General features: G+C 39.3%; 1 protein-coding gene across 1 annotated transcript; it reads left to right on the top strand.

Moving 5' to 3' along the window:
- Window positions 1–17,705: 17,705 nt before the first annotated feature.
- Window positions 17,706–53,221, top strand: LOC126267120 (vesicle transport protein GOT1B). The gene is made up of 5 exons (XM_049972035.1): window positions 17,706–18,043; window positions 18,832–18,923; window positions 27,641–27,819; window positions 50,622–50,703; window positions 52,285–53,221. The coding sequence occupies exons 1-5, from the start codon at window positions 18,019–18,021 to the stop codon at window positions 52,327–52,329; spliced, it is 423 nt and encodes a 140-aa protein (XP_049827992.1). The 5' UTR covers window positions 17,706–18,018; the 3' UTR covers window positions 52,330–53,221.
- Window positions 53,222–72,089: the final 18,868 nt, after the last annotated feature.

Genomic DNA, 72,089 nt, shown 5'->3' with positions numbered 1-72,089 from the left:
CCCCATTTCTGTCACTGGTTGGTTGGTTGTTTGATTTGGGGCAGGGGAGTAAACAGTGAGGTCCCATCGAATTAGGGAAGGATACCGAAGGAAATAGGCTATAGCCTTTCAAAGGAATCGTTCTAGTAATTGTATAAAGCGATTTAAGGAAATCACGGGAAACCTAAATCAGAATGGTCTAAGGCGGGTTTGAACTTTCATCCTCCCAAATGGGAGTCCAGTGTGTGTTTCATTCTTTCTCGCTTATTGTCTGCTGTGTTTCTGTTCAACCACCATTGTTCCTCTCCACACCTGTCCCTGGAGATGGTTTGCTCGGAGTTTCGACCACTGGGCTGGGGAACTTTAACAAATGGGCACAGGGGATTGAAGGGAATTTGGCAAACTTTTTGTGTTTCAGTTCGTCTGTCGGGGGGATAGGGGTGCTCCAGACCCCCCAAGCTTATGTTTTTTTCTCCATTCATCCCTCTTTTATTCATTTCCACTGTCCCCTCTTTCTTTTGCTCTTTGCCACTTTCTCTCGCTGACCATCACTATCTCCTCTCTTTTTGGCTTCCACTGATATTGTCTTGATCCAGACCTCATTCTCTTTCACTGCCACTTTCTCTCTCCTACCATCACTATCTCCTCTCCCTTTCTCTCTCATTGGCACTGTCTACTCTCTCTTCCACTGTCACTGCGTCTCTGCTATCTTCTTTCAACACAAAAAAGCACCTCCATGTTCACACACCATAATTTTTTGTGACAAAGACACATTGAGGACTGAGGCAGCTGGTTCCTCACTTTGAAACATTTACATATTTTGCCACACATAAACAATAAATAAGTACAAATGAAATGAAATGTCGTGTGACGAGCGCCTCCCGTCGGGTAGACCGTCTGCCTGGTGCAAGTCTTTCGATTTGACGCCACTTCGGCGACTTGCGCGTCGATGGGGATGAAATGATGATGATTTGGGCAACACAACACCCAGTCCCTGAGCGGAGAAAATCTCCAACCCAGCCGGGAATCGAACCCGGGCCCTTTGGATTGACAGTCTGTCGCACTGACCACTCAGCTACTGGGGCGGACAATAAGTACAAATAATATAAGATTAACGTAAAAACTTCTCTCATTTTGTGCAAGTTCACTTAACCATACTTCACAAAAAATACATATTTTTAGGCTACAACTACAGTATACTAAAAAAAGTGGTGTTTGGTTTGCAAATGCAAAGATTTTCGTATGGCAAAATAATTTTTGTCCAATTCTAAAGAAAGTAGGTGCTGACAAGTGTGAAAAGTACCAAACTACCAGTTTAATAAGCCACTGCAGCAAAACACTAACACGAATTATTTGCAGGGGAATGGAAAAACTGGTAGAAACTGACCTTGGGGAAGATCGGTTTTGATTCCAGAGAAACGCAGGAGCACGTGAGACAGTACTGATCTTACGACGTCTTATAGAAGATAGGTTAAGGAAAGACAAACTTACATTTCTAGCATTTGTAGACTTGGAGGAAGCTTTTGACAATGTTGACTGGAATACTCTCTTTAAAATTATGATGGTGGCAGTGGTAAAACACAGGGAGCGAATGGCTATTTACTATTTGTACAAAAACCAGGTTGCAGTTATAAGAGTCGAGGGACACGAAAGGGAAGGGGTGTTTGAGAAGGGAGTGAGACAGGGTTGTAGCCTATCTCTGATGTTATTCAATCTGTATATTGAGCAAGCAGTAAAGGAAACAAAAGAAAAATTTGAAGTAGGTTCAAATGGCCCTGAGCACTATGGGACTTAACATCTATGGTCATCAGTCCCCTAGAACTTAGAAGTACTTAAACCTAACTAACCTAAGGACAGCACACAACACCCAGTCATCACGAGGCAGAGAAAATCCCTGAGCCTGCTGGGAATCGAACCCCAGGAACCCGGGCGCGTAAAGCGAGAACGCTACCGCACAACTACGAGCTGCGGACTTGAAGTAGGAATGAAAGTCCAGGGAGAAGAAATAAAAACTTGGAGGTCTGCTAATGACATTGTAATTCTGTCAGAGACAAAAACTTTGAGGTCTGCTGATGACATTGTAATTCTGTTAGAGACAGCAAAGGCCTAGGAAGAGCAGTTCAAAGGAATTGACGCTGTCTTGAAAGACGAACATCAACAAAAGCAAAACGAGGGTAATGGAATTTAGTCGAATTTAATAAGGTGATGGTGACGGAAGTAGATTAGGAAATAAGACACTTAAAGTAGTAGATAGGTTTTGCTATTTAGGGAGCAAAATAACTAATGATGGTAGAAGTAGAGAGGATCTAAAATGTAGACTACCAATGGCAACGAAAGCTTTTCCGAAGAAGAGAAATTTGTTAACATTGAGTGTAGATTTAAGTATCAGAAAGACTTTCCTGTAAGTATTTGTATGGAATGGAGCCATTTATGGAAGAGAAGAATGGACGATAAACAAGAAGAGAATAGAAACTTTTGGAATGTGTTACTACAGAAGAATGCTGAAGACTGGATGGGTAGATTAAGTAACAAAATTAGAGGCACTGAATAGAATTGGGCAAAAGATAAATTTGCGGCACAGTTTGACTGAAAGATCGGTTGGTAGGACACCAGTTTAATACTGAGTGAAGCGGGGGGGGGGGCGGGGGGGGCTAAAAATCGTAGAGGGAAACCATGAGATGAATACAGTAAGCAGATTCAGAAAGTTGTAGGTTACAGTACTTACTTAAAGATGAAGAGGATTGCACAAGATAGAGTAACATGGAGAGCTGCATCAAACCAGTCTTTGGATTGAAGACAAAAACAAGGTTGCAAGGTCAAGACAGCCTGCATAGGTGTGAAATGGCCCTTATACAGAGAAAGCGCGTCATAAAGCTTTATGGCGCCGAAAAACATAGTTTAGTGATTTCAGAACCCTTGCAGTGACCCCAGAACCCTTTCTATGTGTTCATTATGTCAGTTAAGAATACATTTACGACTCAGGTCGAATATTACAAGCATATTTTTTTGTGCATAAGTACTGTAATTTGAACCTCTGGATCTCGGCAATGATATCGAAAAAGAACATCATCTTATGAGCACATGTCAAAAATTTCCACGATTTGAACGGAAGTTATAGAAGTGGCGATCCACTCAATTGGTACTTCTGGTTACCAAACATCATGGTATTCAGGATTCCTCAACAACCACCCTTGAAAAATACTGTTTTTATAATCCCTCTCTGGCTCACCCTGGATCACTCCTATTACAAAAGAACCAATCGATTTGCTAAGTTTTCCTGGGCAGAAGGAAATGTGTAATGTTTCAATTTTGACCAAGTATTGCAGGGTAAGTATAATACAGACAATGTTGTTGTGGTTGGTCCAAAAGTACTTTGACACTACGATTTCTTGTTGGAAAGCAAAATCTTGCACAAATATTAAGTCGAATACTTCTGGTTTGTTTTTTTTATGAGTTCGCATCATGCCAAAGGTCAAATAGTAGTCAGCAGACATAAAAAATGAGGTAATCTGTGCCCTATAGCAAGGCAAGTCTCATGCAGATGTAGTTCGGATTTCTTGGTTTGTCCAGGCAAATTGTGAGTGTTTGGAATAAGGAGAAAAGATCAACAGAGACCACAGGTAATAAATGAAAAACAGGTAGGCACAGCAAAGCCACGACAGCTGTTGACATAAACAGAGATCTGCATGAATTCCACAGCGTGGAAATAGCGAACCGTACCGTAAACTGGATCTTCTCACAGTTCAATGTTTATGGTCGGCACCCAAACAAAAAGCCATTAGTATCGCGAACGAACAGAAAAGTCTGATTTGAGTATGACAAGATGCGTAACCACTGAAACCTCAACTGTGGTCGTGTGTGCTCTGGAGTGATGAAAGTAGGTTTAATTTTTTTTCTTCTGGTGGAATTTAATATGTTCGAGGACCGGTCAATGACAGGAACAATGTCCAGTACCAAGTAACTACTGTTAAGCACAGTGGTCCGAACGTTGCGTTTTAGAGATGGTCCTCCCGTCCATGTGTCGGCCCCCTGATGCCTACTAAAGGCATTATGGAACGTTTCAAATATCTCGAAACTTGAAAAGGCAAATTTTGCCCCATGTCAAAAATAGAATGAGACGAAATTGGGAATTTCAGCACGACAGTGATCCTCACCACTTCTGTTCATGTCACAGACCCTTGAGAAGGAAGTGAGTAAAGATGCTTAAGTGGCCTAGCCAAAACCCAGAACTCAATCCGATTGAACACCTGTGAGAGGAACTTGATCTAAGGCTAACGTGACGACAATTCTCCAGCTGCGACCAATTATTGCGATATGTGGTTAAAGAATGGCAGAAAATCCCCTTTTAACATTTAGCTGCCCTCGTTAATTCCATGTCAACATGCTGTGCTGCCATAAATGAGACAAAAGGTCATGCAACCAAGTACTAATGACTATGAACAGTGATTCAAGTTCTACAACCCTTTTAAGCTATAACATGACTTTTGTAAAACTACAATAGTTTTGTTAACTATATGTGATACTGTCAGTTATGGAAGAACGCAATATATATTGTTATGTGATGTTACAGCTATTTATCACGTGACATAACATTTACAAAGATTTTCCTTTGAATAAGTTTTTTTCTTATGAAAATGCCTTTGTGAAAATGGTTACTGTCGCTATTGCATATATATACTTATTGGCTGAAGTGGGAATGTGCATCTAGCCACATTGTATTTCTCCCTCCTTTGAAATTTATTTCTGTCTTTCCAATTAATGTAAAAGAGTAAGTTTTACATCTTCTTTTAATGTAGCATCACTTCATTTCCAATAGGCACCCACACTAATCCTGTGTCGCTGCACTATGCAATTGGATTTACTAAAAATGGAGTGAGAGTGTTAATTATTGTCATACAATGGTATATGAGTGTACAAAGGTTTTCTTAACTCACAAACGTTAGTTTACAATGGTGTTGGACTTCCTTCCAGCACGGATTCTAACCCATGTAGGGTTCAATTATTCCCCTCATTTTCATATGTGCACTTCTTCCTCTCTTAGTGACAAATAAAACTGATGAGGTAGCAGAGATAAATGCTTAAGTGATCTCCTAATCTGTAACAAAATACGTCAAGACAAAACATTCAAACTTTACTGTAAATTATGAAACTAAACCGATTAATGTCACACCCAGGGATGGTATGAAAGAAAAGTTATTGGTCTTGAAGTAAAGAATAATATGGTGCAACTGTTAGTCACATTAACGTAATTAACCATTTTATTGGTTTGTTTCTTTATGTATCTTTGAAACTGTGGAAGAAATTGAGGACACAAATATGTGCCAGCTGTACACCTCACTAACTGTACATTCATGAAATTTGCTTTCTGAATAGTTTCACTGCTGAAAAACGTGCCTATATTAATGAACCTCATAAAACTAAACTAAAAAACACTATCTGAACAGGCTTTGAAGGCTCAACGATATGAATCTCATACATTAGTATAATTAATCGTATTTTCTGTTATTATCACATTACACCTGCCATGACTGTGATGTAAATTAATCCGTTTATGTTTTTGGTTTACAGTATTGCATATACACTGCTGTGGAAAATAAGGACGAACATAACTTTAGAAAGTGGTGTCAATGCCAAGTAACGCAGCTCAGCGAACCTTAGACTATACATTAACGAACTGCTTCGGCATAATACAGAAGATAACTGAAAGAGATACACTATGAGACGAACAGAAATAACACTTTCATCCAAATGTAATAATTACACTAAAGTCACTGTGATTTGCAATGGTCACATGGATATTACAAAACATGGTACATGGTTCTTAATTGGGTGTGTGGTCACCATGGGGGCAATGCTTTCTTCTCAGTGTCTTCCATGATGGCCAAAAAGTTGGTAAGTAGTTCTTATGCTAGGGCGTTCCGTTCCTGCACCAGCACAGTTGACAACTGTTGGACGGTCGATGGTGAATGTGGATGCGCTGCAATACATCTCCCCACTGCATTCCACACACGCCTAATGGGATTTAAGTTGGGGGGAACGGCCAGGACAGTCAATTCGCCGAATATTCTCTTGTCCCAAAATCTCTTCCACGAGCAGAGATTGATGCAGTCGGCATTGTCATACATTAAAATGATATTGTGTTGGACATACCCTTAAATGGCTAGAGAAGGGAACATATTAATCGCCCAGGAACATTGTCGAACATGATCGTTTTGGTGGTCCATGTTCCAGGTGTTATGATGTGGGGTGGCATGCTGTTGCATGGGCATACTGACCTCCAAAAATTTGAACACAGTACACCAATCGGTCAATGTTTTGTGGATGAGAATGCGTGACCGCATCGAAGAGTGCAGGTGGAAGAGGGCTTGGAATGAGAAGATAATCAGTGAATGGACTGGCCTGCCAAACCCCCAACTTAAATCCTATTCAGCGTGTGTAGCACGTAATAGGGAAACGTATTGCAGCCTTTCCACATGCACCATCGACCATCCAGCAGTCGTCTACCACACTAGTGGATGAATGGATTGCCCTACCACAAGGACTCCATGCCAACCATGTGGTCGGTTTGGGAGTCCATTGCAGAGGATGCACTGGCGTCTGTTGTGTTCACACACCACATTAAGAACCGTGTTCTCCTTTTTGTAATACCCAGGAGACTATCCTTAATTGTGGCGGCATCAGTGTAATTATTGTTTTTGAGTAGAAGTATCATTTTGTGTTCGTCTCAGTGGGTGTTTCTTTCAGTTACTTTCTGTATTATACTTCTATGCGTGGTCCAAGTTTCATCGAGGTATCTTACTTGGAAGTGACATATGTGCTAAAAATTACTTTCATCCTTAATTTTTGCACACCAGTATATTGTTTTCACCTCGCGTATTTTGATATTGATTAAGCACTTCGCTTGAGGATTTATAACTATGCTACCATCTCAGTTTAATATGTCATCGAAAGAGGAAGATGTTGCCATGTGAAAATGTTGAATATAACTGAATCTGTCTTGGGTTAGTCAGTACTGGCAAGAAGTCTTACATCATTAACAGCAGTACCCTGTAACATTCGTGAGGTAATAGTGAGCAAACAAATAAAAGGGTTACTTTATAAAATATTTTCAGATTCGTCTGCGTTATTTCCTGGCGATGATTATCATTCCAAGTCCAGTTTAACTAGATACTGATTCACAGTGCAGAAACATAGGTCTAGTAAAGCTGCCTAACAAGTATAAATAAGCTGTAATAAACGGTAAAATTCATTTTAGTTATTGCCATCATGTTCACCAAGAGAAGACACAAACACTGTATTAACCATTAAATACTCTTACTTTTTGCCCAACTCAGGTGATGTTCGAAATTATTATCCTTTACAACATTAGTGAAAGAAAATACACTGACATAAAAAAGTCGCTACAGTAAAAAATAATAAATGTACAGTAATGAAATCTTTCGAATACATTTGTCTAAGTAACATATGGAAGTGATTAACACTGCAAGATCACAGGTGAATGTAAGCACAAGATAAGCCATTGTAAATGTGAAATGCTGGTGCATTAATGACAAGTCTAACAGCTACAGTGTTGATCAAAGATTGCATTGTGTTATACGGGTGCAGGATGTCAGTTTGTGGGATGGCATACCTTGCCTGTTGCACACTGTCGCTCAATACAGGGACGGTTAATGCTGGGTATGGATGATGCTGGAATTGTCACCTGATGACTGCGGACATAAATGGTGATCGAGAAGGCGAAGGCAAAATGTCCACATTTCATAGAGCACATTGAATTACAACAGCAGTATGTGGGAGAGTTTTAACCTGTTGGAAAACACTCCCTGGAATGGTGATCATGAATGGAAACACAACAGGTCGAATCACCAGACTGACGTACACTTGTCGTTCATTGTGTGTGGGATAATCACGAGAATGGTCCTGCTGTCATTCAAGAATTTACACGAGACCATAGCCATAGGTCCACCGCGTCTAGCATGCAGACAGGTTGTTTGCAGGCCTCCTACTAACAAACACACAGCCAACCTGGTACTGAAGCAAAACCAGCTTATATCAGAAAACACAACAGACCTCCATCCTGCCTTCCAATGTGCTCTCGCTTGATGCCACTGAAGCTACAAGTGGCGGTGGTTTGGGTCAGTGGAAAGTACACTACAGGACATTTGGCTCCGAGATGTCCTTGAGATAACCGATTTGTAGCAGTTCGTAGTGTAACTGTGGTGCCAACTGCTGCTCAAATTACAGCTGCAGAAGCTGTATGGTGCACCAGGGGCATACACCGAGCATGATGGTCTTCCCTCTCAGTCGTGCCATGTCACTGTCCAGAGCCCAGTCTTCTTACGTCAATGTATTCCATGACCACCATTGCAATCAGTCATGTACATTGGCTACAGTCTTGTCCAGTCATTGTATAATATCGTGGAAGGAACATCTAGCTTCTCATAGACTGATTACACGACCTCATTCAAACTCAGTGAGGTGTTAATGATGGCATATTTGTCGCATTAAAGGTACTCTCGACAAGCATCAGCTCAGCTTGTCCAGTCTCAAAGGTGACTAGTGCTCGCGATGTTAAGAGCGTGTATTTAAAGCACACCTGATTTGCATCCTTATAGTGGTGCTGCTAGCGCCACTCCTATGGGAATGGCACGAAATTCGAATAAATATCATCTTTCTGCTATAGAAACACACCTATCAACTTCCATTTATGTCGCTCAACTCCTTGGTATTACAAGTATTTCCATCGGTTTATATTAGGATACTTACGTTTATGTCCCAAACACTGGCCAAAGTAAATGTACATAAGCATTCCAGCAAGTCTACTACATGTTTTCTCTCATACTAAGTTTTGAGTAACACCCACATCCAACAGAATAGAACTTTCTGTCAATTTTATTATATTACATATCAAAGAGGGTATATTTTTAGCAGCAAAAAGCTTTATAAGGGTACCTGAAGTTCTATTCAAACCAGTGTCAAAAACTAACTACAAGAAGAAAAGGAAAGAAGCATGATTATAGCTAATGTCTCATTGATGAAGAGATCATTAGAGGCAGTCATAGTCTCAGATATAGTAATAATGAGAAAGGATAATAATTGTGATATTTCCAAAGGAACCACCCTGATATTCATTTTAATACATTTAGAGAAACCACTTTAGAACTAAATACAGCTGACAGACAGTGGATTTAATACGAGTCCAGCATCCAAACTACTAAGCCAACTGCAAAATTGGGTAGAAGTATCACATAAAACACATACGCTATGTAACATTTCCATACATTGATCTTTGCTTGATTTGTATATGTGCACTGAATCTGGCAAAGTGCCATGTGAATGTGCACACTCAATGACAAATCCTGACATAGTATGTCCACCATATGGACCTGTATACAAGTTAAACTCCAGTCAGCTGTTACTTAAACTTTCTTACATTTGTGTGTGGCATGAGGTTTCTTCTGATCAAAAATTCCACCTCAGTGATTAGACTTTTTAATTCCTTTCAGTAATAAGAAAAAAGATAAGGATATCTTCGAGAACTAGTGGTACCACAGTACACTTAACAAGTGCTCAGCTTAGCCCATGTGCTTGCTGAGAAGTGGTGTGGACTGAGAATCAGTGACTGCAAGACAATATAAAAAATAATTACAGTCGTTATATTTTTATTTGCTAAAATGATGTTATGCTGAAGACCATTCAATGGAACACACAACGATGCAGAGTTTTCATCAGATTCCAAATGGTACAATCAGCAATACGTAATGCCAGATGTCCAGGTGCACCAAACCTTCCTCCTTAAATGTACGGTATATGACATCAGCCCCTGCTGGCACAAAATATTATAATTTAAGCTCCGTGCACCTCAAGAGGGGCAATAATATGTGGAGCAGATCTAAAGAAATAATTTGGGCCACATGGTAGAGACACGATCTGGAAAAACAACTTTAATATATATTAGTACAGTGGCGCCCACAGGGGGTGGGGATTGGGACTCAGAGGGAGTAGTTGTCCCCAGTATGAATTCATTTCACTTATGAATACAAAAAGGACCTGTAACTGCAGAGATCAGATTCTTGTGCCCTAAAATATCTGCAAAATTATATGTAAATGATGTGTAAAATCGATAATAGGACGTGAAAATGATATAAAAATGTGTATAGTGTGTTAAAATATATTAATGGAAAACTTTATTGGAGGACGTGAAATGTATTCACACTTGCACATACGAACTGCAATCAGCTGTATAAGGGAACAACAACTATTAAACTTTGTGCCAGACCAGGACACAAACCTAGATTTCGCCTCCTTATGTGAGCAGCCACCTCAACCTCTTAGGTTATCTGTGCATGGGTCATGACCAGACCCAAACTTTCTTATCTCGTCGTTCCTGTGTCACAATCTGTACTCATACAGTCATTGTGTAATTCCTGTATGGGGGAGGATATTTTAATTGAAAGTCACTTCATTGTACCAGCGGATACATACGATACTGCAGTGCCTGTATTGTTAGGAAGAATAACACAGTGTTCCTTCAGACATGCAAGCATGCATAACATTGCATCGTTTTTCTTAACGACACAGTTACTCCAATATCGTTTTCATTTGGGATTGTAACTGAAATTACGAAAAGAATAATTAATTTAAAATCTCTGTTTCCCTTGATGAGAACATATTTTTAAAGACATATGATTATTATTGCATAACTATCTTAGAGCTACTGCAGTGTGTGTCAGTCAGCACACAGGAGTTCCTGAAAGTGAGGGGAAGGGTGTTCTCTGACAACATGTGTTTCTAGTCATAAAATCGTTCAACATTCGCCAAAATAACTGTAATGTGCACTCTGACTTTTTCCTCTGGTTTCAGAAACAGATCTAAAAATCGATATATGAATATCGATATTTCACAGATGCACATAATGCTGGGTTTCCACAGGCATGAATTTCTTATGTGTGCATGTTTCACCATCACTTCCACATGTCAACTTAAGAGTAGAACTTACAAGTGAAAACATTGTACTTGTGCACTTTCATGTCAACTTATGCATAAGTTAAAGTTGAAAGGCGTTCTACTTTCTTGCACAATGTCTGTTCTCCTATTATTGTGTATTACCTTGAGCAGCTGCTGATAGGTGGACCTGCTCTATATTCCTTGACAGAGCAGATCTAGAATCTTTTGTTTGTCTATGTAGGAAATTAATGCCATACGAAAATGATGGGTTTAGTCTTCAACTAAGTAAATAAACACTTCCTAAAATGGCAAAATGTTCTTGAACACTGTGAAAGGAATATCATTCTAGCACTAAGCAACTCCTTATGAACACTTATTTGCAACATAGTAAGACACCATCTTTTGAAGTGATGAAAATGGATTAAAAAGTATTGAACTGAGAGTATGAACTTGCTGAGGTTCATATTACTGCAGAACAAGCAATACCTTAAATGTATTTTTTATTCAGTATAATAATAACAATTTATTGTTTTTGTGCTTGGGTGTAAATATTACCATGAAACGGAAAATTATTTGTGACTTATAATTTAAAACCACTCTTGACTCACATTAAAATCTTATGTAAATATGGCAGTGTTCTTTTTGGTGTGTCCATTAAATAATGACTATTCTGCACGATAGTACAATGTTTCGTTATATATGATTCAGTAAAACAAAAACATAGTTATAGCATGCATAACCTGTCAGAATTTTGACTAATTCTGAAAACAAAAACAAAGCTGAACTGTCTAGACAAAAACCTTACTCTCTGATATCACTTCAGTCTATTGAAAATAACATAAAAATTTAGAAACAGTGCTCTTTGGAATGCAATACGTACATTACAGTGACTCCACATGCCAGATATTTCAATGTTGCTGGTAATTTAATGCAAGCTGGGGTGTTATCTTCCAAATTTGAATTAGACTTTTGTACAGAGCCGGAAATATGTCTAAAAAAGATTTAGAAATTCATTTCACTCATCAGATAACTCCCTTATTAGATTAGATTCAGTTTTCGTTCCATAGACCAAAAAATGAGATGGTTCTTGTGATTGTGGAACAAGTCAGAAAGAATAACACAAAAAACATAAAACATTTGAATGTAATACTCACTACCCTGACTGTTAGTCAGGAGACTATCAAAGCAGGTGAATACATTACTGTGAATGGGAACTCCTAATATTTACAGAATTAATATACTGTCAGAATGAAACATAGTTATGCAGTTTTAATGAATTTATCATATACAAAATATTTGATCTTGACTGTTGTAACCAAGTGCTGTCAAAAACGAATGTAACAGGTATTTTTACTTAAGTTGGTCTAACAGGCCCTGCTAAGTTATTCATTTATGGAGTAGAAGCAGATGCCCATCAAAAGTCTTTTAGATTCTTTTCAAATTGCTTTATCAGAACCAAGTTTTTAATGGTTGCTGACAATTTATTGAAACTGTGTGTTTCTGAATATTGCACCCCTTTTTGGACCAAGATAAGTGATTTTTGGTCTTTATGTAGATTGTTCTTATTCCTGATATTGATACTATGTAATGAGCTTTTGGTTGGAGATAGAGGTATATTACTTGCAACAAATTTCATTAAGGAATAAATATAGGCTGAGAAGCACTCACTAGAATACAAAGTTCCCTGAACAGTTTCCTACATTATGTTTTTGAATGTACACCACAAATGATTCTCATTCACTATGAACTCTTCTGCTAAAAGTTGTGCAACTCTGTACGAATAAGTTCATTTGTCATCATCTTGAAAGTCAGGTAATGCACATTTAATGGTAGTCGTAGTGGGAGGGTGGGGGGGGGGGGGAGAGCATGTGTATGAAATTTTTGCCTGTGGAAACACAGATTTGTGTTTGGTACAATATCGTTACAAAATATCGAAATATCGATATTTTTGTTTGAATGCCCATACCTAATACAAGTTAACAACAGTAAAGTTCAATTCAAACTGGCCATCACACCATGTTGTGTCATAGCACTATTACATGTGTTTCCACTGTTCATCATGTCACATCACGTCAGTTCACTCAGCCTAGTATCCAACGTTGAAGTGATGATAGATTGTCCTTGACGCAAAAAGTCAGAATATAGTGCCATATTTGAGGAACTAACAGTGACAAAATCTACGAATGAGCAAAGCAAACTTAATAACGTGTGTTCCTGATCAATTTTGAATAGTAAAGTGCCTAGAAGTGAAAGAATATTTCAAAACATCGAGATTTATTTGCTAGTGAAAATATCCACATACAAATACATCAAAAAATACTTACAATGTAATAAATAGAGCCTGTTTGTATTATCTACTTTGCCTTTTTCTGTTACATAATTTATAACGTCATAAACGACTGTGTTTTTCTCGTTTATCAGAGCCGTTATTTTTGTCAGAGAAAATGTTATGTAATGAAAATTGCTCTATCAAGTCATATTCTTATTTATGAGTATACAGTGTGGGCATCAGTTCCATTCTATTACTGTAGAACCTAAATGATTTGTTTTGATTTGATATGTCTGCCCCCAGTTGTGGAAGAACACTCAAAGGAAGAAAATGTTCAAGTCGTCATGAAACATTTGTAATTTACCACAAAAATAATGCAGAATAATAAAATACGTGTTGAGGAACCAAAAAATGTACAAAATTCACTACTACGACATGCTTGAGCACAGCGAAAATAGGTTAACTTAGCTGACGACATGGCTGTCAAAACTTTCTACACGAGAAGCCTTGACGTGACGTTGACAGTCTGTGTGAGTGTTACATTGTGGAATATTTTGATGTGATGTGAGGTGACATGACGTCACGTGATGTGACGGCCAGTGTGAATTGGCCTTGTTATCAAGACAATGACATAAAGTGGGTGAACCATCAATTTACTTTCAATGTATACAAATACATCCTCTAGCAAAATTGTTGGATTTTTCCTAGAGGCTCATGCATTGTTAGTTCTTGCCCACAATAAAGAATGAAATATTGTGTTATAAATGGCTGTTAGTCACAAACATTTACAGAATGAAATCGTTATCCTTGAAAAAATAAATACAGTGAGGTACTTATAACGCAAAATTAAATTTACATTTCTATGGGTGGGATGGACAGGATTTTGGATCTTATGAAACATTTTTAGCTCATAAGAAAAGAAAGATTACATGTCAGCAAACACCAGGTATTATTAATAAATTATGACAAAAAGAAATGAAGCTGCTAATCGACTGAATGACAGAACTACCACAAGTGTACATGGCCACTACAAGAAGGATATCTATAGTCTGAGTTCTGTCTCGGAAATGTCGCCTTTCTAAGACAAGAAAACATCATCCTCCCAGCTTCCCAGATCACACTTCACTTCACTGGGTGCACACATCTTCCTAAACCTTTGATTCGACAAATGAGAAATTAATTTTATTACAACATTTATTGCATAGCATGTTCAAGCAAAGCAATTCAATAGTAGAGAAAAGTGAAAAATTAGTAACCGAATAATTATATCACAAAAATTGGCCAAGTGTGAGTAGGACTCGTGCTGTGAGGGTTCTATAGACACTTAATTTATGTATGTAGGCAGCTTTGCTGCTAGCTATGAATAACTATGTCTCAAATACTTTAAGGTGCAACTGCACTTTTAAATTTCAAGTCTTCGAAGGAACTGTCAGCAGCAAGGCGTTGTAGTATAACAGATAAGTGATTATTTGGCAGAACTGAGTCCCTCATTGTTGAGGTACTTTTTTTTATTACAAGAATATGGATGCCTGTAGAAACCTAACCATTTTGGGGCTGGGGGAGGAGGGAAAGACGTTGGACTGTCATTTTTTATACAAATAAATTGGTCGGTTTTGAGATGGGTTACGCCAGATGAACTTAAGTTTACAGGTGACACAAAAACCCATTATACTCCTGAGAACTGATGGTTATCCACTCTATATTTTTCATAGGAACATTACTTTGATAATTCAGCCAACAAACAAACAACTACGCAGCAATTGCTAAAGCCATAGTATTGTCTCACTGTGACTCCCAAGTAGTGCTACATTTGGCTAAAGGTGAGTTTTAGTGTAATTATCGGAAATCACTTCTAGAAGTGTATGATTATTTTATAATGCATAAAGCTCTGTACTCCAGATTCCAAAAAGAAATGAGAGTAGATACATATTGAGGTCACAGGCACACATTTACAGATTGGGGCATTTTACACACAAATGCCCATAAAAATCAAAAGCTACAATTTTTTTAGATAAAAAAAGGCAATTATGTGCATATAAAACGACATTTTTATATATAAATAACCGCAAAATTTTCAATTTGCACACTCATCCCACCCCATGAGAGGAAACTCACAGGCATAAATTTAATAAGGTTGCTGAAATTATACTTTCAACTACTTTCGAAGTGTTAAGAATATAAATTACAAGTAGAAATTTAATAAGGGAGAAGAAGTAAAAACTTTGAAGTTTGCCAATGGCATTGTAAATCTGTCAGAGACAGCAAAGGACCTGGAGGAGCAGCTGAACGGAATGGACAGTGTCTTGAAAGGAGGATATAAGATGAACATTAACAAAAGCAAAACCAGGATAATGGAATGTAGTCGAATTAAGTCGGGTGGTGCTGAGGGAATTAGATGAGGAAATGAGACACTTAAAGTAGTAAATGAATGTTGCTATTTAGGGAGCAAAATAACTGATGATGGTCGAAGTAGAGAGGATATAAAATGTAGACAGGCAATGGCGAGAAAAGCGTTTCTGAATACGATAAATGTGCTAACATTTAGTATAGATTTAAGTGACAGGAAGTCGTTTCTGAAAGTATTTGTCTGGAGCGTAGCCATGTATGGAAGTGAAACATGGACGATAAATAGTTTGGACAAGAAGAGAATAGAAGCTTTCGAAATGTGTGCTACAGAAGAATGCCGAAGATTAGATGGGTAGATCACATAACTAATGAGGAGGTATTGAACAGAATTGGGGAGAAGAGGAGTTTGTGGCACAATTTGACTAGAGGAAGGGATCGGTTGGTAGGACATGTTCTGAGGCATCGAGGGATCACCAATTTAGTATTGGAGGGTATGTGGAGGGTAAAAATCTTAGAAGGAGACCAAGAGATGAATACACTAAATAGATTCAGAAGGATGTAGGTTGCAGTAGGTACTGGGAGATGAAGAAGCTTGCACAGGATAGAGTAGCATGGAGAGCTGCATCAAACCAGTCTCAGGACTGAAGACCACAACAACACATAACAAATTTAATAAGGCAGCTGACATTATACTTTCATCTACTTTCGAAGTAGTAAATTCATTCTACTCATTAGTCATATTTATAAGATTAAAAAATTATAAACTTATTACATTTTTAATCTGTATAAATGGATGCTCTACTGAAGAAACTTAAGAATGCGGGCGATTCCAATTTGTTTAAAAAGATTAGTGAGCTACAAGTAAATGAATTGTATTACATTACAGGTTATGAATATTTACGAACTAGATAGGGGAGAAAAGCTGTATGGAGCTTAATAACGTGTGCAAGATTATTTTCCCAGATAGAAACTGAAAACTGATTACTGGTTGGGAATTTCAGTTTTTTGGTGATGGTAGTATTAGATTGAGACATAAAGAAATGAAGAAGCTTATAAATAATAATACTGAATTTCATGACTGGAATTTTTACTCTGAATCTGACTGTGCAGTACTTTACTTCGAAAGTAGCTGAAAGTATAATTTCAGCTACTTTATGAAATTTATACCAGTAATTTATATTCTTTATTCTTAGAAAATAGTTAAAAGTATAATTTCATCTACCTTATATGCGATCATGAGGCGGGGTGATTGTGTAAATTGCATTTATGCGGTTATTTATATTTTAAGTCATTTTATGCACACGTAATCGCCTTCTTCTTTATTGGAGCTTTTGATTTTTTAAGATTATTTCTATATAAAATGCCACTATTTGTAAAAAGGTGCCTATGACTCCAATATACATCTGCTAATGAGTCCGGTGCGATAGGTGCGCCTATATAAGGGCACAAGCGTTTCCAGTAGTGTATTATATGTTGAACCATCAACACATAAAAATCAATTTTTTTTCCTTCAGTTTCAATTCAGTTCTCTTGACAAGTTGACATGAGTGATCTTTGGTGCTTTTTGAACCAATTTTTTATCCACATTGTTTTCTGCTTGCAGCATTATCGGTCAGAAGCGTCTGCTTAACATTTCAAACCACGATATTACTGCGCAATATTATTGACTATCTAGGGGACGCTTAATCCCAAGCTATCCTGTTGTTTTCAACATTCTTGGATGCTTTACTTGCGCAGACACTTTGGCGATACGTTATAAGACACATGTTACACATTATTCTTTATCTAGTGCCTTTAAACTGCTTTTATGGGATGCCCTTCAGCAAATTCTGTACCTTTACTTTTATTTATGAGAACAAACCGTTTTTAAGAACTGTTTATTTAAAAAGATACATTATCAAAAGTAGATTTTAATTTTGTACAAAAGGAACATACCTCTAGTGTTGTTGCTTTTAATAAATGGAGATTTCGTCCAACTCTTAATGCAATAGTGCAGCACTTTTCAAAATAAAGCTACTGTACGAATGATGTCAGGAGTAATGTTACTAAAATCGTCCGGGAACTGTCAGTAAACTTAAGATTAACGCAATAATCCTGGCATTTGATTGCAGAAAATTCATTACTAAAAGGTAATTTTTATTGTCACTTCGCGCATTCCAGCGAAAGTTTGTCTTTCGCGGTCCTATGTGATGTTTGGTACTCTTTGCGCAGTGCGCGAAATGTAGTTGAAATTTTGGCACATCTCTGACATATAAGTGATGAATAGTGTTTATGATATTTGTGTGATAAATGGGTCTATCAACACTAGCCGCTGTGAATAAATACTGGTGATGCACAACTATAGCTTGCGTGCTGTTATCCGAAATTCGGAGTTTGCGAGACGCCGACAATGCGCGGATGACGTGGAGGTGTAGACGCCGTCTGGATTTGTGAGAAGTGTTTTCACTGCAGAATACACGTATAGAAATAGAAAGAAAATGTTCGAAATCACGGATGTTCAAAGTAAGTGAGCCGCACTAAATTTTCTCCAGACAAATGTATGACATTGTGTTATATTTTGTTAATGCAGCGTGAGAGCTTGGGATTGTTTCAAGAACCGAATTATTTGAACAATATTAGAAAAAGTAATTTACTTCTTCCCATCTTATAAATGTTATTCGGCAAAAGAGTCCTGCTTATGAAATGGGTTAATAAAGATCAGATTAGATGCAGTTTTCGTTCCATAGTCCTAAAAATGATATGATTCTCGTTTTCTGGAACATGCCAGAAAGCATAGCATAAACCCAAAACATTTAGATATAATACTGAATTCCTTCATTAGTTGTTAGGAGATGTCGAAATATTCGATTACATTATAGTAAACTGGAACTGCTAATATGTTATATAGGTGTTACATGTATAGGAACATTTTCAGCGCGTTTGTCGTCAGCAGTTAATAGTTAATAGACTTGCATACTTTAAAATGAAAAAAAGACGAAGCTTGCGGTCCAGTTCGTTAATTTCGCTTAATGTTCTTGGAATAAATTATACTATATTTCAGTTTTCCAATTGGAAGCAACAGATTACCTTATTTATCGAATAATCAGTGTTACGAGAAGTGACACATCAGAATATTACTAGGCCTAATTTGTTCTTTCTTTAATTTGCTATTCTGAAAAGTTTCCGCTCAGTTTTTATTACATTTTTTATGAATAATATGAGCTCTTAATACATGTTGAAAAGCTGGTGAAACATGGATATAGTGCCCTGCTGTTAATTCAACTTTCGTATGAAATATTGTTCATTTTCAGAAATTGGTGTTGGTTTGGCCGGTTTCGGGATAGCATTTCTATTCCTTGGCGTGCTGCTCCTATTTGACAAGGGTCTGTTAGCCCTTGGAAATGTGAGTATGTGCGTTTATAACTGTAAGACATAGTCATGCTACTTTACTTGCAGATTTTCCTTGTTTCTCTGTTGCTGATTTGGTATGTGTGTTAATGTGTAAGAATATTAGGAATTGATTTGCTGACTCATTGTATAATTTTGATCAAGTGTTTGAGTATCTTAAAGTGGCAAAACCATTAACTGCTAGGATTGTATAGACTCCTTTTGCAGATTACTGTTAAATTTGTTTTTACGGTGATCATGGGTTTCACGTACATAAGAAATTCTGTACAATTAGTCAGTTTAAAGTTCTATCGAAAGTGTCCAGGACTTGAAACAAATTCCTCTGAAGATGTTTTGTAACAACACAAATCTGGGTGTTGAGTGTGATTGTGATCTCTCAGAAAAACCGATTGTGGTGACACTGATATATAGTGCACTTGACTGTCTGAATTACATTATTTAAGGCTGGTTCTTGAATCTATTTTAGTAGACTTTCATGGGTTAGTTTATGGCTGTCTTAGTCTGCCACTTCAGTTTTTTCATCATCACACTCTTCCCACAAGTCAAACAAACCTGTGACAATTTGTACTGCCCTTCTCTGTATATGTTCAATGTCACCTGTTGTTTGTATTTGGTACAGATCCCACACTCTTCAGCAATATTTTAGAATGGGTCACAAGAGTGGTTTGTAAGCAATCTCCTTTGTAGATTGATTGCACTTCCCCATTATTCTACCAATAAAACGTTTATTACCTGCTTTGCCCACAACTGAACCTATATGATCATTCCATTTCATATCCCTACAAAGCGTTACACCCAGGTAGCTGTATGAATTGGCCTATTCCTATTGTGCCTTTTTGATATTATTGTCACAGGGTACTACACTCTTTCGTTTTGTGAATTGCATAGATTTATTAGGTCTACAACTTTGCTTCTGCTGTTTTGTAATTGACGGCAGTAGCAGTAAATGGGGTTCAGGTGGTTGCTCATAAGTGTAATATAATAAGCTTAGGCATCTGTGAACATTATACCATAAAAATATTAGTCGATTTGTGATTGCATCATGAGGTTATTCTCAATTAAGTATGTCAACTTGCGTACCAATTTCTTGCCATTTGCGGGAAGTTTTAATTTTCTGCTTCAACGTGAAGAAATCTGCGGCTGTGGCTCTTAAAATGGTGAAGGAACTATTAGGGGAAGAACATGCAGAGAATGTTTTCAACACTTTAAGAATGTTGATTTTGATGTCGAAGCTCGGTATGGCAGTGGAAGACAGAACGTTTTCGTAGCTACTGAAACAGACGAAGACAGTCACAGGACATCATTATCGAAAGCAATTGATGCATTTGAGCCGAGCACTGAAACACAAATGGCCACAATACAGTGATAGACATGTAAAGATAATATTGCAGCAGGCCAGTGTTCGACCCCATGTAGCAGAACCTGTCAGAATATACATGTAGATGTTGAAATGAGAAGTCCTATCCCTCCCACCATATTCTCCATACATTGTTCTCTGACTACCACCTTTTTCGATCAGTGGCATACAGTCTAGCTGACCAGCACTTCCGATCATATGGACAAGTGCAAAATTGAATTGATTCATTGATCTCCACAAAAGACGCCCATTTCTTCTGCCACAGGATTCGTATGCTATTTTAAAGATGGGAGAATGTAGTGGCCAGTGATGGGCAATACTATGAATAATAATTTTTTTGTAAATTTTTCACAATAAACCCCCGAACTTCGAGAAAAACAGCGGAAGCAAAGTTGTAGACCTAATACATTTCTGAACATTTAAAGGAAGTTGCCAATCTTTGCACCGCTTTCAAATCGTAGCAAGACCTGATTGAATATTTGTGCAGCTTCTTTTAGACAGTACTTTGTTACAGATAACTGCATCATTTGCAGAAAATCTGAGGCTACTATTGATACTGTCAACAAGGACGTTAATATACAAAATGAAGAGCAGGGGTCCCAACACATTTCTGTGGGGCACATCTAGATTTACTTCTACATCTGATAATGACTCTCCATCTTAAACAATGTGGTGTTCCCTCCCTACTACAAAGTGCTTAATCTAGTCACAAATTTAACTTGATATTCCATGTGATGGAACTTTCGACAGTAAGAATAAGTGTGGTAGTGGGTCAAACGCTTTTCGGAAATCAATAAATACTGCATCTACCTGACTGCCTTATCCAAAGCTTTGAGTATGTCATGTGAGAAAAGTGCGAGTTGGGTTTCACATGATCAGTGTTTTTGGAATTGATGCTAGTTGGCATGGAGGTCATTAAAAGTTAGAGATACCTCATTCTGTTTGAGTTCAGAATATGTTCTAAGATTCTACAACTAATTGATACCCAGGATGTGGGATGGTAGTTCTGTGAATCACTTCTTCTTGTAGATAGGTGTTACCTGTGCCGTCAAGAGGGGCTAACTCAGATGAAAGGGAATGTGGAATCTAATAGGGATTTCATCTGGCCCTGGAACTTTGTAGAATTTTAACAATTTCAGTCGTTTCTCAACACCACTGGTACTAATACTTATTTCATTCATCTTTCCAGTTGCAGGAGGATCAAATTGGGACAATTCTCCTGGGTTTTCCTTTGTAAAGAAACCTTTGAATAGAGGGCTATGCATTTCAGCTGTTGCTTTGCTACTCCCTGTTTCAGTTCTTGTCTCATTCGCTAGCAACTGGATCCTATATTTGGTATCACTAACAGCATTTTCATACAACAGAATTTCTTTGGGTCCTGTGAGAGATCAATTGACAATATTTTGCTGTAGTTGTCATTGATGGCATCACGCATTAGTCTCTTGACAGCCAAACATGTTTCATTCAGCGTCTCTCTGTCTGTAGTCCTACACTTTGCTTTTCATCTATTATTCAGTAATCTCTGTTTCTTTAGAAGTTCCTTTACAGTGACTGTATACCATGGAGGTTCCCTCCCATTATGGACTTTTCTGCTGGGCACATATATATCCGGTGCTTGGTCAACTATTCTTTTAAACTTGAGCCCTATTGAGATCTGCCACTACTTTTTTTATATTTTTTTTATCTAGTTTATGGGGTATGTATATAATTGCTTCTTCAGGGAAGAGGGAAGGAGAGGGAAAGACGAAAGGATGTGGGCGCGCGCACACACACACATCCATCCACACATACACAGACACAAGCAGACATTTGTAAACGCAAAGAGTTTGGGCAGAGATGTCAGTCGAGGCGGAAGTACAGAGGCAAAGATGTTGTTGAGACAGGTGAGGTATGAGCGGTGGCAACTTGAAATTAGCGGAGGTTGAGGCCTGGCGGATAACGAGAAGAGAGGATATACTGAAGGGTAAGTTCCCATCTCCGGAGTTCTGACAGGTTGGTGTTAGTGGGAAGTATCCAGATAACCCGGACGGTGTAACACTGTGCCAAGATGTGCTGGCCGTGCACCAAGGCATGTTTAGCCACAGGGTGATCCCCATTACCAACAAACACTGTCTGCCTGTGTCCATTCATGCGAATGGACAGTTTGTTGCTTGTAACCGCCCCCCGGTGTAAAACCTGTCCCATGCACCCTCCCACCACCACCTGTAACCCGGAAGGTGTACACGATCAAAGGCAGAGCCACGTGTGAAAGCACCCATGTGATTTACCAACTGACCTGCCTACACTGTGAAGCTTTCTATGTGGGTACAGGATGGGTCTTATTGCTCAGTGTCTTAGCAGTACTGACTGGAAGACTTTGTTGTTTGTAACATGTGTTGTGTATCAGATTAGTCCTGTTTCATATAGAGGTGAAGCTACATTAATAACTGCAGCTCAGTGATAGGTGAAACAGTACTGACTAATTCAGCTTCTTACTGGTGTTTATTGCATAGTGAGTCATAACGTGTGGGGAGCAGAGATGCTGACGAATAAAGAATTGAGTTACAGGATAATGAGAAATGAGTATGTTAGTACTTACAAAACTTTAAAGCCACTCTTATCTGGAACTTGCCCTTCTTTCACTGCAACATTGTGTGGTACGGAAAGTTGTCAAAAACGATATGTTTTTATGCTACAGCCCCCTACAAACCAGCAACGCCGTTGAGAGTCTCAGTCCAGAAACAGCTATTTCTGCACTGCTGCCTAGTTATCTGCTTAGAGAAGTGTAGTTAAAAGAAGAAAACCCACAAGGAAACTAAGGCAAAAACCCTCTGAAGAAGGGCAAACACTGCTGTGGAACAATGAACAGATTTTTGTAGATAACTTAGTTTTGTGGGTGCTTCCTACCTGCAGCATCATTTCATCAAGCATAGAGAATTCGTCTTGAAGTTTTTCTTATCCACCATCTGTTGTCAGACCTGTTGGAAGGATCTTCACGCTAATGTATTTAGCCAGACGTGGTCACATGTAGTGCCAGTGACATTTATCATCTTACATTGCAAGGTAATATGAGAAGACTGAACAGACTATTTGTATTACTGGTAAACACCTCTGATACTGCAAAATGGCAACAGAGTAGGTAGGCTATGAAAAAATAGCTACTGTTCAGAGTTTCTGCAACTATTTTTTATTGATTGTGGTGTTCAGTTGCCCATACAATGTGATATGAGGTCTCTGTATGCCACAGCCTCATTAACTTTTCAACATTTTAGTGGTGATTGTGGACTCAAAGATGAAATCTGCTTTCTTTATATAAAAAAGGGTCACTTTCTGCACTAGACACCCCACCAACACCATCAGATGCTTTCTGCAAAATGGGAAGATGTAAAAGGAAGCTTGGCAAGTAGTGTTTTTGCTCATTGTTCACCGTCCAGACTACTTTTCTTGGTTGTCACTCTGGTGCAGCATTGATCATAATTTTTGCTACTGTCATCTGAAATGGGATTGGTGAACTTTTACATTCCCTGGATTCCACAGGCCTTAACACAGCTGAAGTCATATCCAGTTTACAGTGAAATTCTTGAGATGGATTATGTACCCTCCCTTAGGCTCACAGTGTGATCTGGCTGAAATTCAGCTGTGTGAGTAATGCATGTCAATACCACTCTGGTGTGTTAAAAATGGACCAGCATAGTATGGTGCTCAAAACGACATACCCTGTTGAGTGACTTAAAAGCAGTTGTTTTAGGTTCAGTGTAATCTTAAACTAAACCTATGTGGTTATATTTTTTTCCACAGCATGATATAGCAGATTGTTTTTACTGTCCTAGTTATCTGTGCCCTAAGCAAGTGTGGTGTTCCTAAATCACATTTTTAGATATTTTCATTTTTCATTTTTAGTGGTGTGATTCAAATAAGAGATAATGACACCCCTGTTACTTCTGGAATCAGCTGGGTTTCTATGTGTAATTTTGTGGTATGGGTAGGTGAGTCATTCTGCAACGATCCCACAAACACTAATAGTGTTAACATTGTCTTCCTCTTTTTCCCAGGTGATGCAAATATGATCTTTTCATTTTTTCCACTGTAACTAATTTGGAAATGATGAAAGTGCGAAGAAGACGAATCGAGTATTTAATTTGTTAACATACCTTCTACACAGCATTACCAAGCAGAGAAATGTAGTTCAGTTAATGATTTTTGGATGATTTTAAGAGAAATTTGAAACCTGTGTATCTGCTTCGTTTGGTTCTGTTGCTTTGAGCTATGGTTTTAATTGTTCTTAGCATTATTGCATACGGTGAAATATTATGTAGGTCCTATAGAAAATGCGTACTTCAAATACGATAGCATCAGTGTTACTGAAATTATGACACATAGCAGACCTAATAATGAGACGAAAGAAGTTTAAAACAACTACTTTGTTCTTCAGAAAAAGGAAAAATACAAAAAGCAAATCAGAAAAAAATTAGGCCACCTGGACAAACGACATCAGATTCTTATCTGATGACAGCATATGCCCTGCAGATAGTAGATATACTGATAAACTGTTATCATCCATCAAAATATAGCATATTGGCATAGCACCACAGCATCATCTGTGCCTGCCCTTAGATAGGGAATGGTAACAGCTAGAAGACCAGTGTGGTACAAACATGTAAAGCAATCGAGCCACACTCTGCTTCCTACAGCCTACTGAGAAAGTTTGAAAGCAGTCAAATAATGGTCTTCTCAGTAATGAGATGGTTCTTTTGGAGAATTGCCACACAAGTTGGACGTGCTGGATCAGTTGTGCAATGGTGCTGGTATCAGTGGTCAGGTGAACAGTCTCACACTTATAGATGAGGTCCTGGTCATCCACACAGCACAGGTATTGCAAGGGCAGCAGTGGCAGATTGTACAGCTACAACACATATAAGAGGGCTTGCGAGCCCAGGCATGTCAACATGAGCTGTTGCGAACTGCTTACTAGCAGTGGACTCCAGGCATGCACACCTCTAGCCTGTCTCCCACTCATGCCACAGCACCAATGTACACGACTTGACTGGTGCCATCAGAGGATCACTTGGAAGATGGAATGGTGTGCTGTGGCCTTCAGCAATGAAAGCAGATTCTGCCTGCAAGCAAGTGATGGTCAATTGCACAACCTAGGCCTGGTGAGCACTCTCTCATAGATTGCATTCGTCGGTCACACTGGCCCCACCGCAGGCCTTGTGGTCTGGGGTGCAATAAGCCACAGCTCTTGTTCATCTTTGATGTTTCTGGAAGGGATGCTAACCAGTGCGCAGCAACATGCCTCGCCAGCACAATCTCCAGGCATGTCTCCAATCAAACATTTGTACACTCTTACAGAACAAAGTGGACAGGTTGAGCAGGCATGTCTTACAGAACTAAAGAACCGGTTGAACAGGCATGGTATAATGCATCCCAGGACAGTATTGGCCATTCGTACGATCAACTGGATGCTAGTCAGTACCTGTACTGCCACTCGTTCAGGCTACGTCATGTACTAATTGCGTGTTAGTGATGTCGAAATGTAGTCATTTCATGTACCCCTTATGCAATGTTGCGGCAATAAATATAGAGTGGATTGGAAACCTCTAAAAGGATGAACTAATTTTTTCTCCCCGTTGTGTAATATAAGGGAAAGGAACCCTCGGTGCACTCCAAAAAAACATTGTAGGGAGTAGAGAATGTAACAAGTAATGTCTTCATTTAGTTTTGTATAGTTTATACTATAGTGATAATATATTCAAAATAACTTCTATCAGCTTGTAGAAGAAGAAGAAGAAGAAAATAGAGACAAAGTAATCATAATATGAATGAGTGTAAATAACGAAAAGTAGTAGTGTATTTTATAATGTGCTGCTTTTCTTGGCATTTCTTGCAGTTTTTTGAGACTAAAATTTTAATGGAAATTTATTATTAGTAATATCAATTTTTCATTTTTATGTTGCCTCAAATTACTTGTAACTATTGTAATGGACAGCTTTTACATTGATATTGGTGAAAAGTAAAACACCGGTGTTCGCCATGTTACTAGCAGATACTATCAGCAAGCACATTTCTTTTGACAGGGTAGTGACTTTTCTGAAAAAAATACGGAAAATTGGGAATTCAGGGAAACTGAATTGCTGGAAATTCCCCTAGGGAGAGTTGAACAGTTTGTTGATGGAAAGAAGAGTTCAGAGGAAATTTGTTTTGAATTGCTTGAAGACTCTGATTCAGAAGTAATCTGTTGTGAAGTTGTGTAAGGAAAGTCTGAGAAGAGCAATGAAATAGTGTGTTTATCACTTGTCAACTCGGGAATCATCATTATAGTTCCTGGCTTGTCGGGCTCCAGGTCAGTTATGCATTGCGTAATTGTGGGTGTGACAGTGTGTAAGGTGTGCGTGAGAATCTATCGTGTAGCAGTGAATTTGTCATTCCCACAAATGCAAAGGCTTCTTCCTAATTCTATATAAGGTTTAAAAATGGATCTAAATTTCAACACACATATTGTAGCTCACATTAAACATTTAAGCTTCAGTTCTTTTTTTACTAATTTCAGTGCAAAGTAGTACTTTACCTGCTTTATTGCAATGACACGCTGAAGGTTAACTGTGACTATAATGTGAAAAGTGTCTAGTCTGAAACATGATACATCTATGCTATCGATGTCTATTGGTACATTACAGCTACAGCAGTTTGAAGCATGTTGATGTGAGGCTTCCTCATAGCCTTGAGGCTTTCATACAGTGACACAGGATGGCATGGAATGTTGACAGAAAACTATAACAATGAATTTTCCAGAGGCAGGAAGAGCCTCTAACTTACAGAGTTAATGATGAAACTGTAAATCCTAGCTGAAATCGTCATAATCGCTAACAAGTGACATGGTAGTTAAAAAAATATAATTTGCTCTGAAAATTAGTAAAGTAAAATTTGGTCCTACTTACAACAAAAATTAGATCAGAGGGAGTTGAGAATTTCAACTTGAAAAAACTGGGAACTCTTTTAGTGCAACGAAGTTGCCACCCTGTTTGACAACAAAGTTTATTGCAATCAAATACTTGCATAAATAATTTCAAGAGCTCATGATTAATTCTTTGTCTAAGGCTGCATTGAAGTACGCTGACTCCTCATTTGTATGTTTCTCCTAGCACTCTACTGGTAATAGCCTTAAACAGTTTAACAGCTGTTTGCAGTTTTATGAAGATCAGTTTAATTTTTCACAAATAATTTCTTTCAACATATTACGATGCAGACTTGAAACATTCTGTGTGAAACTGACTGCAATGAACTTCGTTATTACTAAATTTTCCTTTAATATGTTTTTACTGCTGTCTAAAACTTCCTGGTATAACATTTTGCAATTATCCTTCCATTTGTTACAGATACTTTTCATCTCAGGATTAGCATGTGTGATTGGATTAGAACGGACATTCAGATTCTTCTTCCAGAGACACAAAGTTCGAGCGTCTGTTGCCTTCTTTGCAGGCATTCTTGTTGTTTTATTTGGTTGGCCATTAGTGGGTATGCTGATTGAGACATATGGATTTGTGTTGTTGTTCAGGTTTGTAATCCTAGAAAGTTTATGTGATGTGATTGAATTTACTCCTAGTTGTTTCTACTTAAAGGTTTGAAAATTTGCATGAATTTGTAAATCTTTAAATTTTTATTGTTGTCCTGTTATTTGAAGACTATGATCCAGGAAATAACACTTAAATTTAGACATGTCTACATGCATTAAAACTGTAATTTTTGTACTTTGTCTGTCATAAAAGGATTTGAATTAACTTGTAAGTAAATGCTAAGTATGGTGCCATTTCAAATTGAAACATGGTATTGATTAAATATTGCATAGGGGCTGTTATTGACTAAATATGTCGATTTATTGGAAGCTGGCCGGTGTGGCCGAGCAGTTCTAGGCACTTCAGCCTAGAACTGCCTGACCGCTATGGTCGCAGGTTCGAATCCTGCCTTGGGCATGAATGTGTGTGATGTCCTTGGGTTAATTAGGTTTAAGTAGTTCTAAGTTCTAGGGGACTGATGACCTCAGATGTTAGTTCCATAGTGCTCAGAGCCATTTGAACCTTTTTTTTTATTTGTTGGAAAAAGTTATGAAACTTAATTTCTCATATTATTGTGGAACATTAGTTTTTACTGTAACGTGTTATATTGAGGTTCTTAAGAAGCAAAGAGAGAAGACTGGGTTTGGGGAAGACGAGATTAACTGTTACTTGGTACATAGTGCAAGATGAAATGTTCTTGGCCGAGCACTGGTAACAATATAATTTTGTTTTTATTATGTTTCTGAATGTGTGAAACAACTTAAGTTATTGTGCAATTAAAATAACATGTGACTTTTGACAGTTCTATGCAAAGCAGGAAGAGAGGAGGTGTGTTGTCAGCTTGCACTGTGCACACCTTGCCTACTTTCAGCATGTGGTTGTTAATTTGCCATCAGTGAAAATTTTGAAAATGCTATGATATTATGATGTAAGGGGCATGCCTCCAGCGGAAGAATCGCTGTTCTGTTCCACAGACCAGGAACTATGCATGGAGCAGATAGAAATGAGCTTCACTTCAACCTGTTTTTCCAGCAATGCCTCTTGGATCCGTGTTTATGAAAGTACATTCTTGTTATGACTCAGCTGGGGAAGAACCGTGTGCAACAGTGGACAATAGCTTCTGTCCTGCCACTTTTCCCTGTTGGTGCTCTTGTTATTCCATAGCTCGCTAATGTGCTCTTCCAGCCTCAACACTCCTTACCAGCAAGTGTTATGACATGAAGTTCAGCCAGTTGCTGCAGAACGCTGTCGACTGTTACTACCTTGAAGCGGATGGAGAGTTTATGGTTTTAAACATGCAGCACTTTTCAATTCAGTGGTCTGGAGTTCAAAAAATTCAGCTTTTTGTTAGCTCCTGTAGCAAAGGAAGCTGTCTGCTTCATTACATCTGATGGGAAATATTTACACATGAAAGCACTAAGCAGTATGAGATGGTTTTCCTCACTGTTGCATAAAAAAAAGAAAAAAAAGTAAGCTGCTTTTTCTAGTTCTATTGATATGTGCATCTCCAACTGTTCTCATACATCACAAACTCGCAAGTGTGGGAGAGTGCTTGCCGCAAAATTCGACACTATGTTTAGCAAATTCTTGAATTAATGTGATGTCATGGGACTGTATAAAATCCATTGATTGAGATTTATATACATTGGTTGAAATCAGATGTGTGCATGTTTAAGAGGGTATTTCCTTCAGTAATTTTATTAAGACCTACCCACTTAGACCGATGATGAAAGCTTTACGATATTCAGCTGTGTATCTGAAAAAAAAGTACAAAATCTTCCATGAGGATGCTTAGTTTAAAATTTTCTTATGTCTGATTGATTGATTCTTAAGTTTATTTAAAAGTGATTTACTTATGGGAAATTTAAGTTCTACCTTTATAAGAAAATACAGTTTGAAAATCTGCTGGTAATGCTGACTGTTTTCTGAATCTTTCTCTTGGGGATAAACTTATAATACACCAAAAATGTTGACTGCAAACTACTGATGAATTTTACAGTGTATTTGGCGTGAAGTTTTCTCAAGAAACCACACATTACCAAGTATTTCTATGGTCATTATCAACTGGAAATTTGCAGTAACTAATGCATCTGTTTTTTTTCTTTCTCATTCTTACACAGCGGCATACAGCAGTAAGACAGCTGTAACAAATAATGAGTATATTTCAGATTTTATATGTTACAGAAACATACTATCAACTTACATAGCATCAGCTTACTTTCAGTGCAGATATTCAGCACTGTCTGCCACACACACACACACACACACACACACACACACACACACACACACACACACACACGCGCGCGCGTAACATGAATGCAAATATTACAACAATGATTTCAACATTATAGGCTTTTTAAAGATGACAGCAGTTAGGTGATAATCTCCAAACAAATAAATCCAGCAAATCATATATTACATGTTCATTATTCACAGCCTACACAAGCACACGTGATTTCAACATTGACAGTTCCTTAATCAAGGACTGCCTGGGGTATTGTTGGTGAGTACCACCAGATGTGGGGAAAAAGTTGGATGCTCTGAATTGCTCACTGCCATATGATACTGGAAAGCACTGGGGCTGTTAGAGCATAGTGGGGGCTATGGTTAATCATTCAGGTGTAATGAACACAGCCATTGTCAATGCGTGACACACATTGATGTTTGTCTTGGCAAGCTTGTACTGGCCTCCTCTTGCTGATATGTTAGTTATGTTGGTGATCAACTTCTAGACATGGAAAATTTTTCATTCCAGAATCCAACTCACAGTGACAGTTTTGAAGATTTGACTGATGCCCTGTTAAATAACTCTCCTTTCTGAGATTAGAAAGAAATGTAATGTGTATGTGACTTGTGTTAATAATATCGAACAGATCTGTGCTTCATTCTTCTGGGATGCATCCATCTTAGTTTCCTGTTTTTTTGTAACTTACTTTCTTGCCCGGTGGCTCCACAAGAGAGTGGCCTGTTGTTATTTCGCCACTATAATCTTCCTTGCTTCCTTCCTTCCCTTTTGCTTTCCATTTCTTAGCACCTTGGACCTATGGTTATTAAATGCAGCAACTGTTCTGTCCACTGCTCGTGAAACATCTGAAATTGAATCCCTGTAATTGCACTTGACTTAAAAGTAGTCACACTCAAAAATTAGTGACCTAGTCTGTGGGTTGGAATTTCCCATTCAGCTTGCAATACTACACCACAACTCATGTTGAGATATTTCACACTGCTACTAAAACAATGCTGCTATATAAACTCTTTCATAACAGCATGTGACAAAATGTGAAACTCTTCAATACTTTAATAAATTATACTTCATTATGAGAAATGAGAAACTTGGAAACAATTTCTCAACACAACATGCTACCATTCACCAATGAGATGGCAACATGTTTTTGCTACAGCTGCTGAGCTATTGGTAGCATCAGAGGAGAAGCTGGCTCGTTGTTGTTAGATGGGCAACAGTCGCATGTTCCGTCCACTGGGGCAAACTGTCAAAGGTTGTGAGGTAGTTTAATGACATTATAACTATCAATTTTATCTGTGGAACAGTTTATACGAATTTTAATGTTGTCACGTAGTGTGTTTTTTGTTCAAACTGATGAACTGGGATGTTATGATAAAATTCTTTTTTGTAAAGATTATACCATTTGGAAAGAATGCCAATATTAATGAGTCTGCTGCTTCATTTTTAGCAGTTATAAAATTCATGTCAAATTTCTTTTAAAGAAGATCTGTGTGATAGACATTACAGATATTCAGTCTCAGTGGAAAAATCTAGAAATTACATAATGTGTTATTGGACAATCTGTGGTTAAAGACGTATTTTGTATTGTTGCCAACAGAAACTTGAATAAGAGATACCTCTAGAGTGGAGTACATGGTCTAGAATTAAATTTCAAACCAAGTTATTGTAAGTAAGGCAGTGCAAATTTTGAGCCAAGCAATAACTGAAAGAAATGTGAAATCTTTCAGTTGGCAATCGACACAGTCAAAAAAGATAAAGCTGGGAGAGAATCAAAAAAATTTTAGAATACGGGGTGTGATCACTATTTGCAGTACAGAGGCTTGGGAGTAGATCAGTCCCAATCACCTGAAGTGTTAGGCAGTGCTTGAAAGCATGAGCCATCTCCAGTGGTGGTTTGCACACCACACACTGCTGTTGACACTTACAGTGGAGGTTGCCACCAGATGGTGGTGATGTCTTCTGTAGCATTTAGAGTTCTTCATTGTTGGAGCCCCTTTCATATCCACCAGGGATACCAGAGTGTAGAAAATAGCTGTGTAATGGAAGAAAAATTACAGTACTGTTTGAATGAAGGGGTAACAGTGAGACAGCTTCTTGCAAGTGGAAGCCACAATTGTTTTTTAATTGGCTTTTCGCCAGAATCTCACAAATGTTTGCAATGTTTCCATATGATTTTCTGTCAACGAGATTTGGGCCTACCACCTTATATGAGTAAGAAAATGGCTGTCCTTCTTCTTCGAAAGATTATGATTAATATTTCCTGTGATGCAAAACAGATTCTTGTTTACTAGCTACCTTCAAAAATAACAAACAAATAGTACCTGTAGTTTGGGCTAAGGTTGCTGATCTTTAAATTAGACAAAAGTACTTGATACGTGGCCAGCTGTCAGTGATTACTTGGGCAGAGGAAGGACTAGGCAATGGGAAATGGAACATCATTCATAGCAAAATAACACAATTTATTTGAACTCTCACTGGTGTGATAAATAGACAGAGTAATTATCCAACAATGCAGTTACAAAGACCAGGTGCTTCTGGAGAACAATAGCCCTGCCTCCCCCCGGTGACACACAGACCCACTAGTCTGTAGTCTGGACATGCCACACCACACACTGGTCATGTACTGCAAGTGCCGGGAACTTTTAGAAGACCTATACAAGGTGTCTTAACACAGATGTAACGAATGCAAATACAAAGGGCAATCGGACTGTTAATTGAACAATTTAAATAAATAAATAAATAAACAAACAAATAAGTAGTCCACAGATTAAATCATAGCTTCTTTGTTTTTAGTGTTAACATGATGACACAGAGTAAAAATAATCTAGTTTTCTAGAAGCGGTACTATATAGTAGAATTTGATTAATTCGTGGCTGTTAGGTTTGTGAGATAATGACTCGCACCTGCAGTTGTTTGAATGAGCAGTAACAATTTGGTAATGTTAGAGACAGTTTGCAAGACAACAATAATTTCTTAGTGCAGACAGAATTTGCTCACCAGCAAACAGACCACAATTAGTGAAACAAATTATTATTGTGGCACAAAACTAGTGTCAACCCAGAAGTAAAACTACATGAGAAAGTCCAATAAACATTTGGTCCAGAATACCAGCACAATTTAAATAATCCCAAAGGCTTATCTTTAAATACAGAGAACAAGAATAAAACACATTAGAAAAAGTGCACCATGAGAGACTGAGCTGCACTGCTGATCAAGGCATGCCTAATTCTTGGAAAGAGGCACAGGTCACACTAGTCTACAATAAGGATAGCAGAAGCGATCCACAAAACTACAATCCAATATCCTAGAGATTGATTTGTTGTAGATTCTTTGAACATATTGTGAGCTTAAATATAATGCGGTATCTTGAACAGATTGACCTCTTCAATGCCATCTAGCATGGATTTCAGAAACATTGATCACTTGAAACCCAACTCACATATTTCTCACATAACATACTGAAAGCTTTGGATCAAGGCAGTCAGGTTGATGCTATAATTCTTGATTTCTGAAAAGATTTGACTCAGTATCACACCTACGCTTACTGTCAAAAGTACAATTGTATGTGGGTATCAAGTGAAATTTCTGACTGTACTGAGGACTTTTGATAAGGAGGCCAGGTGTTATCTTGGATGGAGAGTCATAGCCAGATGTAGATGTAACTTCGGGTGTACCCCAGGGAAGTGTGTTGGAACCCTTGCTGTTCATATTGTATATTAATGATCTTGCAGGCAATATTACTAGTAACCGCAGGCTTTTTGCAGATGATGCAGTTATCAGTAGTAAAGTACTATTGGAAAGAACCTGCATAAATCTTAAGTCAGACCTCGATAAGATTTCAAAGTGGTGCAAAGATTGGAAACTTGCTTTAAATATTCAGAAATGTAAACTTGTGCACTTACAAAACAAAAAATGTAGTTTGATATGATTATTATATCAATGAGTCCCTGTTGGAATCAGTCAACTCATACAAATACCAGGGTCTAACACTTTGTAGGGATATGAAATGGAATGATCACATAGGTTCATTTGTCAGTAAAGCAGATGGTAGAGTTTGGTTTATTGGTAGAATGCTGGGGGGGGGAGTGCAGTCAGTCTACATAGATTTCTTGCGACTCAGTCTAGAATATTGCTCATGCGTGGGCCCTGGGTTCGATTTCCAACCAGGTCAGAGATTTTTCTCCACTTGTGGACTGGGTATTGTGTTATCGTCGTCATCATCGTCGTCATCATCGTCGTCATCATCATCATCATCATCATCATCAACACCACCACACACGATGCCAAAGTGGCGTCAAATAAAGACTTCACCCAGCAGCTCATCTCCCCGAAAGGAGGCTCCTAGCCAACAATGCCATACACATGTAGGCAGCTCAAAAAATAGATGCATATTTAACTTCAAAAGCAGCGTATTTGTCAGCCTTGAAGGCTTTTTATTTTGCCCCGATCATAATTAATGGGATTAGCCTGCAGCGTGATAGGCTGTATATTATGTATTCTTTTGTGCTACTTTATGTCTGTAGGTGAGAAAAAAATGTGAACCCTCTTTATATTTATGAACCTGGCACTCAGTTAATTGGAAAAAAAATTGAAAACTATCACTACATTATTCTGAAAACTTGTGTTGGAATAATTAGTTCACAGCAGGAAATTAAGTTTACAGAGTAATATTAATGTAAAACAGTTTTTTGGTGATAATATTTAACAGACATTAAAATATTGTGACAAAGAAATTAATTTTTGTGATACAGGTAACATAACTGTCAACATTTTGAATGACCTCTTTATCTGGTCACAGTTACGTTTGAACAACTTGAAATAAAACTGAGTAGGTGGTAATTTTCATGCCTCTTGATATCACCAGAACACACATGATGAAACAAAGCTCTTTGAAGGGGAGGCTTTTGGTATTCTTTTAGTCACCATTTATCTTTTTCTCTACTAACATGTTAGGTCTACATGTAGTGGATGCTTAAAACATCTTTCTAATCCTTCCATTAAACAGAGATGTGATATACCCACATAATCGTAGTTGTCCCCCCAACTGTTCAGAGGTCAAACTGCTGACAATGCGTAATAGATGCATGACCAGTCTGGTGCACCAACTCCAGATAGTGGCTACTGTGCCAAGTACCTATTGCTATTGTTGGGTGGAATCAGGGTTTGTGATCTGCAATGAAATGGGTCAGATACCCAAACCAGTACCCATGTTGAGATGACCATCTCATCAAAAATTTAATGCTGAGAATTACAACCTAATAGTGTTCCCATATTTGACTTCACTGGAATGGCAGTCTGGCAAGAATAAATGGAATCAGACAGTCCTCAAAGTACCTCGTGCTCAAGAGCAAATAGAAAATCTTCTGCTTAATGAAGCCATTGTTGTTAATCGATGAAAGTATTGAATGCTGATCGATTACTGCCACTCCAGATCAGTTATAAACTATATGTTATACCATTCTTGATCACTCGTAGCAAATTTTGCCCTAGGTCTAATCCTAGACTTCACACTAAAAACTGACAAAGTACTGTGCGTTAACCTGGAGCAGTGCAAAACCAATTTATCTGTTCGTTTCAGAGAGGATCAAAAGATAACAGGTTGATACTAGTGATTTTATTCTTTATCTCATAGGTAATGTTTTCCCTAACAAGTTTAAGACTATGATATACAGGCACATTGCCAACACTTATTCCACTTTCCATAGGAAGTGGTACAAGGGTTTGCACCATGTTCTTCTTTAGATGCCTCAGGTTCATGTGTATGTCCTTTTTGCATTAATGTAAGTACTTATTGGGAGGGGAGGGGGACTGCAGAGTAACATATCATGAGAACTGTCAGACAACTCCCTATATGCATAAACTACCCAGTTATCACTGCACCACCTCTCCTTTGTTTACTGATCATATTCATGAAAGAGAAAAATATTCACTTATATGAAACACTTGACTGCCAAACAACTCATGATGCTGGAAAGAAATATGACAGGATACTCTGTATCAGTAAGACATCACATTCACTAAGACAGTAACAGAACTCGAACCTAATACAATGGCGACAAGGTCTCTTCAACTCCCAACCTCGGCTCCACCTCTATGCTAACATTCTTGTTGAGAGAAAAATACTTCATCCTCATTGTCTCCCCAAACTCATCATCCTAATAGTAGACAACAATGGTACAGCCAGAGTAGCCTCACTTTCCTCTGGTACCACCAGGGAGAAAGAAATATGCTATGGAATTCCCCTCTCTCAGTGAAACAGACCATTGAACCCACACTGTATCATAGTTTATATGACGCCATCGCACTCCACGTAAGTTTGAGCATACAGACACTGATCTTTTACTACGCTTCCAGTCACCTTTACCTCCTTTCCCCATTGCTGCTTTCTCAGACCCAAATTTGAAATTTATTGGTATTGTAGTGACTACCACGGTCACCTGTCTGAGCTTTGCCAATTTGTGGAACACTGTGTTGTATGTTGGCAGTACAAAATGTGAGGTTTTTAGAAAATAACTCCCAATTGTCACAAAACATCACGACTGTTGCAAAAACCGTCCTAATACTGAGAGGGAATCTGTAGGTGTTTGCTTGGAAAGATTTTAAGATCCCTTCAGTGACTTAGTACCCCTAAACATCTCATTAGAAGCATTAACTGTCAGTATTCGTTTGTCTTTAAGGATGGTGATATGCAACATTTATATTCCTCCAGGTAAAGAAGCAACCTGGTAGAATAAATATCCATGCCTTCACTTTTGCTAGAGTCCTCCAGTGACCACAATCCTTCCTGTGGGGGAGCAGTAAAAGTGTGCACATCATCATCCAAAGTGTCGACAAAGCTCTGCTGCAATTGTGTCTTCAGGCTTTTGTTCCCAGATGTCTAAAGCAGTTTCCAGCATATTTCTCAATGGTGGCAATAGCACTGATCATTTCGTGATTCTGAACTTCCTGTTGTACGGTTGATCAACTTCATTGACTCCACTTGAAGGGAGGGAGGGGGGGGGGGGGGGGGAGGAGAGAGAGAGAGGGAGAGAGAGAGAGAGGAAGAGAGAGAGAGAGAGAGAGAGAGAGAGAGAGAGAGAGAGAGAACCTTTCCATATGCAGTACCTGGTACCATATAAGGCACGTTTAATGACTGCGAATTACTTGTTGCTCTAGCAGCATATACTCACATTTTCCAGATCTGATAAAAATTCACAAATGACTTAAGCAATAATTCTGAAAAATGACATATTCAAGATTTTATAATTATATTTGGTGAAAAGGAAAATATCATTTGGAGTAAAGAAGAGTATTATAATTTCTATCATGAATCCAGGAATAATTGCAGTCTGATGTGGTTACTGAATGGAATATGTATATTGTTTGACACAATTCTTAGTTAACAACTGTGTTAGTACCTGGAAGCTAACAGACAGTTCCCAGATTTCAAGTTACTTTTGAGAGATCTGTTCCATTACAGACCATTTGTTTTGGCTGGAATCTGCAGTTTGAAAAGATCCTGTACTGTTGCTAACACCTGTTTGCTGTGTTCTGTGATATGCTAATGGTAATTGATAATACCTGGATTTTGGGGGTTACCTACTAATTATTTTTGACTGACTCCATCCGCTTGGGTCGTTACAACTGTCGAATATAGATGGGATCACGTGGCGATGAGATTTCGGTGCTACCCTCTCCATAGTTGAAATTAATACCATGGCTGCTGTGGGACCCACAGTTTCACATCACTGCATGTGGGAGACTTTTGTCTACGGTACAGTCTTTTATCTTTGTACACTGTGGAATGCTGATTCCACAGAGTTGTAAACATGACACAGAACTATTCTCTGAACTGTGAATATCAGTATTCTCATATAAAAATCATCATCACAGGCTCATGCCTGTGCATCCTCGCACTGAGGTTTCTGTAGGTAACAGGTTACTCAGTCATTGAACAGATCTCTTTGTTAGATCTTCAATTGGCAGTAATTTAATGTGATAACCAAATCAAATAAAATTATCATCACACTAGTTGTTACCCCCCGGCTATGCTCGCATGTCAGTAGTTTTGCTACCATGATCACTGGCGAGCAAGCAAGCTACTGTGTGTGTGTGTGTGTGTGTGTGTGTGTGTGTGTGTGTGTGTGTGTGATTACATCAGTTGCCCTCAAATGTCTGCCAGTTTTTCACAAGATCATAGTTTGATCTGTGTCTCACTCTCCCGCATCCCAAGCTGTCTCAAAGTAAGATTCGTCATGTGCAGTGTGCAGCATTTCTACCAAGCTGCGCATCCAGAGGGGCATGGTCATAGCTTCTGCGCATTGTGTTGTTGAAGTAGCCATACAGCAGGGTTTCCCAAACTGTATCCCACAGAACACTTGCGTTCTGCAGGAAATGAACCTGCAAATTCTTATCTGTTAAGGCCTTTCTTAAGGGACTGAAAGCGTGATGATTGAATGGGGAGAGATTAGAACTATAGAGCAGGTGTTAGACTGTCTCCCACTTGAGTTGACGTATCTTCTGTATTATGGCATTTGTTATAAGAGGACATGCTTTATCGTGACACAGCACCACCACTTGTTACACCATTCCGCAACAGTGGTTTTCAACAGATGTGCGTCCCATACATATTCTTCATTCTCCAATGGACCTGTTTGGACACATTTGATAATAATGTTTCCATAGTCTATTGTTCCTGCGTTTACTGCACACTCATTGGAAAGACACGAATGCCACACTTATCCTTTGCATACATGTCGCTGCTTATATACCTGCATGTCATATTACATTCCATAAGTGCTGCAGCAGTACCCTCAGATTGAAACTTATTGATCGTCCCTCATAATTTTTTAAAGTTTTTTTTTTTTTTATGATTTTCGTGTGGTTAGTTATTAAGGTAATTACTAAGCAGAACAAGTTTCCTAATTTTTTTTATTTAACAATATTTACCTTCAAAATAAACAAGCTATTCCATCAAAGTACCAGCATTCTCAGTGATCGGTCAGGGAACACCTGCTACACATTACATAACACAAAAGTGTGGAATTATGAATGAAAAAAAATTGAAGATTTATAAGTACTGTATTCATTGCTTTGAATATTATCAGGTAGTATATGTCAACCAATAAAAGCATTTTCACAGATATGATAGACCAAAAGCTGAAAAATAAATAGTGTTTTCAAAGAGTAAATAATTTCCCTAATTGCAGAGGCATAGTCTAGATATAGTGGCCCCCAGGGGCTCAGCATTCACTTGCTGAGTACGGGCTTGGCGACCCCGGGGTCCTGAGCTGGGGACTGGTCTGCGCCGCAAGTGTCCTGTCACCGTAACCCCCTGACATGCTTCAGCGACCACCGTACGGCGCGTCGGTGAAATGTTGTGTGCTGCGGGGAATGGTAATCTTGGCTTGACCGCCTGGATTGCGAGGAAGGCCAACCTCTATAAAAACCCCTCAATCTTTCGGTGTGCTCCGCGCCTAGAAGATGCATGGCTGTTGGGGTGGAACAGTCGCAAGCGGGTAACCTCTGGGGCACCTGCCGCACCCCAGTTGTATAAGGCTTACTCAGGCACGCGGGGCTCTGTCTGAGCGGACTTTTAGTTCCCTAGCTGCTCGTGGGACCGCAATGGACCCTTCGACCTCTACATTTCCCCCTACCAGTGGCTTGGGTGGGCCGCTGGTAGGAAAACACACCCCATCGAAAAAGCGGCTACGCGCTGCGAGTCCTCCAGCACCTGGTGTTGCTAGAGATTTAACAGAATGTAGTAACGGAGCACATGCTGATAATCAGAATGTGTTTTTGATTATTAAAAGGAAGGAGGGTAGCTTTGAGAGGGTTTCTCCCTTTTACATCCACAAGGGTCTTGAGGGAATTGCAGGAACACTGAAATCTGTAAAGCGACTGCGCAATGGGACTCTGTTAGTTGAAACTTCTAGTTCCCGTCAAGTCGCTGCCCTTCGGAAACCAAATTGTCTAGGAGAGTACGCTGTTGAGACCGAGCTCCACTCCACTTTGAATTATAGTAAGGGTGTTGTGACGTGTAGGGACTTGGTGGATATCCCCATAGACGTGCTAAAATCTGAGTGGGCTGACGAAGGAATTGTTGACGTGCAACACATTATGAAACGAGTCAATGGGGACCTCGTCAAATCTGACTCGTTTATTCTCACATTCAGTTGCCCGAGACACCCAGAGCATGTTAAAGCGGGGTTCTTACGTTTGCCCGTACGGCCATATTTCCCCAACCCAATGCGCTGTTTTAAATGTCAGTGCTTTGGGCATACTACGTTGGGGTGCAATGAGATAGCCACTTGTGGTAAATGTGGTCAGCCTGCCCATGACGGAGCCGATTGTTCATCGCCTGTGAAGTGCGTGAATTGCTCTGGGAGTCACCCTGTCTGGAGCCGGATCTGCCCCATCTATCTCGAAGAACGGAAGGTACAGGAGATTAAAACATCTAAGCGCATCCCCTATGGTGAGGCCAAGAAGCTCTTTAAGGCCATGCAACCTCCTGTGTTTTCAACACCTTTCGCTTCCGCTCTCAAAAAACCGGTACAACTGGCCACTGTTGCTACACAAACAGAGGTTGCTAGTGTTAGCACTAAAACCTGCGCTTGCCAGTGCACTTGTGCTGCTGCGGTTGTTTTGCAATCTGCGGCTCTCCCCGCTACATCGGACAAGGCCGTGGTTGCTGACATTGAGGTACTTCCAGCCTCCCCCCATATGGCGCCTTCTGCCCAGGCGAATCAACCTCCAACTGTTGACAAGGCTCTGCATTCCAAGCCCCCCAAGACAAAGCCTCAGAAGATGAAGGTTCTGCCACCTGAGGAGACTAGTCAGCGTCGGTCCGATGACGAGGCCATCGTACTGTCTGACATCTCCCGTGGGTCGTCATCGGAGCTTATGTACATTGATGTCGACCGGGGGCGATCTTCTCGCCCTAGGAATAAATCTCCGGCCAGTACGGTCTCTCCTCCAAAGCACAGAGGCAGGGTGAAAATTCAGCCACCCTGATCACTGGCTCCCATATTACAGTGGAACCTGAATGGGTTCAGGACGCATGTGGCCGAATTACAACTCCTTATACGAGAGTGCCCCTTGTGCTTATGTCTCCAAGAGACACATTTTCGGGCCACTGATTCTCCTTCTTTACGCGGCTATACCGTATATCGAAAAGATGATCTGACGGGGCAAAGGGCAAAGGGTGGTGTTGCGGTTTTTGTCCGTGACATGCACCCATCATCTGAGCTCCCTCTCGTCACCGACTTGCAAGCAGTTGCAGTTGACATTCTTGTGGGTCGGAGGCTCACAGTCTGTTCTGTTTATTTACCACCTCCGGATGCGATAGACTCTGAGGCTCTCACGGACCTTATTAGCCAACTCCCCCGCCCATTTCTTCTTCTGGGGGACTTCAACGCTCATAATGTCTTATGGGGCTCTCGGACTACTTGCCCCAGGGGTCGCATTCTGGAAAGCGTCATGATGTCTGAAGAACTGTGCCTCCTCAACTCTGGTGCTCCCACTCATTTCTGTACTGCTTCCGGATCGTCATCAGCTATTGACCTTTCCTTTTGCTCTCCAGCACTCGCGGATTCTGCTCTGTGGGAGGCTGCAGCTGACCTCCATTCTAGTGACCATTTCCCCCTCTGGATTCGCCTCCTGGATGAGGCTGTGGCATTACCAGTGCTGCCCCGGTGGCACCTTTGCAGAGCTGACTGGACACTTTTCACCAACTGGCTGTTTTGGAACACCGTGCCAGCGTCCACGAATGGGTAGACCATATTGCAGCCGTGATCTCACATGCTGCTGCATTGTCAATCCCACAGTCATCCGGTCATCCCAAGAGGCGTCCTGTCCCTTGGTGGACCACTGAGTGCCACTCAGCCATCCGCGCCCGCCGTGCAGCACTGCGCCGCTTCAAGTGCCGTCCCTCAGCTGACAATCTTGCGGCCTTTCGGGTGGCAAGGGCCAGAGCGCGGCGAGTGATTAAAGAGAGCAAACGACGGTCATGGCAATCGTTCTTGAATTCCATCTCTCGCTCCACTAGTTCTACGAAAGTATGGGAAGCCATCAGGAGGATTTCCGGGAAACTCAGCCAGCTACCTGTCACGGCATTGCTGCATCAGGGATGTCTCCTCACGACGCCGAGAGACATTGCCCAGACACTGGCCATGCATTTTGCGGAATCTACCGCCACTATTAATTGTGATCCAGATTTCTGCCGCTACCGCACTGCCATCGAAAGGGGTCACTTGGACTTCCGGTCTCTAAATTCTGAACCCTATAACTGCCCCTTCACAATGTGGGAACTGGATTCTGCGCTGTCTGTGGCTCATGATACTGCACCTGGTCATGATCAAATCCGGTACAGCATGCTGCGGCACCTGTTGCTGCCATCCAAGGAAGTTCTCTTGAACTGTTTCAATATGATATGGTTATCTGGCACGTACCCTGACTCGTGGAGGGAGGCAATTTTGATTCCCCTCCTCAAACCAGGGAAGGACCGAACGCATCCCAGTAGTTATCGGAGTATTGCCTTGACGAGCTGTGTTGGGAAGACGTTGGAACGCATGGTCAACCGCCGCCTGGTTTGGCTGCTCGAGACCAGGCAGCTCCTTAGCCCCTCTCAGTGTGGCTTTAGGAGATGTTGTTCCACTATAGACAACTTGACCCTGCTTGAGGCTGCCATCCAGCAGGCCTTTCTATGTAACCAGCATTGTCTAGGGGTCTTCTTTGACATTAATAAGGCGTATGACACTACTTGGCGCCGCCTTATCCTCAATCAACTCCATGAGTGGGGCTTTCGTGGCCGTCTCCCCATCTTCATTTGGTCCTTTCTTTCTCACCGCCTCTTTCGGTATCGGGTTGGTAATGTGCTATTGGATTTGTACGTGCAGGAGAATGGTGTTCCTCAGGGCAGCGTTTTAAGTGTCACCCTCTTTGCCGTTGCTATTAACAGTATCACGTCCACTATCCGGAGTCCTGCCCAATGCTCCTTGTTTGTGGACGATTTTGCTGTTTTCTGTTCTTCCTCCAGTCTTGTCAGTGCTAGTCGGCAGTTACAGCTTACGATAAAGCGCTTAGAGGCATGGACTGCAAAGACGGGTTTTACCTTTTCTGCAGACAAATCTGTGTGTGTTCATTTTAATCGTTCTCGGCGTCTTTTTACCTCCCCTGAATTGCGTCTGAGGGACACCGTTCTTCCTTTTAGAGACACTGTGAGGTTCCTGGGCCTCACTTTTGATTCCAAGTTGTCGTGGTTGCCTCACCTTAAAGACCTCAAGGTGCGGGCCCTGAAGGCACTGAATATTTTGAAGTGTCTGAGCCATCGGTCCTGGGGAGCCGATCGGGCGCGTCTGCTGCAGTTTTATAGGGCTTTCGTCCGATCGCGTCTTGACTATGCCTGCACCGTGTATGGGTCAGCAAGGCCTTCGTATCTGAAGATCCTTGACGCCGTACACCATGAGGGTATCAGGCTGGCCACTGGTGCCTTCCGTACCAGTCCCATCCCCAGCCTGTGTGCTGAGGCAGGGGAACCGCCGCTCGCCATCCGGCGGAAACTCCTCATGGTGCGACGGGTGTGTCATTTCCTTGCCTGTCCTACCTCCCCTGCGTACCCTACCATTGCCCGACCGCCTATGGAACGTCTCTTTTCCAGTTGTCCCAGGGCAACAAAACCATTTGGGATTCGTGCCAAGCATTTGCTTGAGTCCCTTGGTGTGGAGCGTGTGGCCCCCCAACGACAAGGTTTTACTCGCCTGCCTCCCTGGTTGCTCCAGAGGCCCAGCATCCTTCTAGACTTGTCGGAGTACCGGAGGAACTGCACTCCGGCGTTTGTTTTTACCTCCTTATTTTACGATATTTTAAACCAGCATCCGGACCATGTACCTGTATTCACAGATGGCTCTAAACAGGGGGACTCTGTTGGTTGTGCTGTTGTTTTCCCTGATCGAGTTGTCAAGTTAACGCTTCCTGCGGCGTTTACCATCCTCGATGCTGAATTGTTTGCAATCTTGCGGGCATTGGAGCAGATGAGATGTGTTACCAGTCTTAAGTTCCTCATCTTTTCTGACTCCCTGAGTGCCCTTCAGACCATGCAACACTTGTACACAGCGGATACGGTCGTCCAGAACATCCATGATGCCCTACTCCACCTGCAACGGCAGGGGAAGGAGGTTTCTTTCTGCTGGGTGCCGGGGCATGTGGGTATTAGGGGAAACGAACTGGCGGATGTGGCTGCCAAAGATGCATGTTCCCTCCCTCACATTGTTAAATGTGCTGTCCCCCTCCATGCTGTAACCTCCCTTTTGCGTTTTCGTGTTATGCATCAATGGGAAGAGGAGTGGTTGGCAGTTTCTGACAATAAGCTGCGTCTGGTAAAGGCCACTACGCGACCATGGCGTACGTCCTACCAGTCATACAGGCGGGATGAGGTTCTCCTCACTCGCCTCCGCATTGGACACAGTCCCTTCACGCATGGTTTTTTACTCCGGCGGGAGGACCCCCCAATCTGCAGTGCTTGTGGCGTCCAGATTACTGTCCGCCACATTTTACTTGACTGTTTTTTATTCTCTGACCAGAGGGCGGTGGTTTCCTTGCCACCGGATTTGCCCTCTAGTTTGCAAGACGACGCAGCGACTGTGGTTAAGGTCTTACGGTTTTGTGTCCTGTCCAATCTGTTGCCTCGGATTTTAGGGAGAAGGTTTTAATGTGCTGCTGGGTGACTGGCTCACCCAGGTTTTAGGTAAGAGGTCCGCCAGTCACGATTACCTCCTTGTTTCCCTTCGGTGTCTGTTCTCTTTTCCTTGTGTTTCCTTTCCTTTTTTAGTGTGTTTCTTCTCCTCTCGTTTTGCCTCTGTATGTGCGCATTTGGAACTGCGTCAGGCCTGTGTCTTTTAGCCGTTCTCCTTGTTCGGCGTCCGTCTTCGTCCCTTCACCGCTTGTGTTCCTGTTTCTATGCGTTTGGGCGCTGATGACCACGCTGTTTAGCGCCCGTAAACCTCAAACACACACACACTAGATATAGTGGGGGGGGGGGGGGGGTCAGTGAAGTGAAATGGAAAAGGGTAAGAATTTCTGACGAGATGGATATAAGGTAATATCAACAGAAAATTGTATAACAGAGCAAGACTCCATTTGAATAGGAGAGTTGGGCAGATAGTGGGTAACTGTGAACAGTTCATTGACACAGTTGTCATCAGAATTGACAGCAAATCAGTGCCAACAACAATATCTCAGGTATACATGCTGATGTCACAAGCAGAAGCTGAATGGGTTGAGAAAATATAGGAAGATATTGAATGTATAATTCAGTGTGTAAGGGGGGGGGGGGGGGTATGATCTAATAGTCATGGTAGTAAGGAAAGGAATAGATGCATTAGTTATGGGATAATATGGACTTTGTAGTAAGAATAGGAGTGGAAAATTGAGTTCTGCAATAGATTTCAGCTAGTAATAGTGAATACTCTCTTAAAAAATAACGATAGGAGGAGGTATACTTGGAACAGGCCTGGAGACGCGTGAATATTCTAGCTGGATCGCATCGTGCTCAGACAAAATTTGAAGTAACATATTGGATTGTAAGTGTATCCAGAAACAGATACAGACTCTGACTACAGTTTAGTAATGATGAAGAGTAGGCTGAAGTTTAGGAGACTCAGCCACAAGATTCATTGTGCAAAGAAATGAGATGCTGAAGTACTGAGGAATGAGATGGGTCTGAAGTTCTCTGAGGCTATAGCTATTCAAATAATGAATATCGCAGTAGGCAGTTCAGTTGAAGGGATATAGATGGATCTGAAAAGGGCAATCACATAATGTGTACAGTCAAATGTAGGTACAAAAAGGGTAGCTTATTGACAAAAGGAAGTGAGGACAAAAATGTTCAGAGGGAATTCCAGAATACAGCAGTGTAAGTCAATTAGGAATGAAATATATAGGAATTGCAGGAAAGCCAAGGCAAAATGGCTGCAGGAAAAAAGTAAAGACATTAAAAAGGAAATGGTTATTGGAAGGACTGATTCAGCATATACAAAACTCAAAACAACATTTAGCCAAATAAAACCTAACGGGTGCAACATTAAGAATACAGTGGGAATTTCACTCTTAAGCACAGAGGAGGGAGGGGATAGGTGGAAACAGTGCAGTGAACTGTACTACAAGGGGAAAGCTTGTTTGATTATGTGATAGAGGTAGAAATGGGAGTATATATGGAAGATACAGGGGATCCATTATTACTGTCAGAATTGAATAGAAATTTGGAAGATGTGTGATCTAATAAAGCAGAAGAGATAGATAAGATTGCTTTAAATTCCTAAAATCATTGGTGGGAGGAGGGGGGGATTAGCAAACAAGCTATCATCTGAGTTGTTGTGTTGTGTAAAATCTAAGCCTGGGGATATACTGTCAGGCATTTGGAAAAATGTCATTCACACAATCCCAAATACAGCAAGGGAAGGCAAGTGTGATAAATGTTACACAATCAGCGTAAAGGCTCGTACTTCAAAGTGATGGCAAGAATAATATCCAGAAGAATGGAATAGAGAAGTGAGGATCCTTTATATCAGGATTGTGTCAGCTTTCTAAAAGGGTAGGAGGACCGAAGAGGCAGTTCTGACATTGTGCTTAATAGTGGAAACAAAACTTAACTAAAAAAAATCAGGACATGTTAATAGGATTAGTCTACTTGGAAAAAATGTTGGGCAATGTAAAATGCTGCAAGATGTTTGAAATTCTGAGAAAACGAGCACTAAGCCATAGGGAAAGTTGGGTAATATTGTATATATGCAAGAATCAATGAGAGAACAACAAGAGTGGAAGATCAAGAACATAAGAGTGGAAGATCAAGAACATAAGAGTGGAAGATCAAGAACATAAGAGTGGAAGATCAAGAACATAAGAGTGGAAGATAAAGAATAAAGTGCTCAGCTTAAAAAGGGTGAAAGAGAGGGCTGTGGTCTTTTGCCACTACTTTCCAGTCTATACATTGAAGAAACAGTGATGGAACTAAAAGAAAGATTCAGGAGTGAGATTCAAATTTAGTGGGAAAGGATGATATTTTTCAGATTCACTGATTATATTGCTGTCTGCACTGAAAGTAAAAAAATTTAAAGGACATGTTGAATGGAATGAACAGCTGTAATAAGCAGAGAATATGGGTAGAGAGTAAACCATAGAAACACAAAAGTAATGAGGAATGGCAGAAATAAGACTATTGATAAACCTAACAAAACAGTACGGACCATGAAATAGACAAAGTTCAGGAATACTGGTACCATTCAAACAAAATAACACATGATGGATGGATCGAAGAGGACATAAAAAGCAGATTAGCACAGGCGAAGAGGGTGTTTCTGAGAAAAAGAAGTCAACTGGTATCAAACATTTGCATTCACTTGAGGAACAAATTTCTAGAAATGTATGTTTGGAGCACAGCATTGCACGATAGTGAATCGTGGACTGTGGGAGAACTCAAGAAGAAGAGAATCAAAGCATTTGAGATGAGGTATTCTAAAAGGCTGTGGACTGATAACATAGGGAATGAGGAGATTCTCCATAGAATCAGTGAAATAAATAATGTGTGGAAAACAATGACCACATGAAGGAACAGGATGACAGGACATGTGTTAAGGCGTCGGGGAATAACCCCCATGGTACTAGTGGGTGCTGTAGATGGTAAAAATTGTTGGGGAAGACAGAGATTGGATTATATCCAACAAATAATTGAGGACGTAAGGCGAAAAAAAACTTTCTTTTTTTTGCTTGCTCTATGTACAGATGGCCTAACATTGGGACATTTAGGTATAGAAACAGCTGAAGTTGCAAGATGCAGTTTTTATTTAATTGATGGCTAGTTTCGGGTTTCCTAGTCTCCAGTGAAACAAGAAGTGAAACTTGCAATCATGGCTGTTTCTATATTGAACAGGTTTCCACCATGCTGGAAAACGTTGAGAGAGAGAGAGAGAGAGAGAGAGAGAGAGAGAGAGAGAGAGAGAGAGAGAGAGAGAGGGGGGGGGGGGGGTAGTGTGTGTGTGTGTGTGTGTGTGTGTGTGTGTGTGTGTGTTGTGAGGGGGGGGGGGGGGGCTAGGGGAGATTACAACCTTGTCTTCTATCTAAACTACTGCATCCCTTTCGTATTCTCTGATTTTCATAACTGCACTTCGGTTTCTATATAATTTGTAGCTAATTTTTTAATCCCCGATAACTTCAGAATCTCAGAGTACTTTCTAGTCAACATTACCAAAAGCTTTTTCTAAATCAGATGATGTAAATGTCAATTTATGGTTCTTTGATTTGTCTTCTAATTTGAGTTGTAGTGTCAGTACTGCCTCACTTGTTCTTAAATTTATCCTGAACCCAGAGCAGTCTTGCCTGAAATTGCATTTTTCTGTAAGTAATTTATATTTTGCAATCTTGACACTTTAATCTGATTTTTGACAGTAACTATTTAACATGACATATTAATGCGCATCTGTTTCTCTGTTGTCCTTATGCTATGGTAAATTTAATTACAGTCTATCAGACTAGTAGTTGTAAATTTTAATGGCCTTGAACACAATAAAACGTAGTCACTAGACGAGAGTTTCACTTCACTAGCAATTGTTCTCAAATAATGGTTCACTGTAATTGGGTCCTAAGCACTGTGTTAATGACAATAACATTGTTACTAAGTGTAACTTGTTAATTTCCAGTGAAATTGGTGCACTGGCATAAAATATCTTTTAAGAGAACACTGAACTATTGTGACTGATACTTTAAATATCCTTATGTAGGATACATTTTAAATTTCTGCATATTGTTTCTCTCGAGGCTTTGCAGGGACACCATAATGTTTGCTTTCTGGAATAAGATAAGAATGTGTTTAAAAAAAAACTATTTAACTGCTTTGAAATAACCCCATTTGATGAAACTTGTCATAGTGAAAGGACACAATTCAAGAGTGGAAAAACAGTTGTGCCCATACATGAGATAACAAATAGTTCCGCAATAATATGAACTGTATTTTCTTTGTCAGCATTTATCTATTCCCTTCATCACATAGTTCCATTATTCTGTTTGTCAGATGTGTCTTGGTGTTCTACAATGCTATGCAGGTGGTGGTAGCCCTGAAAGATTAGCTTTATATATTATTTTTAACTGACAGTACAGAATCCTTATTAGTTTTTGGGGATAGGATTTGCAGCTGGGTATGCTCTGTTTATTATGAGATGTTTACTTCTTATATTAAATGTTGAGTTGTAGTTAAGGATAAAAGCTACATGCCACTCTGTTGTTTCAGTGACTTCTGCTAAACTGTGTTGGTTGATAGTACAAATGTGTAACACTTACAGCAACATATTTGGAGAGAGTTACTCATGATGTTGTTTTTGATGACTTCACAGTAATTATTGAGTGAATACTTCCATGTATCTCTGCATACTGACTGATCTTATTAACATTATAGTAAATGATGTGGCATAATGGTTAACATACTTGATTCTTATTCAAGAGTATGTAATTTAAAATCATTACACAGCCACTCAGATTTAAGTCTTCTATGATTTCCCTAAAATTGCTCGAATCAAATTCCAATATTTTCCATTTGAATGGAATGTGACAGTTTCCATTCCCCAATCTAATATTGTTGTCAATCTCAAATGATCACATCATAGATAGTGTGTTAAATCCTATTTTCCATCCTCTATAACATGAAATCGTGGCAGGGAAAACATTTGAGATGCAAACAAAGGAACAGTGATTGAAAGTTTAAGTGCTGCAACCAACAAACAAAATTCCTCATTTCAAAGCTAATGATACTTGTTTTCTGTTGTAATTAAAGGATTATATTCATTGACTTCATTTCCCCACAACACATCATTCATTATGGCACTTCATAATTTTTGGCATACCATTTGGAACAACTACAGAAGCAAATCTTTGCAGGACTTTGGTGTCATATGTGATAATATACTCCCACATCCCACCAAGGAAACAGAGAACTTGTGACATGGCAAATTCTCCTTGCATATGTTTGATTATCCTATATACCTGACTGTTCCAACACTGTCCCATAGAGATGGGGGCTCCTCATGTCACCCTTGGGCAGGAGCACCTAGTCTTGGCTATCCACTCACATAACTTCCTTTAATTTTCTCTCTCTTTGTTACTCACACTAACCAAGTAATTTAACTAATAACTTATTTGTCAGCAATGTGAGCAGTTTGTTGCACTTCCTGGCTAATAGTCCTCAACTCTGACTTACAGCTTTGGAATTTCAAATGACAGGGTAATATTCTCTCTCTCTCTCTCTCTCTCTCTCTCTCTCTCTCTCTCTCTCTCTGTCTAAGAAGTCAGCCACAGAGATCAGAAGTTTTGTGTCAGGTATGGCTGGAGTGTGAAGCAGATGTGGGTTCCCTCTTTATTTAGAAAGGTTTTGTCCAGAAGTTGAGCACAGTTACTTTTGTTTGCTATTGGGTGCTTATTCTTTTAGGTGAGCTACCATTACATATTTGTGCTAGTTCCATTTCAAAGTATTACAAAAGGATAAAACAATTTTTTTAAGTGTTATTTTATAGTGTTCACTTTCTTCTTTTTTTCCAGTGGCTTCTTTCCTGTTGCAATCAATTTCCTACGAAGGGTACCAGTTCTTGGAACAGTATTAAATCTACCTGGAATTAGAGGGGTATGTGGAGCTGAATAATCATGTTGTTTCTCTTTATTTAACATCTTTTGTGCTTTAATCTTTAAGATTAAAAACGTGTGTTAAATTTTAAATATTGTTGAAAATTTGTTGAAAACTAGTAGGAAATTTTAAATATTGTTAAAAACCTGTTGGTATGTAATCTTACTTATGTAGTGTCGATGATAGTGGATATAACAGAAAATTTATTAACAAACTATGAAGCACCAAAATGTTGAGCACATGCCTGAAGGAACATTTATCTGATCAGTCACTTTTTTGTGGTTTCGTTAATTTACTCCAGAATGGTGTCATTGAACTGACATAAGTGGATACTTGTGTTACAAGTAAATGCACAGTATCCAAATGTTGAGTTTCAGTAGTCGTGGAACATAACACTTGAATATAAAAAAATTCTTCTGTGAGGAATATTGAAAGTAGATTCTCTCCAGACAGCATTAAAAAGGTTCATTGGCATTTTTTGACACTTGGTCGGGTATAAAAATTTCTGTGTTCGTCCAGCTCAAAAACTGAACCACAGTGTCAAACACTTTGTTTATGTATGTATTTATTTTTATGCTTTTTCCTTTATGATGAATGGTTGTGTATTCAGATACATCATTTTTTACTTTGCTTTCAAAACAGTCCAGATGGAAAATTTAATTTTTAAAATATTATTGGGATAGTGGCTGCAATTAAACCCAAAATAACCATTATTTACTTTGTAAAAGAATACACAAAGCATAGAACATACTCATGACAACAACCTATTTAAAAAAGAATTATTGTTGTATTAAAAGTACATGATTTTTCATTTTCAGGGAGGTTGTAAAATTTTCCTTTTTTGTATTTGGACCTTACAAATTAGTATTTTCAATATTAATACTCATCCATTTGTGTATGAACACTGTCACAGTTTATGATATTAGTGGTAAGGTGTGCCAAAGACAAGAAACTGTCTGTGTTATACATAAATCTAATTCCTGCAACAAGGAAGTTGTGGATTAAATTCTCAGGTCGTTCCTTATACATGCACTGAAAAGAAAAAGGGAAACAGAAAATAAGGATCACAACTTAAGCATATTTAGTCATCTCATGATATACATTCTTCTCTTTGTTGTTAGTTTTGCCCCTCAATTAACACTTAAACTGGTTGCTGGAACTGTATTCACTTTAGAATTACTTAAGGAATGCCATGAGTAGTCACATGAGAAGTTGCAGAGCAGAATAATGTTGTATCTTGCACAGAACACTTTAAAATAGCAAGTTCATTGATCTTGCTCACTTGTACACATCACTGATTAAAGATAGAATTAAATGTTTTCAGAAAGAACTGTTTTATGTTTTCCTTTTGGTTTACTGAAACAAATTATTAATGCATGTCATGATGATGTGCAACACTTTCAACATGCTGAAAACTTTTTTGTTAATCAATTTAGATGAATACTTTATGCAAACAAATTTTAAGAGTGAAACATGCTGTGGCCAAAATACGACCTTTGAAAATAAAAGTGTTAAACATTAAAATTGTAGTTGTTGTTTATATATTTTAATCATGCTGATGATATTGCATCATTTTTCCAGATTATTGACAAGCTGGCAGGAGACTCCTCAAGGACAATGGTTTGACAGCAAGATTAACTTTGCAGTGAGCAACTTGCAATGTGCAGCACTTTGAAAGTGTGGGAAGTTTTGTGTGATAATGTGTGAAGGTTTTTGTGTGTACTTTACGAAAAATTGATGCACGATGTCGTCATTGAATAACGGTGAAGCAGTGGTGTAACACGATGTGAAGCCGTTCACAATGACACTTGAAAATGCTTGCCTTCCTGAGTGTTCTTGGGAGTGTTAATTGTGACATTCCTTTGGAGTGTTGGAGAACATTTCTCACTATTGACACATATTCATGTTTCTATCATGTAAATATGTGCAATCCTGCTTGAGATTTTCGTGGTGGCGGTGGAGTCACCGCTGCTACATATGATTGCTAAGTGGTGTTATCAGGTACTTACTTGTTATATGCACAGTCATAAGCTCAACATTTTTATGATCTGTGATATACACAGTGATGAGTGGATATAAAGAAGCATATTTTGTGCTAATGTTTTATACAATCTGTTTCTGTTAGTGAATTTTCCAGTGTTTTCTGTGAGTTCCATCAGTTGTAATGGTAAGATTTAACTTGCAAGTGCAAAGACCGGTATTACAAATGTATTGTAAATTGTAATCATCTCCTCATGCTCATATAACTGTGCATCCAGACACTGATACATATCGTCAATTTCAGATGTAATAACATTCCCTTTTTGTGTACATAAAAGAATAAATTATCTGTCAGTATTGTTCTGGCTGTGTGCTAAACACACTTAAAATTGGGTATGAATATCTCATTTCTGAATTAATTTTGTGTAATTACCAGTAAGTAGCATTCCCACATAACAGTACTTCTAGCAGATTGTGATTGCTTTCTCCAGAATGTATCACATCATAGAAAAATAAAACCATGTTGTGCAAAATTTTACTTGCCATATAACAAAATTTAAAAACTCCATGCAGTGGGATCTTTTTGTTGTACAACTAAATAAAAGTTTAATAACAGTCCAACTTTCTTGGAAACATTATGCTGTGCTACTAGTGCAGAGACACAGCCCTATATGTGTATTCTAACAATGAGTTACCACTTGAAATTTTCGGGAATGGAGGAAGTATTCATTTTTCATTGAACTGCATTTACAAATATTCAAACTGGTTTTTTGTGTAGCAGATACAATAAATTATTTTTTAGGTTTTTTGAGACAAACTGAATCGTCCTATCAAATTTTGAGTGAGATCATCATAACTTCCTGTGTAAAACAGTCTTCCTGTTATTTGTAATGGAGTCCACTAATATTTTTATTTGAAAAGATTTTACACTTACAAGGCACTTTATGGAACCATTATCTGAAAAATTCTTTTTGGGGAACAGGCTCTATTGAAAAACATGTTGTGACACTTCTGTGTACTTTCATTTGTAATTTTATAGCATGATATTGCAGTATCACATATTGAAAAAAAGAAAAGAAACCAGTACAGTTTGTGTGAGAAACAGTTGTGAACAAATTATATGAATATTTCTTTGTTGAATACATTCTGCATTGATTTTCTGTAAAAAGACTATTTCTCTATCCTTTGACATTTTGGCAAGTTCATAACAGGAAACTTATTATTTTGTCAAGTTCAGATCCATGCGTTGTAATCTGCTTTCTCTGCCGTATATAAAATGTTATTTTTAGGACAACTTACTGATCATATTTTGTGCAGTATGTAGAAAATTGAGCAAAAATTGCTATAGGTTGTGGAACTTGAAACTTCATCAAGGTACCTTTCACTTGTTTAAAGAAATCCACGCGTAGTACTGAAACTTGATGACAAGTTAAAACTATGTGCTACCAGTGCACAAACCAAGCAAACCTAAAGAACGGACTCAGATCTTCAGATCACCATCATATCTCTCCTCTAAATTTCGCAGAGGTTGTTCCACAAAGCTGCACCTAGTGTAAAAATATCTCCGTAACATCTGCATGTATCTGATTTTGATGAATTGTCCATTAAATACATTTTCCAAAGGTTGCTAATCCTACACCATCAGAGGAGCCCTTGCCCAATTTAGTGCAGTTATGTGCTAAGGCTTAGAGTATCCATAGGATATGCCTGGATGGCTTAATCAATAGCGCACTGTCCACAAAATCTAGGGATCCTGGTTTGGGTTGCAGTGTGGCATACATCCTTAACTTTCACAAATGTTCAAATTCCTGCTGTTGCCTTCAAATTTTGAAAATGTAAGCATATTCAGTTAAAAGTCGCTAGCTTGTTAAATAGGCCCCTTTAGCTTAATACCACCATTTATCAGAATGAATCCTTCATAGGCTAAAAGTATTATGTTGTAGGGAATTAAAAAATGAAAATATGTGAAGTATATAAGATTCAGTTTTAGTGGCATTAACTGCAGATGTTTATTTTTATTTAAAGTTACTTAGCATTCAGTTTTGACAAGATATTGAGAATATCTGCATTTTACAACGCTTACCATCTTTCCCCATTGCCAAAAATGTGGTGTCTTTCACATCAGTAATTGCCACAAATTTCTTACATACAGAATTGTATGTAAAGAAGAGGATGTACTGCGTTTTATTGCTGTATTCTGCAAAGCACATAATTCATTGTATTACACATTTTCCACTCAGAGTCTCTGACAATTATAGTTGCACGATCTACATCCAAAAGTCTAAAAGTCTGTAAAATAATGTGATACAGACGTCAATGTATCTTTAAAGATATGCCGCTAACATGGAATGCTGCAGAACACCACGCATTACTGTCCCAGTACTCATTTTCTGTTATCCAACAGTGTAAAGATGTATTTTGCTTCCTCCAGTTAAAACATAGTTTGTATTCCTTACCCCAAAACTCGTAGAAGCATCTTCTGTTCTGTTATGAAGGTACATAGTGGCAGTGATTTTTATGAATAACATTCATTATGTGGCATTATTGCATGATCAGTTGAACGGCTGTTCTTAAAGCCAGACAGTGAATTGCACTCTGAGAAATGTCTAGTTTTCTGTTATACAAGGTGAACCAGAACCCCACAAGATAAACTTACAGCTGCTGGTATGAATCAGAACAATTAAAAAAGTCTACTAAATATGGGCTTGAAAGTGCATACTGTTGTATTGGCACAAGAGCCAACACTGTGTTACAACTGGAGGCCGAAATGCACACATTTTAGCTCACGCAGGCTGGCATGAGGAGGGAAGAACTATACAGACATGAGGTCTGGAACATGACAAGGAATGAGAATTCAGAAAGCGGACATAATTAGTTTGATACTTAACTTTAATCCATTAATGAGGAACATCACTCTTGACAGTACATTATTCACAATATTATCTGTTCGGAAGTCATATAGTAACTGAATATGGCGCCTTGCTAGGTCGTAAGAAATGACGTAGCTGAAGGCTATGCTAAACCATCGTCTCTGCAAATGAGAGCGTATGTAGGCAGTGAACCAGTGCTAGCAAAGTCAGCTGTCCAACTGGGGCGAGTGCTAGGGAGTCTCTCTTAGACTAGACCTGCCATGTGACTGCGCTCGGTCTGCAATCACTGATAGTGGCGACATGCGGGTCTGACGTATAATAACGGACCGCGGCCGATTTGAAGGCTACCACCTAGCAAATGTGGTGTCTGGCGGTGACACCACACATACCTTAAGAGCTGTGGTACTTATTCACTAGAAGAGATATTTCACACTAATGAAGAAGACCAAGTGTTTATAGCTCCAAATATATGAACATAAGAGTGCATTTTTACTAGACGTTTTTTCACGTTTTGTCCATACTACCACCTCTTAATGTTTGCCTGTGGAGTTCTGGTTCACCCTGTATATTATCATTCCTCTTTACATTAATTATTAGGTCGCTCAGTTTAAGGCTGCACTTGCAGTGGTACAGACAATAGTTGTCGGATGTCATCACCAGAGGTCGTCTGTATTGGGTGACAGCTTGGTCATGGTGCATCCCATCTCATTTGTGTTTTTGGCTGGGTTGAGCAGGTTAGGTTAGGCTAGAATCTAATCTATGTATGAAGTAAGTTAAATTGTAACTTCCAAAGGGTGGGATGAATACCACGACACATCCGTGCTTGGAGACGAGTGCTCTAATGTGGCGGTTGCTATTAAAAAGATGCCTAATGAGCTATATGTGGCTCGAAAAGAACGTTTTGAGTAATGTATGCTCTGTCTTCAGTTATTAGAGAAGTTTTATGAAATACTCATGTGTTATGAAAATATGTAATTTCAATGATACATCACACTGATGGATCTCTCCAAAATAAGTTGTTCAGAATGTGATTTATGATGCTACAGTGTATAAAGGTTTTGCCAATGATTTTATGTGCACATAATCCTTAATTTACTTAGTGAAAATAGCTGTTCCTTGTATATGATGACTGGACTAAATTTGTATGTAAGTAATCATTAATGAAAAATAGGTTTGTGATTTCACAGCAGCTCATTTTATTCTAAAAATGATTTATATTAATGCAGTACTGGCTGTAGGTATATTCAGATAATCAGATTCTAGTACTGGAAATGTCACTACCCTTTAACCACTTGTCCACTGGATTTGAGAAAGTATGAAACAAGATTTCTCGTGGTTATTTCAGATTGAGTTCTGCTTTTAATAAGGAAACTCAACTATATTACAGTGTCTTTTAGGGATTGTATGAAGCATAGTGTCAAAATATCATATTTGAGGTGCAAGATCGAAAATATTAACTTTCAAATTATTATTTAGAGCATGGTAAATAACATCCAACATATCACTAAAAACTTTGAAACTGTGTGTTTTAGAGCACATTAAAGGACTAATCATTGGAAAGACATGATCTGCAGAATTGCATCTTTAATGTGAGTACTGGATTTCTTAAGAGCTGAAATCACACCTCTAGGCAAGCACTAGAAATCTGTTTTGCTGAATTTATTTGAAGTTCTGCAGAAATGTGTCAATTAACCTTCAATGACTGCTATTCAGCAAACCGTATTTGTGAAAGACAAAGTCTGGAATAAGGTACTCTGTACACCTAAGCACTGTAAAGTAGAAAAACATATGTGCACCACATTTGCAAACCATTTCATGGAACAGAATGACCAGAGTTCTGGCATAAAAATGCCAGACATCTATTGTCCACCTACCACAATCCAATAAGTTCCACTACAGTACTTTCAGTCGTAAGATACACCATAATAATCTAAACCTAAAATTTTCCATAAAGACTTTGCCTACTTGTGGCTACCAATAAACCTGCAATTTCAATCCAAATATTCGGAGTTTTATCCCGATTATAATATTTTTCATCCTCAGGATGTGACAAACTATTTCTTTGACTAACCGTATCAGTTTCCCACAGTCCATGTTTATGATTGAAGAAGAAAAGAATTGATTTGAATTTTGCCAACTGTCAAGTGGAATCTGTGTTTTCAGGCGACAAGATAGGCTACATTGTGACTGCGCTTGTAGCACCGTACTGATTTGAAAAGACTGGCCGTCTTCGGATGATAGTTGTTGGCGGAATCCACCGATATTGGTGCCATTGTGACCACAGCCTAAAGCTGTCGTCACATGGACAGTGCTGTTGAGCGCGTAGAGTTCAACATGCTGCTGAACGCTCAGAAACGAAGCGGCTTGTACATACAGTGCATGAGCCCCAACATGGTATACACTATTGCAGTGCGCTCCAGTGGCAGTTGTCGGCTGTATCTGACTCATAAATAATATTATTTAGGAAATGGGCAGGCGTTAAGATTCCCATATTAGTCTAATAAACTTGTTTCTCCCACGTCCATATGCTAGTCAAGTTGTTCTGTCTGTAGTATATACAAATAAAAATTTAAATAGATGCGAAAATAAGGCAAAAAGGAAAGTAATGTGTCCAGTCAGTAAGGAGATCAGCTTATAAAAGTTCCATTATAAATAGTCATATACCAACTTGCAGTAGTTCTCAACATAAGATAACAATTATTTCATCATTCTCCCTTTTTAGTAAAACCTTTAGGTCATTCTTATTTGATCACTGTTTCTACACAGTAGCAGGATCGTTACGTGTGAATTACAAAACTTATAAGGAAAAAGGGCAAAATGTCTTACTGCAAGTAGTGCAAAGTGCCCTATAGATTAAGCAAATAGATTAAGCAAATCCCTCAAAAACAGCACCCTTATATTTACATAGCATCGAATATTATAGTAAGTATGTATATTAAACTGATAAGACAGTATCAGAACTTATTAAGTGGTCAGAAGAAAAAAAAATTAGTTGTCGTGGGATGCGAACCAGCAACACTACCGCAACCATGGCTGTTCAAGGACCATATCCAGCTTTCTAACTTATTACTGTACCTTGAAAGTTTTATTATAGCTATATTACTAATTGAAATTTAATTATAGCCAATTGTACCAAGAACAATGCATTTTTAATGGATCCCCAACATGCTGTTGATTTCAAAAGGCCTACTCTCAAAATACACTAGTTACAATAATACTTTTCCCACAAATATGATGTTTCTTGTCATTTTATTACAATGAATCATAGAATTAGTGTGTTTGAGAGCTACTCAGTTGCTGGTGCTCAGAAATGGCATATATACATATGGGCCTCAACTGGAAGCCAATACGGTACCTCAGAACTCTGCACTGAAGGGAGATGGCATGCAAGTGACGTTCTGCCATCTCATTGGTCAACATTCAATCGCACATTCAATATTGTACATGCTAGATATTGCTCTGCATGTTCAGGAGTAGTTCCCATCACACTATTCTACACTATGATGTCAGAAATTTGGCACGCTCAGTGCTCAATATTCGGATGCAGGATCTGTGTGACAACGGCATAAGGCTGTGTTCACTGTGGCACTGACAAGAGTTGTCGGGCACTATTGCCAGAGGTCAACTGATAACATCGGCTGACAGTGTGGTCATGGTGTGTCTGATCTCCTTCATCAGTTTTTGGCAGGTTCAAGGAGGTTAGGTTAGAATCTATTCAATATATGAAGCAGTTCAAATTTTAACGTCTTAGGGTGGGGTGGATACCAAAATGCTTCTGTGCCTGCATACAAGTGTTGCATAGCAGCTTCTGCTATTATAGAGACGCCGAACGCATGTGAATGAGCTTTCCTGTCTCGTAAATAACCTGGCAAGTACTATACATTCTCTTCTCATTTATCGGTATAACCAGACAAGTTTTACGAATATATGAGACAATAGGAGAATCGTTCTGTTACATAATTCAGATAATTTGTGGTGACCTCGAGAAGCAAATTATAAACACTCTGTTTCATTGAAGTTGTGCAGACATACGTCAGGTAACCTGCAATGACTGTTGTTTAGCATGCAAGTGAACGACGAACATGAAGTGTAGCATAAGGTACTCTGCAATCCAAAAGCACGGAAAAGTGGAAATACGTACTGTACTCCATGTTTGCAACTATTTCATATTAACAGAAATACTACCCTACTGGCATAAAAGGTCAGTAAGCAGTAATAATAATTTGTAGACAACTAATGACAACCTACCACAAAAAAGATTCAGTACAGTAGCTATATGCGTATAAGATATGCCATCCCCTTCACTTGAGCAAATTATTTTTTGAGGTTATAATTGATGCCTAAAATTTCCAATAAAGATTCTGCCTATATGAAGTTTCGAATAAACCTGCGATTTCAGTTCATAGATTCTGAATTGTATCCTGATTATGGTATTTTCATTCTCAGGATGCCACAAACTCACTCTTTCTTGCACTTAACTTATCAGTTTCTCAAGCTCCATATTTTGTTTGCAAGAACATTGGTTGATTTGACCAAAGAAAACAAACTGATTTGAATTTCAGCTTTTATCGTCTGAAGTCTGTAAGATAAGATCAGCTGTTGTGTGGCTGTGCACGTGATGCTGTATTGATTTGGAAAGATTGGCCTTTTCTGGCTGATGTCTGTTGTCCATGAAATCCACTGATATCGGAGCCACTGTGACCGAACATAAGTGGTAAACAGTTGAATAATGGAAGACGATGTCCATAGAATGCTGGTTCTAATCCAACACAAAAGAATATTTTAACTTGTTTATAAAGGGACTCGACAGTCCTCTCATATGAATAACAAATCACAATTACAAAACTTCACTATTATTATTATTATTATTATTATTATTCCTGCTATCCAGCTATAATCTTTATTGTTTAAACTTTTGAAGTTTCATTATCTTACATAAATATGAAGTAAGTCTGCTTTAGACACTGATTTTAGTTTACACTTACAGACATAATAGCCCTTACATTTGTGTTAAGTGGATGCTGTACATGCTTTATATCTCATCATCCTACATCCTGTTGTGTTGTGGGCATATGATGATATCTTCAGTACTAGCAATTCTTCCCAAAAAACTGAATTGTTTGTTCAAAAAGTAAATGCATTTGTCCTCAGTTGTCCATTTCTCAGACAAGCTTAATGTGAAGCTATACATCCCGCCATCAAAACGACTGCTACTATCAATTCTTGCTATAGCTATTTTTTTATTTTGTGTAAAACTTTTGAAAATATATGAACTTCCTAGGAATCTAACATGTGAGCTCTTTGTCCACTGTCACATGTGCTGTCCATTGTGCCATCGAGTGCTTGCTTGGTACAAGATCTCTGCTGAGTATCTTCTGCAGCAGAAATCAGCAAAAAAATTTGCCTACAATGATTTTATAGTTTTTTGAGTCATAGCTGATAAGTGTTAGTTGACAATCAAGTTATAATATACAGACCCATTTGCAAAAGTTCTGAATTTCCTTAGTTTTGAATAAGTTTAATGATGCTGCAGGGAGCAGGGACAAGAATGTCCATTGTGGCACATAATCGCCGCTCAAAATGGATCGAGCGTAAATGTGTCAACTTTTGCAATGTTTCCACTATCAGCGTTCACAAAGTTCCTTTCTATTGTCACTTAAGTCATAACTGAGTTTTTCGCCACTGAATAGGTAAAGTGTTTGCAGAAAAAGTACATAAAAACATTGTAACTTCAGCTAACACATCCTATGACACACGTATAGCTTTGTGTTACTCTTAGTCTGTGACATCACCAGAGTGTCATCCAATAACACAGCATTTTCAGTCTCATAACCAAATCTTGATATTTAATAATTTATAAGCTTTAATTACATAAAAATAACAGGTCTTTAGCTAGAATAGTCAACGTAAATGCTATTTGAATGTTATAATCAGTCAAAATAACACAAATCCAAACCATATTTTTAATGTAGGAAATTTGCCTATTCCCAAACAGGATAGATGCTGTAGTTGTACTTCACTCAAAATGAGGCAGACAAGTTATAATTATCCATAGACCTATCAGCCTCCTCTCTGTTGCTAAAGTTACAAAAAGTCACATTGATAAAAAATTTAATTAAAGAAACAACGTAGCCTTGAGGCTGATATAGCACAATAGAGCATAAACAAGTTTTTAATGAAAAGCGTGTGAATGTACCATTTTGACTGTGATGAATACTTGAAGCAGCACAGAGCCTTGTCAAACTGGCATGTTTTAATTTAATTTTATATTATGACATTTCTGGAGAAGGCTACATTATTATAGCCGAAACCTAGATAAAGTTTCTTTGCTTATGCAACTGGAGGCTGAAATTTAATATAATTACATTTTACAGCTGTTGACTCTGCTGCACCATGCTAAAAATATTCAAATTTTTTCTTTGATGCTGACTAAGGTAACTTATTGAAACTTCATTTTTTACCCCATTGCCACACATTTGGCTAAACTATGTTCTGACCCCAGAACCAGATTTGATCTCCATTTTTGCTCCTTCAAAATTATTGTACTATGTAGATCATCCACCACCCCAGATGCCATCCATTGTGCAATACTGTCTTAAGCACCTCTTGTGCGAGAGATCAAATTTGGTGCCCAAAACTGCATTAGGCAGTCTGTTGTGTGTGTGTGGGGGGGGGGGGGGGGGGAAGGGGGGGACACAGATACAACAGATCAATTAAATGTGGAAAGGTATGGCCCAAAGGCTCTCCCATCTCTGGCCATGACAAGGGAAGAAGTAACTTCAGTAGAAATGGTCAGAAATAATCTCCACAGTACCTAGTTTGTGCCTTTTTGGGTGCAAACCATTGTTCTTCATTGAAAACATTGAAGAAACATATGGAGAAGTAGTGTCCATTAACAAAACATGAAGTGGGCACATCTTCACTAAAACAGTGGTACTTAAACATTCACGGGCAGTGCTCTCTTGTGAAACGTTCAGTGACATCCCACTCACCACCACCACCACTCTTGCCTCAACAAGATTCAGGTTGTTAATTTCATCTAGGTCTAACGTTACAGACAACCATGTCAAATTTATCCATTTTTTCCCATGTCCAGTGCCAGGGGCAAAGGATAATTGAGTGGATGCTGGAGCTTTCTTTGGCTTTTTAAAGAGGTGGATAACCTGAAAAGCTCAAAGCAGTCACTTAAAAGATACAATATCCTTGACAACTTTTCATGTTCTGGGCCAGAGAAAAATATGAACACTTACATCCATTTCAAATGACCATTAACTTTGTAAACGAAGTAATTAAGGGTCCATCTATAACAAAGGTGAAGTCATCTGCTTTCCCTTCAGTATCAGACCCTGTTGGCCACCTGACTGCATGTGTATGTGAGGGGGTACAGGATCCTCCTTTCCCCATGCCCCCCCCCCTCCCCCCACTTCGACAGTGGGGACCTTGGTTCCCACATCCCTGCCTGAAAAGAGTCATTCTCATACGACTTTCCACAGAAGAGAGCCAGATTCCTTTGAAACTTCTCGGCAGACTAACACTGCCTCGCAGCCAGACATCAGCCAGTGAACTATGAAGACATAGACTATGGATAGCAAGACAGCTTGTTCATCCTCCCTTCCTTATATACAACAAAGGAACCCTCATCCACAGTTAAAACTTCACATGAAAAACAAAGATCATGAGAAGAAAGAAAATAAGAAAAGAGAACAATGGCAAAGGTGGACTGGTGGCCCCAGCTGCATCTGACTCCAACACCACTCATGCTGAATATCACTTGCAGACATTTTAAGTGAGAAAGTTGTACTTGATAAGCATTAGTGGCTGTGCCTTTTCTCATGCAGACAGTTATGGGTATTGCTGTCTGTAATGCTGATCTCCCTCCAAACAGGGATCTTCCATACTACCGGGTAGGTTACCTGACCTGTCAGCTTCACCTTTTCTCTTCGTGGGTAATTTCAATCCCACCACCCATTGTGGGGTGATATTAGAACATCTCGTTTATATGCTCTAATAGAACAACGGGCACTGATAACCTCGTTGTTTTGCGCCCTAAAACACTAATCATCATCTAATAGAACAAGCTGACTTTTACTAAACAGTGACGCACCAATTCATTTTATTGGGGCACACAGAATATGTCTCATCAGCCTATGTTCCTCAATCCAATTGACAGAATTTTTAAGAATGATAGTTTCTTGACTGTCATGACCCTCACACACAGCAACTCAACTGAGTGCCCTCGATAGTGGACCCTCAAGAAAGCTGATTGTCATGCTGTAAATGGTGTTCTACCATCCAAAGCTACTCTACTAGGGAATATGGGTGACTTAATACATGACACAACCACTTCAGTACAAAAAGCAGCAAAAATTCCTCTTTCTTTGGGAACATCTTGTGTGAAACCAGTCCTACAGTAGACAAATGGAATATCTAAGGCATTCATAGATTGTAGGTGGGTGCTCTACGGACATAGGGATCACCCATCATTGGAAAATCTTTTTGGCCTTCAAAAGGCTTTGTACCCAGTCATGATACCTTACAAAGCACCAGAAGAAAGAATGTTGAGAAAGGTGTGGTGCTAAAGTAGGGACCCATACCTCTCTTTCACAAGTGTGGGCTGAGTTGCAGTGTACGTATGATCGACAGCTAATAACCACTATTTTCACTATCCTTTTTGACAGTAATATTCATTCTGACCTTACTGTTATCAAAGAACACTTTGCGGTATATTTTACTCGAGCATCTGCTTGTAACAATCATCTCAGTCTCCTATCCACACAAGACAGGTAGAGGATAAAAAACTGTCCTTCGCTAACCAATGTCTGGAACCATGTAACAAACCTATAGGAACTCCTCAGTACTCTGTCCTTTGATCATGGCATAGCCCCAGATCTGATGGCATCCACAGTTAACCCTTTAAGACCCAAATTATTCTCAGCCATGAAAAAAATATCTATTCATTGTAATAGGTAAAAATGGGTATTAGAAACATAATAAATCCAACAAAATCACTGTAAACATTTTTATTTACATTTTACAGAATGTCCATTGTAATGGACAAAGAGTATCAACGGTTGTTACATCCTGCATTGTGGAACATTTTGAAACAATTCCTTCCTTTGACAAAACATAGACGAACATTACATTTCTCACAAAATACATGAGTTTTATTCTTACAACTAGGCATTTTACACCTTGAAGCTTCTGTATTATCATGGTACTCAGGAAAATGTCCAGTAAGATCATTCCGAATCTCTGGTGCCGGATGAATCTCAGTTCTTGCTCTTTTTGCTTTTATGTCCTGTAAATCACTACTGGGTCTGCCACGTTTCACTTTGGTACCAGTGTTCATTTTTACAAGAGCCTCTTCTATTCTCATCTTAAAATGAAGCAAATCCACTGTCTCTTTCTCTCCCAGTGATTCAGTATTTCTTTTGTATTCCAACCAACTGTTCACACACGCTAAATCTACAGCGTGGAACAACATTCTCAATGTCCATTTTCTAGATTTAATAAAAATCCTATACATGCTAATTAGCATATCTATTTTGTCAACACCACCCATAGCATGGTTGTAACGATGTGAGACAGAAACATATGTCTTTCTTGATTTTTCCAGTGCTGTACTTCATCTTGACTACCACATCCTACAAAATTTGATGCCAGAACTACTGGTCTGTTGTCAAACCATTTACACATTATCACTGCTTCATTCATGCTCACCACTTCTTCAGAAAAACCACGCCCTTTCTTTTTTAAATCCTTATCACTGGTGAAAGGTACATTTGGCATGCGACATAGTCTTGCTGTTCCTGCTGCATATATATTTTTTTATTTTTAATGTTTCTAGTAAGTCGAATGTTGTGAAGAAATTATCAAAATATAAGTAAGCGTGTTCCCTGTTAATTCTCTCAACAAGTTTTAGAACAATAGTTGCCCCTAAACCAAACTTTTTTACAAAAGTGTTTGAGATTTCCAGAGTATCTCCTTGGTACAACAGAAAGTCATAGCACAGACCACTTCTTCCACATAATAAAAACAGTTTTATGCCCCAAGGTTTAGGCTTTCCCTTACAATACTGCTTTACTCCTAAATGACCTTTGAAAGGAATCATTTGCTCATCAACACATAATTCTTTCTCAATCTGCAGTTCCAAACATCTACGTCTAATACAATCATAAATGGGTCTCACTTTGTAAAATTTGTCTTTGCAATTTTCTGGCCTTGCCAAATTGTCAACTACATGGAAATTTGATCTTAGTTGGAAAAATCTCTCTCTTGACATACTTTCCACAAAGAGATCTAAATGCAATGCTGAATCCCAATACATTCTAACTCTGGGGTATTTCAAGCATCCCATAATTATATGAAGTCCTAGGAAAGCCTTTATTTCCGTTACATTTGTCGGTGTAAATGTTTTCCCATGTTGCAATGCATACATGTTGGTTTTTTCAATCATATTTTCTAAGCAAGCATGAGAAATGTACTCAGAAAAATATTCAATGGATGTCATATCACACTCTGATGGCTGCACTGAATACTGGTCTTCACCTATAGGTGTGCTTTGGAGTGTAGGCGATTTTCTTCTCCATCTAATATCACTTTTTTCAGTAAACACCCACTCAGATGGAATAATTGAGTCCTGTGCATAAGTATGATTTTGGTCATCTTCTGTGCTGCAACTATCGTCCTTAAATTGTTCCTCTTCGTAGTTTGTGACTACATCAGCACCTAAAATGACAATGCAGTATAGCAACAACCAGGTCAAAACATATATAATAGTCATGTGAGATTGATAGTTTTATTATTACATACCAGGTCTAGTGCATTGTGGAATAGATTCTGCATAATCAGGGCCACTTTCATCATTTTCTGAGAGCTCTAAGTCAGAAACCTCACCTGACATCAGCAAATCCAGTATTTGGGAAGCATCCCTTTCAATGTGATAAAATTCTGAAAATCAATACGTCAGATGTAAGCAATTTCATGAACAGTGTTAAAACAAGACGCAAATACCAAATCTGAAGCAATAATATCAAGTACAATTACTGCAATATTGTACATAAATGCTTGGAATTTTATCTACTGAAGCTTTGGTAACATAAAATAAATTAGTTTCTTCCCCTACGATACAAGTAAAGGCGCAGTTGCATCACAGAAGTTATTTTCATATAACAGAGATACATTACAAGCACACAAGTAAAAACAACCATTGGGACTAAATGTCCATTTCAATGGACATCAATTTTGTAACGTCGATAATACAGTGATTTTCCAAAGCATGTATCTAATTTTGCTATAGAAAGTACCCAAAACCTTACTAAAACAAATAAAACTTAAAAACAAGGGGAACTCTAACCTTTAAACACGTAAAATTGGTCGAAATATGTACCCACCTTTTACATGCTTCCTCTGTGCGGACATCTTGTCTCAAACAAGGTCGAAATACTTCGTGACTTCACCACTAGAAGGCAGGATCGCCCATCAGATTTAACCACAAGACTTCCATTGCGACGTTCAAGCAATCCTGAAAACATCTGTGCTCTCAGATATGAGATATTACTCTCGAAAAGTAGTGTCCATTGAAATGGACAAGGGGTCTGAAAGGGTTAAATGCTCCAATGTCTAACTGTGGATTACTGATATCGCGTACCTTTGATCTTCAATCATGTTTGGTGTGAGGACGTGTTTTCGACCAAGTGGTGGGAAAGCATGGTTGTCTTAATTTTAAAACTGGTTATAGCCTTGCTTGGAGTAGACAGCCATAGACCCATCAATCTCACAAATGTTCTGTGTAAGCTGCTTGAACAAATGTTGGACCAAAGGTTGTGTTGTCCATCTCTTTGAGACAGGGTGCATTTTGACTAACAGCCATTGTGGATTTAGGTCGAGCCAATCCACAATTTACCAGTTAATTCAGCCAGCCTACTATAAACACAGCTTTTAGCCATCTCCAAATGTCCCAGCACTATCTTCTTTTAGTTTATTTAGGCCTAGTAGACTCAAGGTATTGCCACAGATTTACCACACTGCAGAAGTGGTGTTTTAGTGACCCTCTCCCAGTTTTTGTTAAGACATTTTTGTCTGGTCGTTTTGTATTAGAGTTGTCACTATAGTACCCTCCACATACAAACTCACAGGATCTCTGCATAACATGGCCTTTTACTGATGGCAAATATTTGGCTTGGAGAGGCCATGACTGAAGACTGTCAGTTGCAACAAGCCATCAGGAAGCACAATCCCGCACTCACTAACCTCTTTCAGTTTTCCACTGCAGAAACATGTATTATGCACTTCTGCCAACACAACTGTTCATCCACTTCCAGAACTTTACCTTTGTAATGAATTGTACAGTGAGTAAGACAGAGAATATTTTTGGGACTTATGCATCTGTGCAAAGCATTAGTCCTGCCGCAACTGGTTATGAATGTCTGGCTTTTAGAACAGTGACCCCTTTGACATTACAGCTACTGTATCTGGTTCACCACTGCACCTTTTGGATGAGCTCTGTGGACAATCACCTCTTCTACAGACCAGACACCACCTGAATACCCAATATCAAACCACCAAATCCTCTTCCCCTAATAGAGGAATTTTCCTCTCACAAGGGTGACAGAGGTCTGGTGTTCCAGTAGCACTTTGTTGGGAGTCTCCTCTCTGACCTCTGTCTTCCTTCATTGAACCCTCTTGTCGTAAAGTTCCCTTGATGAACCCCCCCCCCCCCCCCCCCCCATCCCAATGGATTTTGAAAAACCTTGTGACACTATTTGGGCAATATATGTACTAACACTTAATAAGAAATACGGTGTTGGTTCAAACTAAGTATATCCAGGAATGTGCACATAACACTTCATCAGGATTCAAAATTGAATGAGTCTGGCAAGGATCTTTCTATCATTTGAACTATCCTCCAAAACCCTAGAGAAAAATTTTGGGATTATTAAACTAGGAAACTCAATGAGTATGTGTTAATGGGATATTCCTGAACCAACTTGCTAATGACATTGCACAAAAGAAATAAACATGGGATTAAAAATGACCTGAAGTTTTCAAAATGATCTTTCTTAAATGTAGTTCGAAGACTGGTTTGATGCAGCCCTGTATGCTAGTCTGTCCCACGCAAGCCCCTTCATTTTGCTGTAACTAGTGCAGCCTACATCCATGTGAACTCTCTTAACTGTAGTCAGATCTTGGTCTCTCTCTGCAATGTTTATCTCCCACAATTCCCTCTATTGCAAAGCTGATTATTTCTTGGTGCCTCAGAATGTGACCTGTTAACTAATCCCTTCTTTTGGTCAAGTTATGCCATAAATTTCTTTTCTCATCAGTTTGATACAGTACTGCTTCATTAGTTATCCACTCTACCAATCCAGTATTCAACATTCTTTTTGTCTGAACTGTTTGTTTTCCACATTTCCCTTCTGCCCAAGACTACATTCTAGACAGAAAAGACTCCCAGAAAGTCAAAATTTACATTCATTGTTAAAAAGTTTCTCTTTTTCAGAAAGTATTTTCATGTTATTGCCAGTCTGTATTTATATCCTCTCCACTTTGGTCTTTGTCAGTTATTTTGCTGCCCAGATAACAAAACTGATCAACTACTTTTTGTGTCGCTTTTGCTGATCTAATTCCCGGAACATCACCAATTATGTTACATTCCATTACTGTTTATTAGACAAGAAATTTACAGCAATGTGTATATTAGTTTTATTTTGTGACAGTGAGACACAAAGCTGTAATCGGAAAAAAATTAAAGGACAGGTTATTGTGAATGATCAGGGAGACAGGAATACACCTAAAAGGATCAGCTGAGAAAGATGCAATAGTTAGTAGAATAGATGTAATTGTTCATAGAATTTTTTAAAAAAATGCCTCAGTTGCCAGTAATGTCTATTTATTGCATGTAACTAATTAATGGAAAATCTCATATAAAGATGTGAAACAATTACTAACAAAGAGATAGAGGGGCTGGCCAGTACTTACCTCAGCTCAGTACAGCCGATAGAGACACAAAAAACAACCGAAAATTTAAGCTCCTAGCTTTCGGAATAAATGTTCCTTCATCAGGGAGGAGAGAGGGGAAAGAAAGGGAAGAAGGGAAAGTGGATTTAGTTACTCACAACCCAGGTTATGAAGCAACAGGGAAAGGAAAACAGGGAAGGTAGCAAGGATGGAGGCATGGTTGTCAGAGGGAAGCCAAAGATATTCTACTGCAGGTACTGTGCCAGCTTCAAGCCAAAGAGGATGCATACAGAAGTAAAGAGGTGTATAGTATAAAGATGTAGGATGGAAAGATGCATGAATGGCTAAAGAGGAAAGGGAAAGAGGAGAAGACTGAAAAGTAAATGGGAGTGAGGTTGTTTAACGTAGGTTTAGTCCAGGGGGATGGCGGGATGAAAGGATGTGCTGGAGTGCAAGTTCCCATCTCCGCAGTTCAGAGGGACTGGTGTTGGGTGGGAGAAGCCAAATGGCACGTACAGTGTAGCAGGTTCCTAGGTCCCTAGAATTATGCTGGAGGGCATGCTCCGCTACTGGGTATTGGACATCTCCTAGGCGGACAGTTCGTCTGTGTCCGTTCATGCGCTCAGCCAGTTTAGTTGTTGTCATACCGATGTAAAAGGCTGTGCAGTGCAGGCATGTCAGCTGATAAATGACATGTGTAGTCTCACACGTGGCCCTTCCTTGAATTGTGTATGTTTTCCTAGTAGCGGGGCTGGAGTAGGTGGTTGTGGGAGGATGCATGGGGCAGGTTTTGCAGCGGGGTCGGTTACAGGGGTAGGAACCGCTGGGTAGAGAAGGTAGTCTGGGAATATTGCAGGGTTTAACAAGGATGTTACGGAGGTTAGGGGGACGACGAAAGGCAACTCTGGGTGGTGTGGGGAGAATTTTGTCAAGGGATGATCTCATTTCAGGGGTTGACTTGAGAAAGTCATATCCCTGGCGGAGTAATTTATTGATGTATTCGAGGCCAGGATAATATTGGGTGACAAGGGGGATGCTTCTGTGTGGTCTGAGGCTAGGAATATTGTTGTTGGACGGGGAGGAATGTATTGCTCGGGAGATCTGTTTGTGGACAAGGTCTGCAGGATAGTTGCGGGAGAGGAAAGCACTGGTCAGGTTATTGGTGTAATTGTTGAGGGATTCGTCACTGGAGCAGATACGTTTGCCACGAATACCTAGGCTGTAGGGAAGGGAGCGTTTGATGTGGAATGGATGGCAGCTATCAAAGTGAAGGTACTGTTGTTTGTTGGTGGGTTTGATATGGACAGAGGTGTGGATGTGAGCTTCAACAAGATGAAGGTCAACATCCAGGAAGGTGGCTTTGGTTTTGGAGAAGGACCAGGTGAAATTCAGATTCGAAAAGGAGTTGAGGTTATGGAGAAAATTAAGGAGTGTTTCTTCACCATGAGTCCAGACCACAAAGATGTCATCTATAAACCTATACCAGGCCAGGGGAAGCAGCTGTTGGGTCTTCAGGAATACCTCCTCCATGCGGCCCATGAAGAGGTTGGCATAGGATGGAGCCATCCTGGTTCCCATGGCAGTTCCCCTGATTTGTTTGTAGGTCTGGCCTTCAAAAGTGAAGTAATTATGGGTGAGGATGAAGTTGGTAAGTGTGATAAGGAACGAGGTTTTTGGAAGATCTTTGGGTGGGCGTTGGGAGAGGTAGTGCTCAAGGGCAGAGAGACCATGGGTGTGTGGGATGTTTGTGTAAAGGGATGTAGCATCTATGGTGACAAGAAAGGTTTCAGGTGGGAGAGGAGTGGGAATGGATTTGAGGCGTTCTAGGAAGTGGTTTGTGTCCTTGATGTAGGATGGGAGCCTGCAGGTGATAGGTTGGAGGTGTTGGTCTACCAGAGCTGAGATACGTTCTGTTGGGGCTTTGAAGCCTGCTACAATGGGACGGCCAGGATGGTTCTCTTTGTGGATTTTGGGTAATAGGTAGAAGGTAGGGGTACGTGGCTCAGGTGGAGTGAGTAAGTCTATGGAAGCCATTGTGAGGCCTTGTGAGGGACCTTGGATTTTTAGGATTTTCTGCAGCTCAGTCTGAATGGAGGGAATGGGATCCAGGGTAACAGCTTTGTAGGTTGAGGTGTCGGAGAGTTGACGCAGTCCTTCTGCCACATACTCCACACGGTCAAGTACCACAGTTGTGGAGCCTTTATCCGCCGGAAGGATTACAATAGAGCGGTCTGTTTTCAGCTGTTTTATGGCACGGGATTCAGCTGGGGTGATGTTGGGGGTTGTCGGAATGTTCTTCAAGAAGGACTGGGAGGCAACACTGGATGTGAGGAATTCCTGAAACGTCTGCAAGGGATGGTTTTGGGGGAGGGGAGGAGGATCCCTTTGAGAAGGCGGTCGGAACTGTTCTAAACAAGGTCCCTCACAAGGCCTCACAATGGCTTCCATAGACTTACTCACTCCACCTGAGCCACGTACCCCTACCTTCTACCTATTACCCAAAATCCACAAAGAGAACCATCCTGGCCGTCCCATTGTAGCAGGCTTCAAAGCCCCAACAGAACGTATCTCAGCTCT

The sequence above is a fragment of the Schistocerca gregaria genome, chromosome 4, assembly GCF_023897955.1.
Source record: "Schistocerca gregaria isolate iqSchGreg1 chromosome 4, iqSchGreg1.2, whole genome shotgun sequence".
In the NCBI taxonomy this organism is placed as follows: domain Eukaryota; kingdom Metazoa; phylum Arthropoda; class Insecta; order Orthoptera; family Acrididae; genus Schistocerca; species Schistocerca gregaria.
The sequence above is the reverse complement of the archived record's forward strand: the minus strand, read 5'-3'. Positions and strand labels throughout refer to the sequence as shown.

What these genes read in the sequence shown, in the direction of transcription:
- LOC126267120 (XM_049972035.1), top strand. Translation starts at nt 18,019, where the DNA reads ATGTTCGAAATCACGGATGTTCAAA. An exon ending in GTCTGTTAGCCCTTGGAAAT is followed by an intron (nt 18,924 to 27,640) that starts GTGAGTATGTGC and finishes CATTTGTTACAG; the next exon opens with ATACTTTTCATCTCAGGATT. An exon ending in GGATTTGTGTTGTTGTTCAG is followed by an intron (nt 27,820 to 50,621) that starts GTTTGTAATCCT and finishes CTTTTTTTCCAG; the next exon opens with TGGCTTCTTTCCTGTTGCAA.